Source organism: Nicotiana tabacum, chromosome 2 (genome assembly GCF_000715075.1).
Source record: "Nicotiana tabacum cultivar K326 chromosome 2, ASM71507v2, whole genome shotgun sequence".
NCBI lineage: Eukaryota > Viridiplantae > Streptophyta > Magnoliopsida > Solanales > Solanaceae > Nicotiana > Nicotiana tabacum.
Window position 1 is genome coordinate 72,432,476 of NC_134081.1, and position 72,089 is coordinate 72,504,564.

General features: G+C 38.3%; 2 protein-coding genes across 3 annotated transcripts; one reads left to right on the forward strand and one right to left on the reverse strand.

Annotated features, from left to right (window-relative positions):
- The first annotated feature begins 40,934 nt into the window (after positions 1-40,934).
- LOC107801751 (uncharacterized) lies at positions 40,935-45,099 on the forward strand. The gene is made up of 4 exons (XM_016625133.2): positions 40,935-41,227; positions 41,349-41,463; positions 42,204-42,387; positions 44,628-45,099. Exons 1-4 carry the CDS (start codon positions 41,033-41,035, stop codon positions 44,845-44,847), a joined length of 714 nt encoding a protein of 237 aa, XP_016480619.1. The 5' UTR covers positions 40,935-41,032; the 3' UTR covers positions 44,848-45,099.
- A 1,336-nt stretch (positions 45,100-46,435) lies between these two features.
- On the reverse strand, positions 46,436-54,331 carry LOC107801750 (protein LNK1). 2 transcript variants are annotated; one of them, XM_016625130.2, is made up of 8 exons: positions 54,147-54,331; positions 52,237-52,813; positions 51,782-52,118; positions 50,663-51,268; positions 49,901-50,049; positions 47,738-47,872; positions 47,470-47,657; positions 46,436-46,852 (listed from the first exon to the last, which is right to left on the reverse strand). In XM_016625130.2, exons 2-6 carry the CDS (start codon positions 52,572-52,574, stop codon positions 47,752-47,754), a joined length of 1,551 nt encoding a protein of 516 aa, XP_016480616.1. In that variant the 5' UTR covers positions 52,575-52,813; positions 54,147-54,331; the 3' UTR covers positions 46,436-46,852; positions 47,470-47,657; positions 47,738-47,751. The 2 variants fall into 2 exon arrangements, with proteins under 2 accessions (XP_016480616.1, XP_016480617.1); XM_016625131.2 differs by having other exon boundaries at positions 51,782-52,115; positions 54,147-54,330.
- Positions 54,332-72,089: the final 17,758 nt, after the last annotated feature.

Consider the following 72,089-nt stretch of genomic DNA (forward strand, 5'->3'; position numbering starts at 1 on the left):
AATTGAGAAATTTCACTTATGTTGTGTTATCGGACCTACATTGGATAGGGGTGGCATGGGATCACCCCCGATTATGTGCAAGGTAAGGTTATGTGGTGGTTTGATGGTTTTGAGAAAAACTCTTGGCTCGTTCGAGGACGAACATTTGTTTAAGAGGGGGAGGATGTAACGAACCGGTCGGTCGTTTCGAGAGTTATAGCCCTGTTTCCCCCATTTCTGCTCATTTGTGTGTTGTTTAGCTGTATTGAGTTGTTTAAATATTGTTATGCATGATTTGAGGCCTTGAGTTAGTCTGTGTTATGTTATGGGACTTGTTAGTATATTCGTACGGGGTCCCGAGGAGCTCGGGTGAGTTTCGGATAGGTTTGGGCGGCGTTGTGCTCGTTTTTCTTATGTTTCGACGTCGTTTCTTCTAGCATAAATGGTACCATATTAAGCAAATCAACTCCGATTTCTGTTTTGATTGAAGCATTAGATCCGTATCATAATTACGGACCCGTAGCAAAAGGAATCGTCGAATTTGAACATCGTATGAGGATTTTATGGTCATTTTACTAAGAATTAGGTTGCCCGATTTTTCAGATTAATTACGAAACTGCCACTGAATTCGTATTTAAAAATCTGCATTATTTACAAATATTAAAACCTACATATCTCCTTTATTATAAGGTCAAATTGAGTGATTCAAAAGCCTAACTTCACTAGAATTTCACAAGGAATCCATTGGAGGCATAAAAAGCGAGTTTTGAGATCGTTTATCATGAGAAACGTGGCAGAATAGCTGGCAAAAAAATATATAAAACGAAGGTTTGTTCATTCGGTCATATTTTGAGTTGGGGAGCTCGGATTTGGGCGATTTTCACCATAAGGATTGGGGTAAGTGTTCTCTACTCTGTTTTGGTTATATTTCATGAATCCATCTTCTTTTTTGGGATTTGATTGATGATTTCAAAGTGAAATTGAGGGAGTTAGGGTTTGAGTTTTGGAGAGTTTAAGTGAGGATTTGAGGGACCAAACGGAGTCCGATTTTGATAAATTTTATATGGTTAGACTTGGAAAAGGACGAGGTTTATTATTCTGCTATTTTTGACTAATTTTGAGACATGGGCCCGGGGGCCGGGTTTTGGCCGATTTTCGATTTTTGGCATATTTATATAGTTTTTATTATGGAATTTGATTCTTTAGATTATGTTGATAGTAGTATTCTAATTTTTGATTAGATTCGGATTTTTTGGAGACCGAGTCCAGAGACGAGGGCATCCCGGAGTAGGATTTTATGCTGTTAAGGTAAATAATAGTTTTAACTCTAGCTTTGAGGGTATAAACCCAGAGAATTTGATATCGTGTGACTGTTTGGAGGTGATACCCACTGTTTGGAGGTGATACCCATGCTAGGTGATGGGCTTGTGGGTGTATACCTCGAGGGATTGAGACTTGGTCTGTCCCGTGAGGCCTCATGGCCATCATCTGCGTTTACGTAGTTACTTGTTGTGGAACTTGTCTGCCTTCATGTTAGAGATCATGCTTAGGCTTTATTCATGCTCATATTATTTATACTCAGTCATAGAAATTATTGTACTTGTTTACCTCAATCTCTATTATTTGCTAATATATTGTGATATTTGATGTGGGTTGTGTTCCCTTATTTGTTGATGATGGTGAGGCTAGTGAGGTACATGATTTAGTAAGGCCGAGGGCCTGGTTGTGAGGATATTAATACCATAGCGCGTGAGTTATTTGCGTAGCACGTGAGTTGACCGTGCAGGTTCAGGTATTGATACCATAGCGTGTGAGTTGTCCGTGTAGCACGAGAGTTAACCGTGTGGATCCAGGTATTGATATGATGGCACGTGAGTTGTCCGTGCTTAGCGCTTGGGCTTTCGGAGCCCCTCCGGAGTCTGCACACACTCCCAGTGTGCGCAGAGTATTGAGTATTGAGTGTTGAATGCGAGTGATGAGTGATGGTGTGACACTGCTGTGAGGTTGTATTTCTTGTGTTGTTGCTGCATTTATCTGTTAAACTTCTTTGTGGTATTTACTGAGTTATGGAATTTACCTGTTTAGTTTTATTTATTTTAAATTATGAAAATAAATAATTTGACTGTTTTATTTAGCTCGTCACTACTGCTCAGTTCCTTAGTTATTTCTGTTACTACTGAGTCAGTTGTACTCATATTACACCCTGCATTTTATATGCAGATCCAGGTGAGTTAGAAGGTGGCGATCGTTAAGTTCAGGCCGGCTATCTTTGGAGACTGCAAGATAGTTGTTAGCGTCCGCAGGACCTTGTTACTCCCCTTGTCATTTCTTCTTTTGGACAGTTAGACAGCTTATATATCTTAGTTCATAGTTTTAGATGCTCATGACTTAGTGACACCCTGATGTTTGGGGCTCGTTTCCGTATTTTCTATATTATATTTAGAGTTGATTTAGTTTATGAGAAATTCAAATGTTGGTATTGTTTTATTAAATTCTTATAATCGATTTAGTAGTAATATTTTGGGAAATAGGCTTGCCTTGTAACACGATAGGCGCCATCACGACCATGGTTAAATTTTGGGTTGTGACAATAGATAAATATGATTCTTAGCTATTGAGACATGCTCCATTCTTGAAGTGAATATGATAGCGATGCATAATAAATCTAAATGAAGACAAGTGGTTGACCAATGAACGTGGGCGTGCCAAAGACCAAAATAATAATATTCATCATTATGGTAATTGTAAAAAGGAGAATAATAAGGGTTCTCAAAATAATCCTTCAAAGGTGAAGGAAATATGTATCAACATGGTCTATAAATATGAGGTACGTTCAGACGATTATAGTCTATTTTTTGAAAGAATGCGACTTGTGATAAGCATTGTAAATATAGACTCATTCCTGAATGTGAATGTCGAAATATATATGTGATTATGCATGGTTGAATAAATACAATAACTCACCTCTACTGGGAGGTTTGAGAGAAAGAAAGATAATGAACATTACTGTATGGTTATATGAATATGTTATTCGTCGCGTACATGTGGTACGCTGAAAATATTTTGCCATCTCTTATAAAAGGTTATTAAAGGCAAAATTAAAGCAAGAAATAATTTTGTTTATGATGATTTTGACAATGACAATCATTATGATATGATTTTATCCATGAAGGAGACATTCAACATATGGATGGTGTGACAAAAGATCTTGCAGTAAAAAATCAATTAAAAGCTCTGAAAGAGCTAATTTGTTACTACCCGTATGAGTGAAATTGTTCATGAAATTGATATTGTAACAAGTCTCAAAAGAAACGTTTTGGGTTTCAAATATAAAAATCAAAGTGGTTGGCATATTGAGACTATAAATGAAAGGAAGATTGATTATCTTCATATTACTTTAATCATACCGAGTAATAATAAAAGGTCACCCGATTTTTCTTCTATTTGTACTACACAAATATAAGCATGTAATGACCCAAAAGGTCATCTTATGTTTTAGAACTCGAATCTGCACTCTTAAACCTTAAAAATTTCATTTTTACCCTCTTCAATTTGCGTGCGCAGTTCGGGTATTGTCCCGGAAAGCTTATACGTTAAAAACTGATAAAAATAAGAATTTTTGCTTTAAAAAGTTGATTTTAGTTGACTTCGGTCAATATTTTTGATAAACAGGCCTGGATTCGTATTTTAACGGTCCTGGTGGGTCCGTATCGAATTATGGGACCTGGGCATATATCCGGAATCGAATTCGGAGGTCCCTAACTCGAGTTATGAATTTTTGATGAAAATTAAAAGTCTGAAAATTAATTATTTCTAAGAATTGATTGATGTTTGGCATTGTGAGTACCGGGTCCGTATTTTAGTTCTAGAGCCTGGTACAGGTTCATTATGATATTTAAGACTTGTTTGTGAAATTTGGTGAGAAACGGAGTTGATTTGACGTGCTTCGGACGTCTAGTTGAGAAGATAGGAATTTTAAAGTGTTCTTGAGAATTTCATTTGATTTGGTGCTAAATTCGTAGTTCTAGGTATTATTTTGGCGATTAGATCACGTGAGCAAGTTCGTATGATATTTTTAGACTTGTGTGCATGTTTGGTTTGGAGTCCCGAGGGCTCGGGTGAGTTTCAGGTAGGTCACGGGATGTTTTGGACTTTGAAAATCTGGTATTTTGCTGCAGCAGGTGTTCTGGCATGTCCTTCTTCGCGTTCGCGAAGGTACTCTCGCGAACGCTGAGAGTAAACTGGTCAGCTGGAGTTTTCTTCTTCGCGAACGCGAAGCGATGGGGGCGTTACCCTTCGCGAACGCGACCCGCTCCTCGTGAACGTGTAGTGTTAGGCACACCTGGGGAAGAGTCAATCATTCTTTCATCGCGAACACGAGCAATGTCTCACGAACGCGAAGGCCAGGGGGTAGCCTACGCAAACGCGAACACTGTCTCAAAAACGCGAAGGCTTGGCAGCCTATACTCTTCGCGAATGCGACAGTGCTCTCGCGAACGCGATGAACACTATCGCCCAGCACTTAACAGATTCCAAACACGGGATTTAGCCAACAAATTCATTTTTCTCAAAAACCAAACGGTGAGAGGCGATTTTTCAAGAGCCATTTCTTCCCCAAAGTGTTGGTAAGTGATTCTAAACCATTTTCTTTCAATTACCTATTACATTTCATGAATTATCAACCTAAAATCTAAAGTTTTCATGGTAGAATTAGGGGTTAGGGTAGAAACTAGGGATTTCGGAAATTTGGGGATTTAGACCTCAGTTTGAGGTCGGATTCCAAAACCAATTACATATTCGGGCTCGGGAGTGAATGGGTAAATAGATTTTGATCCGAACCTCGGGTTTTGACTAAGCGGGCCCGGTGTCGAATTTTCGACTTTTTGGAGAAAAATTTGGAAAATTTAATTTATGCAATATAATTGATTCATTTAGCAATATTTGATATTATTGAGTCATTTTTGAATAGATACGAGTGGTTTGGAGGTGAATTCTAAAGGAAAAGATGTGATTGAGAATTAAGTGGCCTTCGGAGCGAAGTAAGTGTTGTGTCTAACCCTGACTTGAGGGAATTAGGAACCTTAGACTATTTGCTATATGAAATTCATGTGAGCAGCTTATATGTGAGGTGACGAGTACTTATGCGCAGCCAAAATTCCTGTTTTTCCATGTTTCTTCCGTTTTTCTTACATTGTCTCTTCCTATGCCTAATTGCTATTTGTTTATACTAGTGTTGTTAAATTGATCGTTCTTATTATGTTTACAGATTTTCTGGTGATAATTGAGTATTTATTTCAAAGTTGAGATTGATATTTGTGAAACCAAATGTTGAAGTAAGGTTTGTACTTGTTATTCTATCTCCCTGTTGTTATTTATGCATTGCGTTATGGTAAGGGAGAGTGTTAATGCACGAAGGGTGATGCCCTGCCATATTGTGAATGTTAATGCACGAAGGGTGAGGTCGTGCCATGATATGAGAGTTAATGCACGAAGGGTGATGTCGTGCTGTTTCTATTGATTTTATGGTGAGATTGAGAGTAAAAGCACGAAGGGTGATGCCGTGCATTTTTCCTTTACTGTATTCGTGTTCCTGTTGATTCATTATATATTGGGTGTTCCAGTTATCATTCTGTTGTAGTTCACTATCTCGTATTTCCCCCAGCATGTTTCCCCATCCCGATAATTATTGTCTAGCTCTTCATTATTGTTATTTGTATATACATTGTTAAATTGTACATGTGTCACGACCCAATTTTTTCTCTGTTGGGTATCGTAATGGCACCTAGTCTTAGGGACTAGGTAATCCTAACAATAATTAAAATAACAACATTATTTAAATAAAATCTCTTAAAATTCCCAAAACCGATAGTACAAGTCATAAGCTCTACAAAGTGTTTGCTAGAAAATTTCTAAATACAACTGTCCAGAAATAAGAATAAACAGTGCAAAACGAAAATTGGAAAGTGACTCCGAACCCTGCGAACGCAGCATCGAGTTTACCTTGAATCTCCACAGCAACAGTCCACACATCTAGCTAACGAACAAGTACCTGGATCTACACAAAAATGTGCAGAAGAGTAGCATGAGCACACCACAGCGGTGCCCAGTAAGTATCAAGACTAACCTCGGTGGAGTAGTGACGAGGAACAGTCAAGACACCCCACGGGTCTAATAAACCGAACAGATATAAGTACATGAATAACAGAAGTATGATGTCTACATAAAGACTATGCAATATGGCTCACAATACAGTAATGGCATTAAAGCAAGAAACAATAAGTATCAGCGGAATATCATGAAAATGATGCAGACAAAGTGAATGGAACACAACCTAAATCCGGAATCACGAATACAGCAAGGACAAGTAATAACTCAGTAATTACAACCGCTTTTACATCAGGATTTAGTCAACAACTCTACGAGGTACCGAACTTCGGACAATTCACAACTCACGGGTCTCAATACCTGAACCCTAACACTTGGCATCATGTGCCCTCATAACACCTCATAACCACACTGACGACTCACGTGCCAATAGAGCCATTCTCACATAGAAGACAAGTAAACAAGGGCGAGCATTTATGCTCAACAATATCAAGAACACCTCTTATCCGATAAGAGTGCTTAACTACGTGTATGCTTGTGCAAGTGTCCTAACATAGTCCATACCAGCAAATAAGCATAAGTAAGAAGAAGAATGGACAACACATAGAATATTTTCTCACAGCTTTCACAAGATAAAGCTCACACATGTACGTATACCACTACACAAATATCAACAACAAGAATTCCCCCAGGCCATAAATCATCACAAATCAATCCCTGACACAACCCACCTTGTCTCGCCACGTGTGCAATAGTAATATAAATGCCCGTCTTGTCTCGCCACACGTGCATAATAATGTTCCCATCTTGTCTCGCCACATGCGCAACCCACACCTTGTCTCGCCACATGCGCAACCCACACATATATATATCCCACCTTGTCACGCCGCATGTGCAAATATCAATAGTAACAATAGCACGGCAGAAACCTCGTGCAACCCCATAACAACAACCGCACGGCAGAAACCTCGTGCATCACAATAATAACAACCGCACGGCAGAAACCTCGTGCATCACCATAACAAATACAACAACAACAATGGCAATAATACAAAGTACGACAAGTAAATCAACTCAAGAACTTTTAAATCATAGGAAAATGTGGGATCAAATCACAAGGAATAACCACAGTAAAGAATGCTAGGCGTAAAGAGAACAACTCAATAAAGGGAAACTAATGTGTATCAACAATCCCACAATATACATTTCAATAACAGAAAAACTAACACGAGTCAAATAATTTCAAATAAAACAAGTCGACGAAGATATAGGATATATAAAACTTCTTTTAATGTTGAGAAATTACTAAGGATTTTCAACAATTTAATTAAGGATAAGAAGCGGCAAGATAATCATAACCTCAATTAAGACTGAACAAATTATAGAATGAAATAATATAAATTCCAAATAAAGATAAGTTGTTATGAAAAGATAGCGTGGCTATAAAAGAGATAACAGTATCAATTAAGGCACATATGAATCAAGTAACGATAATAGTGGATCATGAAGCAATTTATTCTAATTAAGCAGGTAGATGTGAATCTAGTAATTAGGATATATAATCATAACAAGAACAATTGCATATTCAATAAATACAAGGACCTAAGGACCCTAAAATGCCAACTTTCCACAAATAAGTCCGTGCACGCACTCGTCACCTCGTGCACACGGGCTACAATCAACATAGAAGACTCAAATCCTAAGGGGGAAATCCCCCACACAAGGTTAGGCAAGATACTTACCTCGAACCAAGCTCAAACAATCGGTAAGAATGTCATTTCCTCAATTATCCGACTCTGAATGGTCCAAATCTAACCAAACACAATTGCATATCATGAATACAACGATAATAGACTCATCTAATTAATGAAATCTATATTTTAACAAAAATTCTGAAATTTGCCCTAAAAGGTCGATCCTGGCCCACATCTCAAAATCGGGTAAAAATTATAAAATACGAATACCCATTCACTCACGAGTCCAACCATATAAGAATTACTCAAATCCGACCACAAACCCCCCTTCAAAACTCAAAATCTTTATTGAAGAAGTTCTTCCAATTTTTTCCTAATTTCAACACACAAAAATCTGAAACTAAATGGAGAAAACAACTATAGATTAATGGAATACAACCAAAACCGATTTAGGAATCATTATCCCAAAGCTTCCTCTAAAAATCCCTCGAAAAATCACCAAATTCTGAGCTCTCAAGTCCAAAAACGAAGAATGAAACCAAACTCTCAAATTTCTCTTTTCTGCCCAAGCGTGACCGCACCTGCGACATAATTAGTCGTATCTGCGCGATCGCAGATGTGCACGTCCAATCCGCACCTGCGCTTCCTCTCGCTTCTGCGCTCAAAAATCCACTTCTGTGGAGCCGCTGGTGCGCACAAATTCTACGCACCTGCGGAGACTGTCAAGTCCAGCTCTTCTCGCACCTGTGCCTCAACCTTTGTATCTGCGGGCATCGCAGATGCAGAATTTTCCTCGTGCCTGCGACCCCTGGCACTCCTCCATTTTTCCGCTTCTGCGCTTGCCTCTCCACACGTGCGCTCTCACACCAACGGTATCTTCACCGCAGGTGCGAAAAGACCAGAAGCCTGAAGACTTAGCAGTAACACAAATCAACTTTTAATCTGTTAAGCACCCCGAAACTCACCTGAGGCCCCCGGGACCTCAACCAAATATACCAACCAATCCTAAAATGCCATACGAACTTAGTCGAGCCCTCAAATCACGTCAACTAATGTTGAAACTACAAATCGCACCATGAATCGAACTTATAAATTTTCAAATCTTTCAACTTCTTAAACCCGTGCCGAAACCTATCAAATCAACCCGGAATGACGTCAAATTTTGCAGGCAAGTCCCAATTAACATAACGGAGCTGTTCCAACTCTCGAAATTATATTCCGACCCCGATATAAAAAATTCCACTTCCGGTCCAAATCTTCAAAAAATTAACTTTCTTCATTTCAAGCCTAAATCAGCTACAGACCTCGGATATACAGTCCGGACACGCTCCTAAGTCCAAAATCACCCAACAGAGCTAATGGAAACAGACAGAACTCCATTTCGGAGTCGTCTTCACATAGTTTTGACTACGGTAAAAATCCTAAGACTTAAGCTTTCGTTTTAGGGACTAAGCATCCCAAATCACTCCGAGACATCCGGTAACCGAATTCAGCTACGCACGCAAGTCAATACACATAATATAAAGCTGCTCAGGGCCTTATGCCACCGAATGAGACTTAAATTCTCAAAACGACCGGCGGATCGTTACAACATGTTGATTTGTAGGTGCCTTGCCTTAGCCTCGTCACTACTTCATCGAGGTTTGGCTCGACACTTACCAGTACATGGGGTCGGTTGTACTGATACTGCACTCTATACTTTTTGTGCATATTTTGGTACCGGCTCGAGTTGATAGAGATTTTTAGTTGTGGGACCCGTTATCCGGAGACTCAAGGTAGATCTGTCGGTGTTCACAGACCTTGAATTCCCCGTTTATCCTAGAATGCTCGTGAATTGTGACTCCAGATCCAGGTGGTAGTAATTAATACAGTTTTAATATTATTCCACACTTATCATATTTCATCTTAGTTAATTATTGTTATTTACTAAATGGAAACAAGGAATTGGTTTAATGATTTTCTAACGTTGGCTTGCCTAGCAAGTGCAATGTTAGGCGCCATCACGGCCCCGTTGGTGGGAATTCCGGGTCGTGATAAGTTCGTATTAGAGCACTAGGTTGTCTAGGTCTCACGATTCACGAGCAAGCTTAGTAGAGTCTATAGGATCGGTACAGATATGTCTGTGCTTATCTTCCAGAGGCTATGAAGTTTAGGAACAAGTTTCACTTCTATTCTTCTTTATCGTGCGATTTTGCTTTCTTAATATTGATTGAACTCTTCTACTCTTATTCTCTCGAAGATGGCGAGAACATGTACCGCTTTCGCAGTTGAGCAGCAGCCAGAGCCTCCAGTGGCAGCTCCTACGCGGGGCAGAGGTCGAGGCCGTGCCAGAGGTCGAGGTAGGGGCAGGGCTCAGCCCAGAGCCCGAGAAGCAGCCCCAGCAGTGGAGCCCCAGATAGATCTTGATGAGGAGGTTCCATCCCAGACTGTTCCTGCCGGACCAGCTCAGGTACCGGAGGGGTTCATTGCCACCCCAGTACTTTAGGACGCTTTGGTCCGTTTGGTGGGCCTTATGGAGAGTGTGGCCTAGACTGACGCATTTCCCATGGCACCAGCAGTCTCTCAGGCTGGAGGAGGAGCCCATACTCCCACTACTCCTGCTCCGGAGTAGATAGCTCCCTAATATCAGGCTCCAGCAGCTCATCCAGTCAGAGTAGTTCAGCCGGTTGTTGCGCCATAGACCGGTGATGGGTTAGCTATGTCTTCTGAGGCTTTGTGGAGATTGGACAGGTTTACAAGCTCTTTCCTGTTCACTTCAGTGGTGCTCCTTCAGAGGATCCCCTGGAGTATCTTGACAGCTGTCACGAGGTTATACGGAACATGGGTATAGTAGAGACCAATAAGGTCGACTTTGCTGTATTTCAGATGACTGGTTCCGCCAAAAAATAGTGAAGAGATTATTTGTTGACCAGACCAGCTGGGTTGCCTGCTCTTACTTGGTACCATGTCTCTCAGCTCTTCATAGAGAAGTTTCTGCCTATCACATTGAGAGATGAGCGTCACCGTCAGTTTGAGCGTCTCCAGCAGGGCAGTATGACTGTTACTCAGTATGAGACCCGTTTTGTGGATTTGGCCCGTCATGCTATTCTTTTGCTTCCCACAAAGAGAGAGGGTGAGAAGGTTTATTGATGGACTTGCTCAGCCTATCAGATTGCAGATGGCTAAGGAGACTGGGAGTGAGATTTCTTTCCAGACGGCTGCTAATGTCGCCAGACGAGTCGAGATAGTTCTTAATAAGGGAGGTCAGGGGTCTGACAAGAGACCTCGTTATTCCGGTGAGTTCAGCGGTGCCTCATCTAGAGGCAGGGGTACTTTTGGTAGAGGCCATCCTCCCAGGCCATTTCATTCAGCACTCTAGGCATCCCATGGTGCCTCAGGTGGTCGTGGTCCTCAATACCTTATCTCGACCAGCTAGCCTACAGTGCACCACCAGCTCTTATTAGTGCACCTCCACTCCAGAGCTATCAGGGTGGTTATTCAGGTCGATAGGGTCACTTTCAGGGTCAGCAGTCACAGCAGCCGAGGTTATGTTATACTTGTGGTAATCCGAAGCACATTGCTAGATTTTGCCCTCGGGCAACGGCAGCTCACAACATCAGAGTTCTCGTGCCATAGTTCCGGCACCAGTTGCTGCACCACCTGCCCAGCCAGCCAGAGGCAGGGGTCAGGCAGCCAGAGGTAGAGGTCAGACTGTTAGAGGTGGAAGTCAGGCAGTTAGAGGTGGAGACCATCCAGTTAGAGGTCGTCCTAAGGACGTAGTTCAGGGTGGTGGGGCCTAGCCCCGGTGTTATGCTTTCCCAGCCAGGCCTGAGGCTGAGTCATCTGACGTTGTTATCACAGGTATTGTTTCAATTTGCAGTAGAGATGCTTCAGTTCTATTTGATCCGGGGTATACTTACTCCTATGTGTCATCCTATTTTTCTTCCTATTTGGTTGTACCCCGTGATTTTTTGAGTGCTCTTGTGTATGTGTCCACACCAGTGGGAGATGCTATTATTGTAGATCATGTTTATCATTCGTGTGTAGTCACCATTGAAGTCTTGAGACTCGTGTAGATCTTCTACTTCTCGACATGGTTGATTTTGATGTCATACTGGGTATGGATTTGCTATCACCTTATCATGCTATATTAGATTATCATGCCAAAACGGTGACCTTAGCCTTGCAAGGGTTGCCTCGATTAGAGAGGAGAGGGACTCTTGGCTATTCTACCAGTAGGGTTATCTCTTATGTGAAGGCTCGGCATATGGTCGAGAAGGGGTATCTTGCTTATTTGTCTTATGTCCGCGATTCTAGTACGGAGGTTCCTTCCATGGATTCGATGTCGGTTGTTCGTGAGTTTCCAAAGGTGTTTCCTGCAGACCTTCCGGGGATGCTACCCGACAGGGATATTGATTTCTGTATTGATTTGGCCCTGGGCACTCAGCCCATTTCCATTCCACCATACCGCATGGCCCCGCCAGAGTTGAAAGAATTGAAAGAACAGTTACAAGATTTGCTTGATAAGGGCTTCATTAGACGTAGTGTCTCACCTTGAGGGAACCTGTGTTGTTTGTAAAGAAGAAAGATGGATCGATGAGGATGTGTATAGATTATCGGCAGTTAAACAAAGTCACCATCAAGAACAAGTATCCATTGCCGAGGATTGATGATTTATTTGATCAGCTTCAGGGTGCCAAGGTGTTTTCAAAGATTGATTTGAGATCTGGCTACATCAGTTGAGGATTAGGGCATCCGATGTTCCTAAGATAGCTTTTCGGACTCGGTATGGGCATTATGAGTTTCTAGTGATGTCATTTGGGCTGACCAATTCCCCAGCAACATTCATGGATTTGATGAACCGGGTGTTCAAGCCCTACTTGGATTCCTTTGTGATTGTGTTTATTGATGATATCTTTGTTTACTCCCACAGCCGAGAGGAGTATGAGCAGCACCTTCAGATGGTTCTTCAGACTCTGAGAGACAGCCAGTTATATGCTAAGTTCTCAAAATGCGAGTTTTGGTTGAGTTCAGTTGCTTACTTGGGTCACGTTGTATCAGCAGAGGGTATTCAGATGGATCCTAAGAAGATTAGGGCAGTTCAGAACTAGCCTAGACCCACATTAGCTACAGAGATACGTAGTTTCTTGGGATTGGGAGGTTATTACCGTCGGTTTGTAGAGAGGTTTTCATCCATAGCAGCCTCGTTGACCAGGTTGACCTAGAAGGATGCCCCGTTTAGGTGGTCAGACGAGTGTGAGGCGAGCTTCCAAAAGCTCAAGACAGCTTTGACTACGGCACCGGTATTGGTGTTACCCACAGGTTCAGGATCTTATACAATATATTGTGACGCATCCCATATTGGTCTGGGTGCGGTATTGATGCAGGGTGGAAAGGTTATTGCATATGCTTCACGGCAGTTAAAGGTTCACGAGAAGAATTACCATGTTCATGATCTAGAGCTGGCAGCCATTGTTCACGCGTTGAAGATTTGGAGGAACTATCTTTACGGCGTGCCATGTGAGGTATTCACGGATCATCGGAGCTTGCAGTATTTGTTCAAGCAAAAGGAACTCAATTTTAGGCAGAGAAGGTGGTTGGAGCTATTGAAAGACTATGATATCACTATATTGTATCATCCTGGGAAGGCCAATGTGGTGGACAATGCTTTGAGTAGAAAATCAGCTAGTATGAGTAGCCTTGCATATATTCCAGTTGGTGAGAGACCGCTTGCATTGGATGTTCAGGCCTTGGCCAACCAGTTCGTGAGGTTGGATATTTCTGAGCCCAATCGTGTTCTAGCTTGTACAGTTGCTCGGTCTTCTTTGTTTGAGCGAATTAGAGATCGGTAGGATGACGATCCTCATTTACTTATCCTTAGAGACACAGTGCGGCACGGTGGTGCCAAGCAGGTTACTATTGGAGACGACGTAGTTTTGAGGATGCAGGGCCATATTTGTGTGCCTAATGTGGATGGACTTCGTGAGTTGATTCTTGAGGAGGCCCACAGTTCCCGGTATTCTATTCATCCGAGCGTCGCCAAGATGTATCAGGACTTGCGGCAGCATTATTGGTGGAGAAGGATGAAGAAAGACATAGCTGCATATATATCTCGGTGTCTAAACTATCAGCAAGTAAAGTACGAGCATCAGAGACCTAGTGGTTTGCTTCAGAAGATAGAGATTCCTGAGTGGAAGTGGGAGCGTATCACTATGGATTTTGTTGTTAGATTTCCACAGACTCAGAGGAAGTTCGATGTAGTTTGGGTCATTGTGGACAGGCTGACCAAGTCAGCGCACTTCATTCCTGTGGCGGTTACCTATTCTTCGGAGTGGTTGGCAGAGATTTACATTCGTGAGATCGTCCTCCTTCACGGTGTGCCCGTGTCCATCATTTCTGATTGAGGTACATAGTTCACCTCGCACTTCTACAGGGCAGTACAATGTGAGTTGGGTACGCGGGTTGAGTTGAGCATAGCCTTCCATCCTCAGACAGACGGGCAGTCCGAGCGCACTATTCAGATCTTGAAGGATATGCTCCGCACATGTGTTATAGACTTCGGAGGATCGTGGGATCAGTTCTTGCCCTTTGCAGAGTTCGCCTACAACAACAGTTACCAGTCGAGCATTCAGATGGCTCCCTATGAGGCATTATATGGTAGGCGATGTCGGTCGCTAGTTGGGTAGTTCGGGTCGGGAGAGGCTCAGTTGTTGGGCACAGACTTAGTACAGGATGCCTTGGATAAGGTCAAGATTATTCAGGATCGACTTCGCGCTGCTCAGTCCAGGCAGAAGAGTTATGCCGACCGTAGAGTTTGTGATATTGTATTCATGGTCGGAGAGAGAGTGTTGCTTCGGGTATCACCCATGAAGGGTGTAATGAGGTTCGGAAAGAAGGGCAAGTTGAGCCCTAAGTATATCGGACCTTTTGAGATTCTAGAGAGGGTAGGAGAGGTGGCTTACAGGCTTGTGTTGCCACCTAGTTTAGCAGTTGTTCCTCCGATATTCCATGTGTCCAAGCTTCGAAAGTATCACGGCGATCCGTCCCATGTGTTAGATTCCAGCTGTCCAGTTGGACAAGGATTTGACTTACGAGGAAGGGCCGGTTGTTATTCTAGCCCGACAAGTTCGCCAGTTGAGCTCAAAGAGTTACCCTTCAGTTTGAGTGCAGTGGGGAGGTCAGCCTGTTGAAGCAGCCACTTAGGATTCCGAGTTCGATATGCGGAGTAGATATCCCCACCTTTTCACCAGCCCAGGTACTTTTCTATGTCCGTTCGAGGACGAACGGTTATTTTGGAGGTAGAGAATGTGATGACCCAAAAGATCATCTTATATTTTAGAACTCGAATCTGTGCTCTTAAGCCTTAAAAATCTCATTTTTACCCTCCTCTATTTGCATGCGCAGTCCGAGTATTGGCCCGGAAGGCTTATATGTTAAAAATTGATGAAAATAAGAATATTTGCCTAAAAAGTTGATTTTAGTTGATTTCGATCAATATTTTTGGTAAACGGGCCCGGATCCGTATTTTGACGGTCCCGGTGGGTCCGTATCAAATTATGGGACCTAGGCGTATACCCGAAATCGAATTCGGAGGTCCCTAGCTCGAGTTATGAATTTTTGATAAAAATTAAAAGTGTGAATATTAATTATTTCTAAGAATTGATTGATGTTTGGAATTGTGAGTACCGGGTGCATATTTTGGTTCCGGAGCCCGGTACAGATTCATTATGATATTAAAGACTTGTTTGTGAAATTTGGTGAGAAACGGAGTTGATTTGTTGTGATTCGGATGTCCAGTTGAGAAGATAGGAATTTTAAAGTGTTCTTGAGAATTTCATTTGATTTGGTGCTAAATTCGTAGTTTTAGGTGTTATTTTGGAGATTTGATCGCGCGAGCAAGTTCGTATGATATTTTTAGACTTTTGTGCATGTTTGGTTTGGAGCTCCGAGGGCTCGGGTGAGTTTCGGGTAGGCCACGGGATATTTTGGACTTTGAAAATCTGGTATTTTACTGCAGCAGGTGTTCTGGCATGTCCTTCTTCGCGTTCGCGAAGGTACTCTCGCGAACGCGAAGAGTAAACTGGGCAGCTGGAGTTTTCTTCTTCGCGAACGCGAAGTGATGGGGGCTTTACCCTTCGCGAACGCGACCAGCTCCTCGCGAACGCGTAGTGTTAGGCACACCTGGGGAAGAGTCGATCGTCCTTCATCGCGAACACGAGTAATGTCTCACGAACGCGAAGGCTAGGGGGGTGGCCTACACGAACAAGAACAATGTCTTGCGAATATGACAGTGCTCTCGCGAACACGATGAACATCGTTGCCCAGCACTTAACAGAATCCAAACACGGGATTTAGCCAAAAAAAATTATTTTTCTCAAAAACCAAACAGTGAGAGGCAATTTTCAAGAGCCATTTCTTCCCCAAAGTGTTGATAAGTGATTCTAAACCATTTTATTTCAATTACTCATTACATTTCATGAATTATCAACCTAAAATCTAGAGTTTTCATGGTAGAATTAAGGGTTAGGGCAGAAACTAGGGATTTCGGAAATTTGGGGATTTAGACCTCAATTTGAGGTCCGATTCCAAAACCAATTACATATTCCAGCTCAGGGGTGAATGGATAAATGGATTTTGGTCCGAACCTCGAGTTTTGACCAAGCGGGCCCGGGGTCGATTTTTTGACTTTTTGGAGGAAATTTTGAAAAATTTAATTTATGCAATATAATTGATTCCTTTAGAAATATTTGATATTATTGAGTCATTTTTGAATAGATACGAGTGGTTGGGAGGTGAATTCTAAAGGAAAACTTGTGATTGAAAATTAAGTGGCCTTCGGAGCGAGGTAAGTGTTGTGTCTAACCCTGACTTGAGGGAATTAGTAACCTTAGACTATTTGCTATGTGAAATTCATGTGACCGGCGTATATGTGAAGTGACGAGTACTTATGCGCTGCCAAATTTCATGTTTTTCCATGTTTCTTCCATTTTTCTTACATCGTCTCTTCCTATGCCTAATTGCTATGTGTTTATACTAGTGTTGTTAAATTGATCGTTCTTATTATGTTTACGGATTTTCTGGTCATAATTGAGTATTTATTTCAAAGTTGAGATTGATATTTGTGGAACCAAATGTTGAAGTAAGGCTTCTACTTGTTATTCTATCTCCTTGTTGTTATTTATGCATTACATTATAGTAAGGGGGAGTGTTAATCCACAAAGGGTGATGTCGTGCCATATTGTGAGTGTTAATATACGAAGAGTGATGCCGTGCCATATTGTGAGTGTAAAAGCACGAAGGGTGATGCCGTGCCATATTGTGAGTGTTAATGCACGAAGGTTGATGTCGTGCCATGATATGAGAGTTAATGCACGAAGGGTGATATTGTGCTGTTTCTATTGATTTTATGGTGACATTGAGAGTAAAAGAACGAAGGGTGATGCTGTACATTTTTTATTTACTGTATTCGTGTTCCTATTGATTCAATATATATATTGGTTATTCTAGTTATCATTTTGTTGTCGTTTACTATCTCGTATTTCCCTATGCATGTTTCCCCATCCCGATAATTATTGTCTAGCTCTTCATTACTGTTATTTGTATATACACTGTTAAATTGTACAGGTTGATTTGTAGGTGCCTTGCCTTAGCCTCGTCACTACTTCGTCGAGGTTAGGCTCGACACTTACCAGTATATGGGGTCGGTTGTACTGATACTGCACTCTGCACTTTCTGTGCAGATTTTGGTACCGGCTCGGGTTGATCGAGATTTTTAGCTGTGGGGCCCGCTATCCGGAGACTCAAGGTAGATCTGTCGGCGTTCACAGACCTTGAAGTCCCCGTCTATCCTTCTGTTTTACTGTTTCTTTTATTCAAACAGTTGTATTTCTTTCACACTATTACTTGTAGTAAATCCTAGAATGCTCGTGAATTGTGACTCCAGATCCGGGTGGTAGTAATTAATACTATTTTTATATTATTCCGCACTTATCATATTTTATCTTAGTTAATTATTGTTATTTACTGAATGGAAATAAGGTTTTGGTTTAATGATTTTCTAACGTTGGCTTGCCTAGCAAGTGAAATGTTAGGCGTCATCACGGTCTCGTCGGTGGGAATTTCGGGTCGTGACAAAGCATGATGATGGAATCATATGACATAAGTAAACTAGAGGTTTACTGAAACAAATATTAGTTGGCATGACTGGTTGGCCATCCCGGTTCAATTATGATGCGAAAATTAATTGAGAATTCACATTGGCATATATTGAAGAAATATAAGGTTCTTCGAGAATTCTCTTGTGCTGCTTATTCTCATGGTATACCAGTTAAGGTTGGGATTGAATCCCTTGATTTATGGAACGAATAAAAGGTGATAAATATATGGGCCCAGTCACCTGCCATGTGGACCTTTTATTATAATATGATTTTAATAGATGCATCTATTTTATGGTCACATGTACATTTGTTATCAACTTGTAGTTTGACTTTTGCAAGGTTATTTGCTCAAATTATTAGAGCAAAGTTCCAGAATATAAATTATGATAATTTATCTTGATAATGTTGGTTTAAATCCAAGTTGGTTTAGCAGAAACTGTATGCCTCCAGTTATAGCTAAAACAATTGGTTATGAGAACAAAACTCCCAAAACGAAATTTGGTATGTGATGTATTATTTAATATACAATAACACTTGTATGCATCTAGCCAAGTTATGAAAATTTCTCCCTATCACAATCGGTTCGGGGTCAGGAACCAAATAATTTTCATCTAGAAATATGGATGTGCTATATGATTTAATTTTGCCACCACAATGCACAAAGATGGGTTCCCAAAGAAGGTTGGGAAATGTGTTGGTGATCCCAACATTAGGGGGAGAAAATGGGCAGCTGAGAAATTGATATATGGAATGAATCATTATGAATACATATAAATCCTCGTACAAGAAAATATGAACTTGAAGTTCAAGTGATAATTCATTTGCAAATTATTGTCAGACACATTTGCTGACCCAAAGCTAAATGTTATATTTCAGCTGATAATGCTCCAAATAGAATAACGTCCCTGATGGACAGATTTTATGGCACACATAAAGCGTAATAGACTAATCGGTTCCAAAGATAAAACTCCTTGAAGAAGGAGAGGAGCAAATATTCAAGATGGTCATAATACGGAGGCAAGTGCTCTAGAAGAGCACCACGACATAACACTTCATAAGACCTCATGGGAGAGGCTCAGGTACCTAAAAATAATGAGATAAAGAGATCTCAATAAGTTATGTCTTTATTGGGTATTAATAGAACCGATATAAAATGATTATCGACGATGTTGTTAATATAATGCAGCGCTCAATATTATTAATATTGACGAGGATCTTGAGCTCAAATCTGTCATGAAATTTGGACAGATAAATGATTGGCCAAATGAAAAATATGCAATGAAAATTGACTTCACCTGAAAAATATGAAGTTGGACGGATAGTCCTAACACGTGAAAGTATAAAGACAGTTGAGGTATAAAAGTGTTCTTGTGCGGGAAAAAAAAGTCAAGTCGATAGACATAAAGACGACTTGTGTCACAAGAAGATTTGTAAATATCCTGGCATTGATTATATAGAGACATGTTCTCCGGTGGTGGATGTAGTCATTTCAGGTTTTAATCTGGCAATACATGAAAAACTTGATATGCGTATAATGGAAATCATTGAAGGATTTAAATTGTTCTGAAGCATATTAAGGTTTCCAAGAAATTTATTAAATAAAGCTTCAAAAATTCTTATACGGATTGAAACAATCAGGGCGTATGTGGTATAATCGCCTGAGTGAGTACATATTGAAAGAAGGTTACAAGAATGATTCAATTTGTCCTTATGTCTTTATAAAAAGATCTGGATCTGAATTTGTTATAATCACCGTGTATGTTGATGATTTAAATATCATTGGAACTCCTAGGGAGCTTCCTAAAGCAGTAGACTGTTTAAGAAAAAATTTGAAATAAAAGATCTTGGAAAGACAAAATTTTGTCTTGGTCTATAAATTGAGTATATGAAAGATGAATTTTTTGTCCATCAATCAGCATACACTAAAAAGATTTTAAAGTGACTCTATATGGATAAAACACATCCATTGAGTACCCCGATAGTTGTGAGATCATTCGATATAAATAAAGATCCAGTCCGACCTCATGAAAATAATGAAGAGCTTCTTGGTCCTGAAGTACCATATCTTAGTGCAATTGGTGCACTAATGTATCTTGCTAACACTACAAGGCCTAACATAACTTTTTCAGTTAATGTCTTAGCAAGATATAGCTTTGCTTCTACAAGGAGAAATTGGAATTGAATCAAACACATATTGCGATATCTAAAAGGAACTACCGATATGGGATTATTTTATGGCAATGATTGCAGTCCCGATCTTGTTGGTTATGCCGATACTGGGTATTTATCTGACCCACACAAGGCTCGATCTCAAACATGCTATGTGTTTACATGTGGAAGCACTGTTATATCTTGGCGATCGACTAAGCAATCAATCATGGCTACTTCACCTAATCATCCTGAGATAATTGCTATTCATGAAGCAAGTCGAGAATGTGTATGGTTGAGGTCTATAATACATCTTATTAGAGACAAATGTGGTTTGAAGTATGACAAACTACCCACAATTTTGTATGAAGACAATGTAGCATGCATAGCCCAATTGAATGGAGGATTCATAAAAGGAGATAGGACAAAGCACATTTCACCAAATTTATTTTTCACGCATGATCTTCAAAAGAATGGTGATATCAATGTGTAATAAATTCATTCAAGTAATAATATAGCTTATTTGTTCACCAAATCTCTACCGACGTCAATCTTCAAGAAACTAGTATACAAGATTGGGATGCGAAGGCTCAGAGATGTGAATTGATGCTCTTATCAGGGGGAGTTAATACGTGTTGTACTCTTTTTTCCTTACAAGGTTTTGTCCCGCAGGGTTCTCCTTATAAGGTTTTTAACGAGGCGACCAAAAGGCGTATTTCTAAACATGTGTACTCTTTTTCCTTCACTGAGATTTTTTTTCCATAGGATTTTTTCCTAATAAGGTTTTAACGAGGCACTTTATCTATGGACATCCAAGGGGGAGTGTTATAAGAAAACTAAATTATGGTGGATGTCTACTCTTCCTTCATTATCTTCCTCCATGATCCTCATCTTAAATGCTTAATGACATATTCAATGACATTTTTTTCTTCACTTTTCATGCCTATATAAAGACCTTGTAATAGATAGGAAAATACACACAATTGAAGAACAAAATCTCTTCTTTCTCTCTATCTCTATTTCTTGTTCATGTTTTACTAAATTGCTTTTATTTCATAACATAATTATATTTTAAAATCCCAAAAGCCAAGGACTGATTTATCATCTTTCATTTTTTAAGAATTTCACTATCATTTTCAGCGACAACCCCACAAAGTAATAATTGTATAATCATGCATATATTTTAAAATTATCTCATTAACTTACTTGTATAATATATCAAATTAACATTTTCATGAAAGAATAACAATTCTCAAATGAAAGCCCGCTCCAAAAAATAAAAAGATGGTAATCTAGAAAGAGAAAGTCACGTGAGAGACCTTGTTTTTTCAAATTATCTCCAATGTGATACTTCAGATTATAAAGAAATAAAAATTCTTGGTTATCACTCAAATGTTTAAACATAATTAACCAGTAGTAACTTTTATTGTAAAAAATCTAATATCTAATATATACATATAAAATATGGAATAGAATTTATATACTTCAGACATGGCGACCTTAGGATAAAATAATTGGCATACCAAATGGAGCAGGTTGAAAGGGAAATATATAAAATAGAATTTATATACTTCAGACATGGCGACCTTAGTATAAAATAATTGGCATACCAAATGGAGCAGGTTGAAAGGGAAATATATAAATCAAAAGTAAAAGTTATGTTACAAATTTTTCTATAACAGTCAACCTCTACAGCAACACTTTACTATAATGACTAAATTTTCTTTGAAACTAATTTTTATGCTATATTATAATATATATTTTATATAACAACACTTCACTATAGCACGTAAAAAATATTGGAACAAATAAATCTATTATTATAGAAAGGTTTGACAAATATAATAAGGGTTTCCTAGCTAGAGTACTTAATAGTAAATCTCATTAGAATTTAACTGAATTTTAACCCACTAAGCGGCCATAAAAAAATTCGTTAGAAAAGTCAATTTGGTATAAACTGACATTTTAGAAAATACAGAAGAAATAGCTTATAACAAAAATTTAACCAATAAAAGTAGTAGTGTACAAAGTAAAAAGTTCATCTATGGTTCTTCTATATGTTCGTTCAAAATCAATCTCATTCGCATCCTATGATTATAAGGAATAGTCCATCCTTGACTCATAAAGAATGACAACTTATACAGAAATTTTATTGGTATGCTATTTGTCACGACCCAAAATCCATAAAGGTCGTGATTGTGTCGGACATCACTGTCAGGCAAGGCAAGCCAATAATAATTACTTAATTGGGTTCTCATTTTATTATTTTTGAAATCATATTTTCCTTCAATTTAAATGTAAAGAATGAGGACTTACACTTTTAACAAATTCATTACAAAATAACCCATAATCATCCCAAAACCCAGTGTCACAAGTGCATGATCATTAACTAGGAATATAAAATAAAATACAACAGTTGTTCGTAATACAAATTGGACAGAAAAAATGTAAATACTCTGAAGGATATGGGTCGACAAATGGAATGCAAATCACCTAGGTCCCCGCATATATACACGCCTCTGCTCTCACATGGCCTCTAGACATATATGTACATGCACAAAAATATACAGCAAGTGTAGTATGAGTACGTAAGTAATGTGTACCTAGTAAGTATCTAGCCTAACCCCAGAGAAGTAGTGACGAGGGGTCGACATCGACACTCACTAGTGGTCCAAAAACATAAGGTACAGTAAAGAGGTAGCAAATATAAGGCAGAGTAAGTAAGTGAAATAGACAAATATAGATCACGTGGTACGAATCCCCTCTCTTTACGAGGAACTCAAGCTCTTCATTAGAAATTCTCTCCTTAACCGGAGCATATATATAGGTATAGTGAAACTCATCAAGTGGCTACCATAATTCAAATCCGGAATTTACAGATACGCTGGCTTCTTGCCAAGTTTTACGCACGATTTCATGGGAATGTGATATAGGAAATGCCGAGGCGTAAGATCCGATCCAACTAATAATAAAAAATGTGCATTGCTGAGGGTCGAACGGCCCGAACTATATGATAAATTAATTAACCTGCCGAGGCGAACGACCCGCTGCTATGAGAGTGTGGTACATAAATCCTGCCGAGGCGAACGGCCCGATCCCATAAGAAGCGAAATACATAATCCTGCCGAGGAGAACGGACCGATCCCATTAGAAGTGAAATACATAATCCTGCCGAGGCGAACGGCCCGATCCCATTAGAAGTGAAATACATAATCCTGCCGAGGCGAACGACCCGATCCCATTAGAAGTGAAATACATAATTCTGCCGAGGCGAACGGCCCGAACCATATGATAAATCAATTAACATGCCGAGGCGAACGACCCGCTCCCATGAGAGTGTGGTACATAAATTCTACCGAGACGAACGGCCCGATCCCATAAGAATAAGAAGCTTCGATGGGTCCTTGACCCCACTCACGAATAAACGTGTGAGTTGTAATTTATTTAATAAAAACCTTTCGATGAAACATATATATATATATATATATATATATATATATATACATATATATATATATATACCGCAGCTATGCCGTAAGAGGAGGAATATTATCCGATGGCTAATCGTGAACCCGTGAAGTCTCTAAAATAGTAAGTCTAGTCTCAAATAGAATGTAAAGCAGGGGAATTAATAAGCGAGAGACTACTCAAATAGTACAGCTATAGCATGATGTGAACCTAAGTCTACCCGGACAATAACATGAATGTAGCGATGTATGGGCTCTCGTCACCTCGCGCATACGTAGTCCCCACAACAAGTAGCACACATCAAACATATCACCTAGGGGTAATTTTCCCCTCACAGAGTTAGACAGGAGACTTACCTCGCTCTGAAATTCCATAACCGGCTCCAAAGCCTCTCTAACACCTCAAACTGATGCCCGTCGCTCTAAAACTAGTCAAACAATATGCAAACCAATAAGGATATACTCTAATACTCATGACAAATCAATTTAGATAAATTCCCAACTCCGCTTGAAAAGTCGATCAAATCACCCTCGAGCCCACGTGCCCGGATTTCGAAAATTTTCGAAGATAACTATTACCCATAACCTCATGAACTCAAATATATAATTTATTTCCAATTCCATGCCCAAATTCGTGGTCAAAATCCAAAAATACTAATTTTAGTTTTTCTATCAAAATCCCACAATTTTTACCAATTTTCATGCTTGAATCCATATAAAAACCATGTATTTAACTTGTAATAAATGGAAATCACTTACCTTGTGTTGCTTGATGGAAACCTCCCTTTGAAACTCTCTCAAAATCGCCCCAACCAAATGAAAAATGAGAGAAAAAGGGCTAAATCCCCGTTCTTAAAGAACTCTTCTGCCCAGCGACTCCCGCACCTGCGGCCGCTTCACTGCATCTGCGGTCTCGCAGGTGCGGTCAAAACCTCGCACCCGTGCATGCCCTCTACCCATCACAGCTCCGCCCCTGCGATGCCAAACACGCCCATGTGGTCTTCGCATTCTGCGACTTCAGCTGCCAGCTCGCATTCCGCTTCTGCGAAGTTTTTCTCGCATCTGTGGGCTCGCAGATGCGGAAATATCCTCGCATATGTGGTTACTGACCAGCCTCGTCTCATTCGCACCTGCGACTTGTGGCTCGCACCTGCGGGCCTTTTCACGCAGGCGCGATTGCACCAGATATCAGTTGCCTCAGCATTTCATCCAAGTCCAAACTCGATCCGTTAACCATTCGGAATCCACCGGAGGCCCTCGGGACCTCAACAAAATATATCAACACGTCCCAAAACACATCACGAACTTAGTCGAGCCTTTAAATCACATCAAACAATGCTGAAAATATGAATCACCCTCCAATTCAAACTTAGTGAATTTTGAAACTTCAACTTCTACAATCGATGCTGAAACCTATCAAATCACGTCCGATTAATCTCAAATTTTGCACACAAGTCACATTTGACATTACGGACCTACTCCAACTCCCGGAATCGGAATCCGACCCCGATATCAAAAGTTCACTTCCGGTCAAACTCTCCAAAACCTTCAAATTTCTAACTTTCGCCAAAAGACCCCGAAATGACCCACGGACCTCCAAATCCACTTTCGGACGTGCTCCCAATACTAGAATCACCATACGGAGCTACTCCCAGGCTCGGAATCCCAAACGGACATCGATAACATTGAAATACACCTCAACCCAATTTTCATAAAATTCTTCCAAAATTCCAACTTCCATAATAGGCGTTGAAACGCTCTCGGGTCATCCAAAATCCGATTCGGACATATGCCCAAGTCCAAAATCATCGTATGAACCTGTTGGAACCTTCAAATCTCGATTCTGAGGTCGTTTACTCAAAAATCATACTTTAGTCAATTCCTCCAACTTAAGGCTTCCGAAATTAGAATTCCGACCACGCGTACAAGTCGTAATACCTGAAGTGAAACTGCTCAGGACCTCAAACTGCTGAACGACGCGCTGGAGCTCAAAACGACCGGTCGGGTCGTTACACTATTTATCTCATATACAATACCAAGTTAAATTTAATACCCAAAAAAACATTAGTATATCTTTACACTATTTGTATGTACAAATTAAAAACAGCATAAAATTTCATCCCGAGTCTTATAATAACACATGTATATTCATTAATTGTGACAGAAACAACTAATTTTTTTAGATTGGTAATTCGCATTATTTAATTAAGGGATCCAATTATCGGTCATTAGAAAAATCACATACCAAGTAATATTCTCCCAAATTATAATTTTTCTGGAATATATAGCCGCTACCAATAGTGGCGGATCTAGAGTGTTGTTACTGGGTTCTCCAGAACCCGGTAACTTTTGCATAGGCACTGTATTTCAATTAAGAAATCCTCTAAATATTTATAAATATTTAACTGTGAACTCAGTTATTATTGTGTATTAACTTGAAATTATGGTAGGAACCCATAAACTTCAAATCCTAGATCCGCCTCTACTAAATAAGCTTAAGCCGCCAACTTTGGCCATTTTGACCATCACCTATCTTACGATTTCTCTAAGCTACAAACTCGAGATTGTCTTCTAAAAATTTCTCATTCAAGAAATGTGACCGTAAGACAGACCATAAATAAACTGGTTGATCATAAAACTCATATCAGTATGACTCATATCATTACAATGGGAGAAAACGTACCGTCATATATAAAAGAAACTAAAATCTTATAAAATTCCACTGTGCAGTTATTAGGGGTTTCCAACTTCTTGTACGTATTCTAACGAAGAGACGAAACAATTGCAAACTCTTTAAATTCTTCAGCTTTGAGATTAACGAAGAGACACATATTTTCTAATGAGACTAACAAAGTGTCTTGACGGTTTCTACTAAGTGATATTTATTGACCAAGTAAGCCAACAACATATCATTTGAAGGGATGTGACTGTTAAGCAAAAGGTATGAAGGTTGGCTTGGGATGTTAGCAGGCATTTGTTTTTTTTTTATAGATTATTAAATTGGTATTTAATTTAATGAGAAGGGCATTTAGGTAATTTAACTTTTTAATTTTGGGGTTCCTACTTTTAATATATATATATATATATTTTTTAATATCCCTTTTGAGATATGTGGGAGATTGTTGGAAAAATTAGTGGTATCTCAAAAGGGAATGTGCATTATTTTGATTGGGAAAAGCATTTATTTTTATTATTACTTATTATTTAGTAAATTATTTTACATTTAATAGAGTCAAACTAGCCGTTTCGCTAGCCGTTGAAGCAACGCCTATATAAACATGATCTTTGGAGAGCTAATGACACACTTTCTAAAATAACTTTCTGAATCATCTTCTTCCTTCTATATGTTGGGTTTCTTTCTTGAATTTTCTGCTCATTATGTCCCTAGTTTTATAACTAGAAGAGCTTGTTGAATTCTGAGGAATACGCCTAATTTTATTCATCACTGTATGGACGAAATATCCTTAAGGACATATCCTTGACACGCCTCAAGCTTTGATAAATCCTATTCTCCATAATCAAATATATTTCCAACAAAGACAAGGGAGGTCGAAGTTATGTGTTGCTACCATTATGATTGTGGTTATAGTTGTTCTAATGTTAGCTCTTATATTATGTGTTTAGGATTGATAGCTTACTTTGTTATTTTCTGAGTTTAGGCTACATATTTTATGTATATGTAAAATTTTGTTCTGGAATGTATTGGCAATGGGAACATTCAAGTCAAAAAATTACAATTTAGCATTACAACAATAGTACTTCCATTACTAATGCCATTGCCTATTATAGACAGTTAATAAAATATTCATAATAAAGTAGTTTTACAAAAAATTATCTACCATAGGCAGTTAAGCAAAATATCCATCATTAAGTTTTCAAATTATCAATTGATCACTTCAATTGATGCCTGATGTGGCTTGGTTGCCTGGTGTGGATTGTGTCTGTAGTGTGGCTTGAGTGATCATAGCAAAGTTTGCCCTTCTATAACTCTCTTCTTGCAGCTGTTTTTGTGTAACTGCAGCTTTACCCTTTCACTTTAGTCCATGGGGTTTGAACCTAAGTTTAATATTGGTAGGGGCAGAATTTATGAGTATAGAATTATGTACCACTCTATCAGTAGTTCCAGACTGCACAAACATAATTAAGTTTATGAGTGAAAGATTATCTTGTCGACCATATCTAGTTGAGTGTATGATTAAGTGGATTATTTACCCTCTGTATCACACTGCCACCTGATCCAAATAGCAGACCATATCAAGTTGCCCTTGGTCTCTTAACCCAGTATTTGCACCATCTTTTTAGGCTCTTTAGTCTTCCTTTTTGGACCTCCAGCAATATTAACTGACTGTTATGTGCTTGAATAAGTGGTTAGTTAAGTGAAGGTTTCATTTTCCACCGGTTTAAGCTGTTGCTGCACTTCCATCTGTTGTTGATGTATTTTTACTAGTTTCACATGCTGCTAAAGTAGTTTCAGTCGTTCCACCCGCTGCTAAGTAGTTTCAGCCCTTCCATCTGCAGCTGAAGTAGTTTCAATCTTTGCACATGTTGATGATGTATTTTCAGCAGTTCCACTTGCTACGGAAGTAGTTTCAGCCCCTCTACATTGGGTTTTCTATATACACATAAGCAATTAAACATTAATAATAGAAATTTAACTGATATATGAGTTAAGAATATTCACATTAAAACTTACAATAGTTGGACATCATTTTTTGTTATGTCCAAGAGTCTTGCACAAAGAACATTTTATTTGTCTCCCTATCTTTGTACCCTTCCCGAACTTCTTCTTTGGTTCATCAATAACTTTTCTTGTTTTTTTCATTGGCCTTCCTGGTATTGGAGTTATAACAGGTGGCTCAATAGCCAGCAATGTGCTTATTGGCCACAAATTCATACTAGTTAGAGGTTGAATGGATCTGCTGCATGCCTTAAGGTAGGTGTCCTTCCTATACCAATGGTCAACATATGTCTCAACTTCATTGCTCTTATAATGCATTGTAGTAATTTCATGTGCACATAGAATTTCTTTGAGTTTCCATGACCTACAACTACAAGAGTTCTTCCTAAAGTCAACAACATGTTTAAATGGTCCATCCTGGATCTCATATCCTGTTTCACCATTAAATTTTACTTCACATTTGGCTGTGATCACGCACAACTATGCCTCCTAAGAGGTCTAGCGGTCGTTACAAATATAATTTAATTTATAAGTCTGAAATCAAATCCCACAGAAAAATAACGTGCTAATTACAACCAATAGTTTTTCACAAATTCAAGTAATCAACCTTTAGAAATATTATATAATAATTTGAGAGTTTATTAACTATGATCAACGTAATTAAAAATGCAGTAATTTATAACTAAAAAGGCAAATATTGTAGATAAAATTTGAAAAAGTTTAAGGTTATGATTTTCCCTACTGTCGGAATCTTTCCCGTTATATTTTTTATGAATTTGCCTAAATATTCTCTACCAATCGTGAGTACTTTGATTGTCGTAGCCCTCTCTCGAGCAACTACCATAATTTACTAGACGTATTCTCTCGAACTACGCTAGCTGGCACTAATTTACCGCTCACTACGATCGCACCAAGACTTCGTTATCTCTAATCCCGCCTTTAAACCCTCTGTATCAATCTCTCAACAACGTTAGGAGTGGTGTTGTTCAACAACTACTTAAATGTGTACTCTCTCTCGAGCAATATACACACTAAATACACACTAAATAGGCACAGTTAATTGAGAACTCTTTAATTAATAATAATGAAAATATAGTTGAACAAGTAGAGAAAAATCAAAGACAAATCTATATTAAACGCAGTAGAAAATCATCCCCTAATAGGTTCCATCAAACCTTAGATAAGAGAGTTTAGCTACTCATAAATACAACAACAATCAACATAATGTTTAAAGACATGAAACTACAAAGTAAAGAGATAAAGGAAGGAAAAATTCGTTTGATTCTTGCTTCACAGTGCTTGGCAGCCTTTTTCTTCTCCAAAATCATGACCAACCCTAGAATAACTCGTTTGGGGAGTATTTATGTCAATCCCTCATCCAAATTCAGGTTTAGGTCTTTTAACCCGCGACTTTTAATTACCGTGATATAGACCTCGCAAAGCCTGGTCTGTAGCGCGGTCGACCTGGTTATAGACCTCGCAAAGCTTGGTCTATAGCGCGGTCAACCTGGCTATAGACCTTGCGAAGCCTGGTCTATAGCGCGGTCGACCTGGCCGCGAGGTCTATAGCATGGTAGACCTAGCTATAGACCTCGCGAAGCCTGGTCTATAACACGGTCAACCTGGCTATAGACCTCGCAAAGCCTGGTCTGTAACACGGTTTGGGTACTTGATGCTTTTGGTTCTTTTCTTGCATTTTTGTCCACGTTTTTTGCAACTTTCATTTGATGATTCATTCCGATGTTCCTACACCTAAAACAACATAATTTAGCGTAGTTGTCATAAAACAACATAATTTAGCGTAGTTGTCGCACAATAACTCACTAAACCAATAAAATATAATGCGAGTAATGTGCTAAACGTATAGCATTTTGGCCTAACATTAGGCTGCCCTTTGAGCATTCTCTCCAAGTACTTTCATAGCCATGGGTGATATATCACCTACCTATTTTTCAGAAAACTCTCTCATGCTATTCATTCTCTTCATACAAATGATTCTAATTTCCTCTAGCATAGTAATGAGAGATTTGTGTCTAGCTGCTAAATTTAACTATTGAATGTCTCACATATGTTGTTCTCCACTATATCTATCACAACCCAAATTTTCCTTCGTAAGATGTCGTGACGGCACCTAGTCTCTAAGACTAGGTAAGCCTAACACTTACTGAATTAAAGACAAAATTTAACCAGAACAACTACGAAGCATGACACTGAAATTTCTATAGTAAAACCATTGATCCTAAGTGTAATACAATACTCCAAAATTGGTAGTACAAGTCATAAACTCTACTGAGTTTGCTAGGAAATTCCTAAATATAATTGTTCGAAATTGAATTAAACATTACAAGTACAATATCAGAAGTGACTCTGAGGCATGCGAACGCGACGACAAGTTTACCTTGAGTCTCCACAGCAATCCTCGACCAGCTAGCTAATAATCTGAGGTACCTGGATCTGCACAAAAATATGCAGAAGCATAGTATGAGTACACCACAACGGTACCCAGTAAGTATCAAGACTAACCTCGGTGGAGTAGTGACGAGGGACAGTCAAGACACTCACTCGACTAAACACCTGAACAAGTATAATGTAGAACTAACAGTGAACAATATCAATATAAAGCTAGGCATGATGACAATAATAATACAATATTTGTAATAGGGACTAAAAGCGACAGTTAGCAACGAGACACAACAGGTAATAACATTGTAGAGTAAGCTAAACACAGTTCAAATCCGGTGAAAACAAATAAAGAAAAACAAGTGACAACTCAATAGGAACAACCGTTTTCACACCAGGTTTATCCAAGAATTTCCACGAGGTACCAAACCTCAAAATCACAAATCATGGGTCCCAATTCGTGAATCCTAATCACTTGGCATCTTGTGCCCACATTATACTTCATAACAGCACGGACGACTCACGTGCCAAGGGAGTGACAATATCTAATATCTGCACGGATCACTCACGTGCCAAAAATAATAATGACTCATGACTGCACAGACAACTCACGTGCCAACAGGATAACTCTCACACATAAGGCAAGTACATGAGAGTACATGTAAATGGTCAAAACATTAGGATTCATCTTCTTAGATCGATATGGGTGATTTATTTACGTGTATGCTTATACAAGTATTCTACCCCAATTCATGTAAACTAGTAAGAGTGGAGACAATAAATGGCACATAAGAAACGATCACCACAAAATATACAGTGTAATAAAGACCGCAATGAAATTGATACACTATTAGTATAATAAGATTAGCTACACAGAACTAAGCAAACAGTGCAACACGGAGAAAGATAATTAATAGTATGCTAAGGAAACAACAATCAAAGACAAGTACAAAAGAACAGGGAAGTGTCAACAAGAGTCACTATCGAGGTACCGTCTTGTAGTCTCAAATCACAAAATGAATCACAATCTTTCCTTATATCACCGCATGAGCCTTTACATTTAGTTTTGAAAATTATTTTTCCGAAATAGTACCCCGCGTTTTAGCCCACTTTATCACACCGCATGACTTCTAGTAGTTCCCCTACTAGCCACACGTATCAAGGCCACCTTATCTCACCGCATGCGTATCAATAATAACAATAGCACGGCAGAAACCTCATGCAAACACCATAACAACAGCACGGCAGAAACCTCGTGTAAACACCCGAACAATCCTCTCAACAATAACACGTGTGCCAAAATATAACAACTCAACAAAATGACTTTCACAATATGTGCCCATATGCCACAATATTTCCTTAAAACAGTTTCAATATCACAACCACACATAGCTCTCGGCTCAACAGCACTGAATACAACATCAATAACAATAATAACATGAGGATACGGCAAGTAAATCAATGCAGGAACTTCAGAACATAAGGAAACGGTAGAACGAGCTCACAAAGAAAGACACAACAGGGATTGATGGGCTAAACAAGAATAGCTAAACAAGGACGAGATACTGTGTAGCAATGATTCCACAAAAGTACAATTCGACAATAAGAGAGATAACACGAATCAATGATTCCAAATAAGGATAAGTCAACAATAAAAAAAGGGATAACAAAACTTCATTAAGATTGAGCAATTACGGAAGAGATACAACAAATTTAATTAAGGATAAGCAATTACGGAAAATATAATAATAACATCAATTAAGGATAAAAAATTACGAAAAAGATAGCATAACAATAAAAGAGGCAACAACTTCAGTTAAGGCACATAAGAGTTAAATCGGCAATAAGGGTAGAACATGAAGCAATTAATTCCAAATAAGACACGTAAGGGTGAATTTAGTAAATGGGGGATTTAACATGACAAAACAACTTCATATCTAATGAATATTAGAACTTAAGAGCCCTAAATGGTCAAATTTTCATAAATAAGTTCGAGTACGTACTCGTCACCTCGCGTACACGACTTTTACATGACACAATTAGCACAAATGACTCAAATACTAAGGGGTAGTTTCCTCCCCCCTCCCCACAAAGTTAGGCAAGATACTTATCTCAAAGAAGCTAGACCGATACTCTAAAATGACCTTCTTGAGTGAAATAACCCCTGGACGGCTCAAATCTAGCCAAAATAACTTCAAATCATAAATAAAACTAATGGAAAACAATTCCGGATAACAAAGTTTCGATTTTTAATTAAAACTAAAAAGTCTACCCAAAAGTCAACCCCGTTCCCACACCTCGGAACCCGATAAAATTCACAAAATTCAAACATCCATCCGATAACGAGTTCAACCATACCAAAATTATCTATTTTCAATATCGAAACGCCCTTCAAATCCTAATTTTACAATTTTGAAAGATTTTACAAAATTACACATTTTCTTCCTTTCAATTCACTGATTTAATGATATAAATAAGTATGAAATCATGAAATGTAATTATTTTCGGATAAAGAATACTTACCAAAATCAAACCCGGGAAGAATCATTCCAGAATAGCTCAAAATTATGGCTTCAAACTCAAAAATTGACAAAAATACCAAACCCTCGAATATATGTGATTTTGCCTAGGTTTTTCGCATTTGCGAACAGAAACGCCGCATCTATGGCCTCGCATTTGCGAGAAAAGGTTCGCATCTGCGAACCCAACTAGCCAGCCCAGTGGGCGCACCTGCGCAAGAATGTGTCTCACCTGCAACTCCGCAGAAACGTAAAAACAACCGCAGAAGCGGACATCTTCACATTTGCGATCAATGGGCCGCAAAAGCGGCCATCGCATCTGCGACAAAAACTCCGCAAAAGCAAAGCTTCCTCCGAGGCCTCAACATCACAGAAGCGACAGCAACTTCGCAGAAGCGGCTCTACATCTGCGATCAAACCTTTGCAGAAGCGGATACACCAGAACACTGCCCAACAGCCTTAACCAAAAATTTCCAAAATGATCCAAACCTCGTCTGAAACTCGTCTGAAACTCATCCGAGCCACTCGGGACCCCGTCCGAATATACCAAAAAGTCTTATAACATAACGCAGACCTACTCAAGGCCTCAAATCACATCAAATAATGTCAAAACTATGAATCGCATCACGAATTAAACTTATGAATTTCTAAATCTTCCAACTTTTAAAACTCGTGCCGAAACACATCAAACTAACCCGGAATTATGTGAAATTTTGTATGCAAGTTCCAAAAGATATAGCTGAGCTAATCCAACTCCCAGAATCAAAATTCGAACCCAATATCAACAAATTCAACTCCCGATCAAACCTCTCAACCTTCAAAAACTTCAACTTTCCAATTTTTGCCATAATGCTTTAAATTATCCTATAGACCTCCAAATCTAAATCCGGATGCACGCCTAAGTCTAAAATCACCATACAAAGTTATTGGAATCATCAAAGTACCATTTCGGAATCGTCTACACAAAAAGTCAAATTCTGGTCAACTCTTACCGCTTAAGCTTCTAAAACAAGAATTCTTCTTCCAAATTAACCTTGAATCATCCGAAAAATGAACTCGGCCACACACGTAAGTCGTAACACATAATAAAAAGCTGCTTGAGATCTTAAGCCGCCGAACGGGATGCTAATTCTCAAAACGACCGGTCGGGTCGTTACAATATCACACTTGTTATGTTTTTTGAAGTATGCCCTATACCATGTCTCCTTATTGTATTTCAATAAGTCTTGAACAATTTCTCTTTCCAGTAAGTCCATTTCATCCACCTTCTTGCTAAAGTAAACTTCAAATGTAGCTCTTGTACACTGCCAGAATTTTCCTTCTTTCCTCACTAGGCCATTTTTGCTTCCAATTGGCTGAAATATGTCTAGTATACCACCTCATCTCAGTATTTGGCAGTAACTCAATGAACCAGATGAGAAATATTATCGTATAATAAATTAAACATAAATGAAAAACAATTACACTTTTAAGACAAAATATTTGAAACTATACCTTCTGCATATCAGTTATTACAGTTAGTCATTCTTCTTCGGTTTGTGTAAGTTCCAGATCAGACTTGATACATCTGACAAACTAAGACCATATATCCTTGGATTCATTTTCAACTAATGCCCAAGCCTCAAGGTACATTTGATTATTCCCATCCTTAAAAGTATGCGAAAGTAGTTCACATTTATATATTACTTTCAGGAATGCACTATAAAAGATAATTATGTTTCTGCACCCCTATAACCATTCAGTTGTTAATGCTTTAAGACAGATATAAATGCCCATAAACACCTCCTTGTCAGTTTCTGTATTCTTGGATGTCCTTATCAATACAATGGTGCCAGGATTAGTAGACTTTAACATTTCAGCATAATCATAGAGCCTAGCAAATTCTTTCTTGTAATCACTCATATGCTCCATCGTAACTATTATTTTTCCCTTTCTGCTGGAAGTTTTACTCACATACAGATCATATGCTTTTTTGAGTAAGTCTTGAATTTGATGCAACGTAATTTAAGGCTCACTGATTATTCTGTCATTAAAAATTTTTGCAATCCATGGTGGGTTACATAGCTTGTTCCTTATCTTCTTGTAGCATTTATGGAAATGATATATACAATCACCCTAAATTTTTTAGTGCTACCTTCTATGCTACCAAGAATATGCCATGAACAACCTTTCTTTATATACTTTTCCCTAAGCCTTTCCCTCTCATTAGGTTTCAACTTAAGGTTCATACTTTTTTGAATATAATATGATTGCAAAGCCTCCCTAAAATGTAAAACATTCTTAAATATCATATACAGTTCAAATAATATTTTTTTACAACTTGTGTCAAAGTAGACCTTCTTACTTGGATTACTAGGTGGTGTATCCTTTACATCATCAAGGTCAACGAGTTCTCTTTCATCATCACTGCACTCACTACCTGGACCTGAGCTGTCAAAACACTGGTCATCCTCTCCTAGTCTCCCTTCATATTTTTTTCTTTTTTTCTTATGCATTTCTTCAAAACCAGCATCTATACCAATAGGACCAGATGGTATCTCATCTATATTTACTTTGACATTATTTTTTTGTTGATTTTAGACTGTCTAATTTTAACTAGTTCATCATCCAGATCACCACAATCTTGAATGTTCTTGTAATTATGTATTTGAGACCCATTTTCCCCTTTGAATATTTCCCTATATGTATTTGTAATTTTATGATCTGCGGGGATAGTTGGATTTGTTTCAGGGAAGTTTTAGATTGATCTGGATCAATTAGTTCTTCATTTGGAAGCTTAATTCGAAAATGTTGATCGAAATTTGACTTTTATGAAAACGACCTCAGAACGACATTTTGATGGTTCCAATAGGCTCGTAGGATGATTTTGGACTTTGACATATGCTCGAAATTGGATTCGGAGCTTCCTAAGTTGAATTGGCTCTTTATGCCAAAAGTTGGCAATTTGAACGCTTATAGATTTCCTAAGTTTGACTATAGGTTGACTTCATGTCTATCGGGTTCAGATTTTAGTTTTGGGACTTGGTATAGGTCCATTTTGTCATTTGGAACTTGTCTTCAAAGTTTGGCATCATTCCGAGTTAGTTTGATAGGAATCGAGCACATGGTTATGATTTTAGCGATTCTTGAGTCTCATTATAATTTTCATATGTTTTGTTGTCCGGTTCATGGTTTCAAATGTTGTTTTGGTGTTTTGAGCATGCGAGCGGTTAGTTTGATATTTGTAGACTTGTTCGTATGTTTGGCATAGAGCTCCGGGGGCTCGAGTGAGTTTCGGACGTGTTTCAAATTGGTTTGGACTTGGTTCAGGACTGCTGGTGTGCTGATGCTGCGATTATTGCAATTACGAGCACTAGTTCACTGTATAAAAGGCAGGGGTTTCAGGTGTCGCAAATGCTATGCCCTGATCGCAATTGCGAAGGTGGGGCATTTCCTGGGCTGATCGTTTTCCGACATATTAGTCGCTTTTGCGACCTGGGCAGTCATCGCAAATGCGATGTCTGAGTCGCATTTGCGATATTTCCTGGGCTGGTCAGGCAGCGCAATTCCGAGCCTTTGGTCGCATTTGCGAGGGTTCGCAAATAGGTCGCATTTGCGACTTCTGCAGCAGAACAAAATTATTAGGATTTCGGGACTTAGTCTCATTTATCACATTTTTGAGTCCTAGACTCGGTGAGAGGCGATTTTAGGATGATATTTTCATACAAAGCTATTGGGTAAATAATTTTTGACTCAATTTTGATTATATAACATGAATATTGATGAATTTTAACATCTAATTCATGGGATTTGAAGAGAAATTTTGGGAAATTTTGTCTATGTTTTGAAAAATAAAAATTTGAGATTTGAGAGCCGAATTGGACTCATATTTAAAAACCAAATACATATATGGACTCGTGGGACTATGGGTAGTCGAAATCTACTTCGACTCAGATTTTGACCGGACGAACCCGGAGTTGTCTTTTGTTGACTTTTGGAAATTGTGTAAAGATCTTAACTTTATTAATCAAAATTGGTTTCTCTTACATTGTTTGATATTATTAAGTCGTTCTTGGTTAGATTTGAGTCGTGCAGAGGTGAATTTTAAGGGAAAAATATTTTTAGAGTATTGAATTGGCCTAATTAAGATAAATATCTTGCCTAACTTTATTTGGGGAAACTTTCTCTTAGGATTTGGTCTAATTGCATTATTTGAATTATGTGAAACGACGTGTACAAGAGGTAACGAGTGCGTGTACATGGACATATGTGTGGTAACTGACCGGATTAGACCCGTAGGCTATTAATATGCCTTGAATTGAAGTTGTTATTATATGACGCACATTTTATTATTGATTCACTCCCCGTACCTTTGTGTTATTATTGCTTTTCTTATACTCATTGTGGTTGAGCCGTTGGCCATATGTTATTGTAGCATTGGTATTGTTGTTTGGTGATGTTGTGTTACATATGCACGTATGATGTGGTTGATTGTTGTGTTATGAATGAGATGCGCATGCGGTGACATAAGGGTGGTGTATATATTGATTCGCATGCGGCGAGATAAGAGGGCTTATGCATGTGTTGCTAGTAAGGGAAATACTTCATTGTGATGCACACACGACGAGATAAAGGGTTTATGCACGTGAAGCTATTTAGTAAAAATGTTTTAAATTTGAACCTCACGCGACGTTATAAGGTGATTTGTGATTATTATGCGTGGTATATTGGGGCGATCCTTGTTGCAAATCTTGTGTTGGAACGACTTGAGGATTCAAGCATGTCATTATTTTTCTTTAATTGATTTCACTTTGGTCTTACTTGTTTGGGATAATTTATCGTGTTATCACATGCTTACACTTTGTTGCCATTTATTGATTATATTTTTCGTTGTTAGTTTTATATTTATATTCTGCACAGGTTATATGTCTAGTGAGTGTCTTAGCTTGAACCCCGTCACTATTCCATCGATGTTAGTCTTGATACTTACTGGGTACACTTTGTTGTGTACTCATACTACGCTTTTGCATATTTTGTGCAGATTCAGGTACCTCCGATCGTGTCGATCGCTAGTGAGTTGAGCCAGATATTGTGGAGACTTCAAGGTGTACCTATTGTTCTTACTCACAGGCCTCGGAGTCACCTTCTGTTGATTTTTCCTTACTACTATCTACTTTATTCCAAAACAGTGTGTATTTGAGATTTCTAGTGTACTCTCAGTAAAGCTTAAGACTCTATACTATCGATTTTAGGATGTATGACTGTTGATCATTTTTCGGCTATGTTATGTCTTTTGTTAGTTTTTAGTTAATAACTGAGTTGTTTTATTTTGTTAATCTCATTATGTGTTAGGCTTACCTAGTCTTGGAGACTAGGTGCCATCACGATCCTAAAAGTGGGATTTTGTGCCGTAACAGTTATCATCTACATCATACAGTGAATCTGACTCTCAAGAATCCTGATCAATATAAGATTCTGATGTTTGAAGGTTATAGGATGAGAAGTTATTACCTTCACCTCATCTTGTTCTTCTATATCTCTATTTATAGTTGTCCTCTTACCTTTATCTTCGTCATTATTAGTCTTATTTATATCATTGGTGTGAGATGACACATCAGCCCTAACATTTAACCCACTTGCATGCTCATGTGTTTGTAGAGTGGGGTACACCAATTAAGTTATGTCCTCAATAAGAATATGATTACTAATTACATGGACAATACAAACATCAACAAAGTCACCACTCTCAATGTGTTAAGAAACTTTAACACATCAGCATCTGTTTTTAAGATATAATAGCCACCCTTTTTGTTAATTTTTCATCCAAAAAAGTCAACTTTTAAAAAACCTAAGTCCCTAGCAAACTTGTGAAATAATATAATATGAAGCTCATGAACATCAACTGTAGCTAAATGAGGACAAGTTAGTCCATTAGCATATCTTAGCTCAGAGTCTGAAATAAAATTACCGTTGTGGTAAACTTGTAGCTTAACTATGCTTGAAGCCATTTTCTTATCATACTTGCAAAGTGGCAAAAAACAGTATTAGCAACGAATATTGGTTGTCAAAATTTTCACCTTTACATAACTCCATAAACAAACCAACAAAAAATAATAATTTTTTGAGTAAAGAAGCTTCCAAAATTTCTTTTTCTTCTCCAAAATACCCTATAATATTCAGATAGACACTAGTGGACCATTAACAAGAACGAGACCCAACAAACTTCACAAAAAATGCATAAATTTAAGATAAAATTTGATTTACAAAAGAACCTAGAAACTAAATAGAATAACCAAATATGCCATTGTATGCATGACACTGCATCAAAGGGGTTTTACACTTCAAAAGGTAACAAAACAGAGCAAAAGCCCCATATATTCAAGAAAATTAAACAAAAAATGCAACCTAATGCAGCCTTTCCATAAACCCTAAATCAAAGAGAAAAATAAAGATAAATAAGAAAAATAATTTATGAATAGATGAAGGAACTTACCCCAGAAATTTAGGTGACACAATTGATGATCGCAAATGCCGGCAACGACGACGGAGAAGAGAGACAGATAAAAGAGGTTCGAGAAGTTTCAAGCCCTAATCTAATCGGCAAAGTGTAAAATGATGGGAAATATTGGGTTTGGGTGGTCAGTCCTATTTTTCAATCTTTTATTTTCCTATGTGGCACTAGTAATGACATAGAGTCCTACGTGTAGCCGACTGTATTACACGCATCCTCAGCTTCTAGTCATAAGCATTTATTATACAGGGTTTGAACGAGTGTAAGTGTTTACTTGGAAAAATCGCAAAGTACGGGGACTAAGATGACAAAATAGAACAAGTAGAAGTGCCACTTAGGCTGTTGTACCTATTTTTATATGTCTTTTTTCATCTGTTTTTATATGTTTATAAATGTATAAAGTTTACTAAAATTTTTATTATAGTCATACATAAAAACTTAGATAATAAATCTGATATTTCAAAAAGGAGTAAATCTTAACAACGTTAAAATTATTGACTATTGCTATTATCACCAATCCCTTTTCATTAACTAAAAATTTTGGGTTTGAGCTATGAATGAATTCACTTTTGGTACGAAACCCTTATCCCCGAAAAGGGAGGCGTGAGTTTAAGGACCCGTTTGACCATAGATTTTGTCAAAATAAACTTAGATTTTATTTGGCAAACACATGTTTGGCCATAGATTTTGCCTACATTTTGGCCAAATCCCAAATCACAAATCCCAATGGGCCAAAATATCACTATTATATTTTTTAAAAATTGCCCCACACTTTTATATTTTATAAAAGAGCCCACCATTTATTATTTTGTAACGATGTTGCTTCGTCTTCTCGGTCATCTGATAGTGTATCATGTAGTTCATTATAAAAATGATAATTTTGTATCAAATTTATTTATGTTCAGGACTATGGTTTGCGATAATATAATGAATGTTATTGATAATGGTACTGTTGGGTATTTGTGATAGTTTTTAGAACTTGTGAGTATAAGTCATATTTCATGTTTTTTTTCAAATCAAACTTTACCCAAAACAGATGTCCAAACACATTTTCATCTCCAAACCAAACTTCACCAAAATCAGATTTTTCAGAATAAATTTAAAAATCTATGGCCAAACGCTAGCTAAATTAATGAGATTCTAAAATGGATACCAAAAAACTTGGAAAACCAAAAAATAAAATAAAAAAGAAATACATTATTGAACAATGTTTTAAGCAAAACTAGCTTGGTACAAAAACAGCTTTGATTATAGTTTGAGGACAATTTTGCAAATTTATTCGTACTTTCTGTGACTTTTGAAGGGGCAAAACGATAATTGGCAGCTACTGCAGCCTACTACTACTGTCTCAACTCAAAACTCAAAACTCGAAGCTCGAGTTCGGGTCTGTAGTTCGGATCCTACCGACCGGTAACGATGAGTTTGTCTCTCATACAAGGCTACTCCTCGGCGGAGGAGGAAGAAGAACAAGAAGAACCTCAGTACCAGAAATTATCCTCCGACGAGGAAAACGACGACGTTGTTCCACACAAAAATCGATACAAACCCATATTTGACCCTAACCCTGCTTCATCTTCTTCGCTTCCTTCAGCTCTTGCTGCCTTTTCCGAAGTAAAATTTCCTTAAATTCCTTTTATTATTATTACTATTACTATTGGTATTATCTTTTTTATGTTATTTTGTTGTAATGTGAAGTGCCGTGTGAAACATTTATGTTTGGAAATTATTGGAGATTTCAGGGCCGCCGCAGTTTTTGAACAACAGTGTTGAAGAAGCTGGAAAGGAGGTGGAGGGGCAGCGACACGGTCACCGTAAGTACAGCAGAAACAAGAATGATTTACCAGCTGGTACTTTTCTAGCTCCTAACACTTCTTTTTATTCTATATATGATGGTATTTATTGGTGCTGTAATTATACAATGTCCCTTGAACAATTTATCATTTAACATCAGCTATTAGTATGGCTTGGTAACAAAGGGTGTAGCCTAATGATCAATGAGGTGGGTGAAAACCTGAAAAATCGGGGTTCACATTCCAGCGGAGATAAGAAACCCTAGGTAATTTTTTTCCATCTATCTAAGCCTTGTCGGGGAGAGTTATCCGGTAGCTATAACATAGGTAACCCAAAGTGAATGCAACTTAAATAGCTTATAGATATAGTCTGCAGTCCAATGTTTCTACTTTTTCACGAACACGGCGTTTAATAATCTAAGATAGAGAAACAAATCCTATCTCTAAAGGGGTTCAACTCAATATGTGTATCCTTTGGCCACCAATATAGCCTTCAAGTCGTCGACTGCTCCATCAACTTTTGTTGACTTTATAGACCCACTTGTAGCCCACTATTGATTTCCCTAGAGGCAAGAAAAGCTCTGTTTCTCTGATAGTGATATGCTGACAATCTTTTCTTTAAAATGGGGCATGTCAATTTTTTGCACTAGGAAGTATCTTTAATTGAATAATTGTGTCGACTACCACCACGCTATTTGTTCCTATTCTTTTGTTTAGTCATCTTTGTGACAATAAAGGAGAATCTCTAATGGTCAGACGGTTTGTACATTTTCCTTTTTTATCTTTCACCCTTATAGGTGCTGTAGTGGAGTCAAAGGCTCAGTTAGTAGGGATACATGAGAGGGTCAGAAGTGATGTTGATGGGAGCATCCCAAGGACAGCCACTGGTCAAGCAAATGTTTCTGTTGGCACTGTACAAGGAGGCAAACCTGTGCCAACTGCGAGCTATCCTGGTGCAGAAGATGCGGCAGAGCTTCTGAGGTAGGGATTATCATTTCGATTGAGCGGTCCATTATCTGAATCTCAACTTTGTGAGCTGGATTAATGTCATTATTATCGTAAATTGAATGCTAGAATTAGTTATATGTGTTTGGTATTTTTAATTTTCTGTATCTTGTGCGGTTCACTTTAGTGAAGCGTGAGCTTCACCTCTTGTTTTACACTTCAAACTCCATGGACCTTGTCATTTTGGCGGTTTTCACTTTTAAAAACAACAATTTATTTTTAAGAATGTCATTAATATTTGAAATACGTGTACGACTAGATAATTTTGATAGTTGACACCCTACTAAAGGTTTTAATATTTCATACGCCTTTCACTATCTCGAGATTTCAAATGCATTTAACGCTTAAGTTTGAATTACAATGTCATGTGTTTTCCTTTCCTAACCTTATAAACAAGCTCTAGTACTTAATTTTATACTTTTATACTATTACTAACACATTGTATAAGTATAAGTCAAACTAAGTTATTAAGCTGTGCGATGGTGAAAATTGAAGACATAAAAGGCAATCGAGGGGGTTTACTAAATAAGATAAACAATCCTACCATAGAGACCAGATTTACAGCTGCTGTATCCATTTGAATCATAAGTAAAAAAAAGATGCTTTTTACAAAGGCGCAGCTGTTGGATCCAGTGAGGAGCATGGTTTGTTTTTGGTTGGTTTATTGTTGTGAACCTTTGAAGTAGATGCAGAAGATATTGGACATAACATATTGGTGAAGATTTAGAGACCACCTTTTATTAGCTTGACTGCCTGAGAAGGATGAACATAAAAATAGTAGATTTGAAAAAATAGCATCCATGTAAAACTTCCTGCATGCATTTTCATGTATGGTATGTGGTTGCAGAAGTGTTTAGTATTGATATCCTTTGAATCTCAGTTTTGTCAATCTAGCTATTAAAAACTATCGCCTATGTTTTTCCTGTGGCTGACCCCACCTGCCTGTAAAGAAGGGCAGGAAGGGGACTGAGAACGATTGAAGTCAAGCTCTAAAGTCCAGACAATTTTTTTTGCTGTCTGGAATAATCACTTCGCACTAACGTTGATCATTTGCTTTGTTAGTTGTACTAAGTTCACATTTTGCTTTAACGCTGTGACGAGACTAATTTATGATGCAATTTCTGTTATCATTGAAAGAGAACATCGCTGCTGTTTAATTATTTTCCTTGATTCAGCTTTTAATGTATCTCTCCTTTTATTAAGTGGTGATGACTTGTGAGATTTTATCTTTGTGTTAAGCTGAAAACTTCCCTCTTGTTTTCAATTTGGACTCTTGGCGCCAAGAGAAATCAGCAAAAAGGAAAAAGAAAAGGATCATGCTTGATGGTTGGACTGGATCTGTTAAACCAATACTCAGTTCATTTGTGTAATTCTATAGTTGTTGATAAGTTTGGAACCAAAGTTAGGTTGACAACTTATAGAGGAGCAGCTACTGATTCTGCAAGAAGTATTTTTTGTTTGTTTTCATCGGTGGTGTATATAAGATTATCAATTGCTAGCATGCAGAGAGTGTTCGGGAAAACATAAATACATAACCATTGGATACATAATATCCTATCCTAGCATGATTATATCCTGCAAAGTAATTTTTTTTTTTTTGGGGATGGTTATCCTGCAAGTAAGTTTTTGCTTTTCAACACTTCTATTTATCTCGAATCCTCTGAGAGGTGATAGATTTTAGTGATTAATATGGCTATTCCTATATGTGGTACCCGCAATTCAAGCGTCATGAGTTCAGGCCTCCCATCTTGGCTACCGTACTTATGTTTCCCTAACCAAAAATGGCATAGAAAATATGTCAAGCAGTGGGCTCATTCTTTTCTCATCCTGCTTCACCCTTTGTTGGGTTGCACTAGTGATGAATTTAATTGTAGACGCCTAGATGCATTAGCTTGAATTTTTCTAGAAGTGTTCATTGCCATGGCAACACTGTGAACCCCACTATAATTTCTGTTCCCTCCAGGGTAGGGCAGTCCCTGCAAAGTAAGAACCGCACCTCTATTTAACCTAGTACGTATTAGTTCTTTTTCTAGAGACTGCTGAATGAACTTTCTTTTTCTTTTTTCTATTGGATGAAGTATATGCCGCATTAGGATGTGATTAGGATTATATATCATTATATGACAATGTGACTATGTGTGCTAGTTCTTTTATTGAGAGTATTGATTGCAGTTTCATTTATATACTATCTTTTGATGAAATGCATCTTGTATTAGGATGTGCTTGAGGTGTGGAATTCCCAAAACATACACGCACGCAAGAGGGATGGTGTGCCCAGCTTGCAGTGATCGGCCTGTAGACACTGACGAAGAGCCAGTCAAGAAGAAGGGCTCTACCATCAAAGACAAGGAGAAGAATAAGAGGATGAAGGGGCAGTCGTCCCATGCATCATGGAAAAGCGAGACAGAAATGCATCTCCGCCAGCAATTTGACTAGTCAAGTCTACAACAATTGGGTCGAATTATATGTAGGTCCTCCAGTGGCATAATCAATCAACTCTGTACTTTTAACAGATCTACCCGGCTGAAGTGAATTTAGGAATTGTGCATAACCTGTGATGTAGATTCTGGTTGGTGTTAAAGCTAAAGTGCCACCACTTTGTTCTTTTTTGGCCTCTTTGTTCGTTTTCCTCAAGATGTATCACATTTCAACTGAAATTGGGTTTTAGATACTTTTTGTTTGGAAGAAGTCGTGCAGTCAACAAGTGCTTCAGATAGAAAGGATTGCGTCTGTTAATGATCACTTGTTTTAGTTTCGATATAGCTAATGATTGTTTGGCCTTTTATTCCATCATATCCAACGTATGCATTAGTGTCTAAGCAGACAACAGTGCCAGTGGTTTCTTGGCAGTGTTAAATGATGATCTAAGCTTAACGAAAAACCGTTTAATTTATCTAAGGTAACTCATGATATGGTGAGGTGACATACCTCTGTTCTACAGTTATCAAGAAAAAACAGCTGCTTAGAAAAGACTCTTTCTTTCAATAATACATAAAGTAGGCCAGTTTCTCTCCGAGGGATCAAGTGAGAAATCCAGATATCTTATGATTAAATGCAAATAGTTCATTGTATTAGTGGGAGGTGGCAATGCTCGATGGAATTGTAGAAGTGCATTAAAGCTAATCCAGACACCTGGATCACCTCCATCTTAAGAATAAAAATGACAAATAAATCACAAAGCATAAGAAAGAAGGGTAATTGGGGTTGAGAAAATTCTATGCACAATTACAAATAAAAGTTTGCTTTTTAAATGGTTTGCGGAGATTTAGGAAAGGGGTAAAAATGGTTTCAGAGAAAAGTGGTCGAAGGGAGTTAAGAGTTTTGATGCACAAAAACCAAAGAAAATTTTCTTCTTGGGAAAACTTGACCAGACACTCATTTAGAGGGTTTAGAGTTTGGTCCTACTGTTGACTTCATCATACATCACGTAGATCAATTTCTCGACTTAATGAGGTTTGTTTATGATCATGGGACATTGTTGCCACAGATCCAAGTTTACGACTGGAAATTGGTGAGGGTCAACCAATGCCTTGTAAGATTGTCTAATATTTACCTTTCTTTGTCGGAACCTGATTCACTGGCTGGAAAGCTAATAAGAAATGAGTGTTATGCAGAAGTCCTATTGTAAATTCACCAACGGTCATCACATTTTTAGTTTACTGTACCAAAATCACTAAAAGTTTTTGTCACTTAAAAAATAAATAAACTTTTTCTACACTGCTCAGAAAATCAAAATGCTAGAAAAACATATCAACCGACATAAAAAAACAAATAGACATGCCAAAATACCACCATGCGAATTTCAATTAGTCCCTAAACTTGGGATTTAATGCAGTATACTCATAAAATTCCATAAATTATTTTTTCATTGTAAAAAGTTACCGCCTCCCCTATCTATCCGATAAATTTCTAGCGAAAATATTTTATCGAGTAAGTTTTGCTAGATAAATATTAGTACATTACAAAAATGTATCTCATATGATGGCATGGCATAGACATATATATTAAAAACAATTGTAAATGATAATAGGAAAAAAGAATTTACATATCACATAAATTCTTTTACATGTTACGACAATGTTTCTTTCTCATATAATGACAAAACATAGCCATATACACAAAAAATAAAAATTATCGTGCAAGTTATATCAGGCAAATGTATTGATAACATCATTTTACCCTAACAATGTTTCTCATAGGCCAATTATAACCCCCAAGATCCTAACACTAGACTGTTCAAGAGAGTATACTCTAAGCCATCAATCGAGTAGAATTTACAATTGTTTGAGTCGCGGTTGCCAAGTATATTCAACCCTTTATTTCTCCACCCCTACCTGACCCAAAAAGGAAAGACGTAGAACCACTGTTTAGGTCGACTCCACTATGCTGTCACTCTTTGATATGTTGGCAATTGTCCTTTGTACATTCATACTCTTATTCACTGCAGAAAGAAAAGAAACACATTCACCTATTAGAACCAATAAAGCATGTTCAGCAGCTTCCCCAGCTACATTATCTTCTTCCTGAATCCTGATGAAACAGCTACTGAGCTCACTATCTACGTGGAAATTAATATAAGCCCACCAATAGAAGAGGAAGGATAAAAACAAGCAATCTTGGATTTCGCTTGCAGGTTGCAGAATTTGCACAATCAAATACTTCAACAATTTTCAGCAAACAATGTCTAAATCTGTTTGTTGTTTTCATGTAAGCAAAATCACATCCCCAATTTAAAGAAGGAAAAAGAAAAGAGGAACTATTTATATAAAAGCCCCGCCTACACTCCAGAAAAAGGAAAGGCATGTAATGAACTAATTCAAGGCTTGAAGATATCAGAATTATAGAAAATGCTCAGTTCTCAGATGGAATTAGGTGTTCAAAATCTGCATACAGAAGAATGGATTATTGTGCATGGATCCTGTGAGTTAAAGTGGTAGTCACAAAGATGGATTGCAAAGTGAAGATAAAAAGAAACTGATTGTGAAAGCCCATTCAAAGAGATGCAACAAAATGGACTGGAAACATCTCCAATAAAACATCCAAAAACATGTAAAATACCTTGTAACATATTGTTGATAGGCCCTATACATGGCCAGCATAATGATTGAATGTAGACACCACCATCGGTCTTGAAGTAAGTATTTAAGGTCAGTTATCGGCAACTTTTCGCTCTCGTTTAGCTGCATTTCTCCACGACAAATCAAGTTCTCAGACATCACCAGCTGGCAACTCAGAGAACCATGGATCTGTTCATTGATTTATCAGGATAAGGTCTGATCCGCCAGAATGTCAAACATGAATGTTGTTTAATATTAGAAAAGCTTACTGTGGAAGGGGACCTCAAGCCAAGGAATCAGGGGCAGGTGTTACAGATGAGCCTGAAGACCGAAGGAAGAGCAAATGTGCAATAGATCGATCTAAAGAATTGGTGTCTCTTTCCATGTCCATATACCCTTGCCATCTGCAATACAAGCCATTAGAATCTAGGAAAAATTACGCGACACAACAAACATATACACTGTATTTATCATTCGTAGCTTTACTTTCAGAAAATTACCATTCTTAGCTATATTTGAATTTTATAGCAAATACAGGTAGATCAATCGTTTTAAACTGAAACAAGAGCACAACAAGCTCTTGTAGCTCAATTGGTTAGAGCACCTGTTTAGTAAGCGGAGGTCTTGAGTTCGACTCTCTACGAGTGCATTGTAATTTTCTGTATTATTGTATTTCGCCTTGGTTGTAATCGTTTGTGCGACGAATACAGTCGATACATATTGTATTCTTTGTATACACCCATGTATTTCGATGAAGTAATGAGTTTTATAGAAAAAGGCATCAAGAAGATGCAAGAAGTACCCATGTATTTCGCCTCAGTTGTATTCATTGCGCGAACGAATACAATTGATACAACTTATATTCGTTACGCGAACAAATACAATTGACACATGTTGTATTCGTTGCGCGTCTAAATACAAGTGATACAAGCTGGTAAGAATTGAACAGTAGCTAAGAACATTAATTAGGCAAACTATAGTTACGTATGGTAATTAGGCTTTAAGTTGTAATGCTTTATAAAAATTTCACCTCTGATGTCCGCCAACTGACCCTCAACCTCCCCACTTCCCCCTCCCCCCATCCAGCCAAACAGAAAAAATGAAGACCCCCTAACTTGCTGGCTTAGTTTTTCACTAACTTGACCACCTACCTCCCCCTTCTCTTTCTGAAACCCCCCTCCCCCTAAAGAGGAATGTCTAATTTCCGCAATCGCCACTAACATAACCTAACAGTCCTATTCCTTCGCCTGGTAAGATTGAGCATAATACTATGATTTGGTCGTCAACCAAACAAGCACAAATGAGATCTACCAACATTATTTGGCAGAAAAAACATGCTCCTACAGTACCATCCTGTCCATTGAGATGCCTTGCTAAACTTGTGAACATGAGGTTTCTTAAGATACCAGAAACAGGAAAAAGGGGAAAACAAAAAAGATCAGGAACTGCATTCTAAGGATTTAGAAAGACACTCGTTACCTCGAGAGAAATGTAAAATGATCAAATTTTGAAAAAGAATGATGGAAGATTAGAGATATATTGGAAACTTGATAATTTGAAAATACAAGACATACCTATTAAAGGTGTCAAACACTATAAACGTGATATCTTTCCAATAAACAGCAGTATCTTAATAAGAACTTAACAATTCTAGACTCCTAATTCCAACGACATGTATATTAATTTCAACAATCGATAAGCTTTCGAGGTTCTAACTGTCTATCCTTTTCTTTTTCCCCAAGCAATAACTTCTTGCACAGAAAACCCTGCTTCAGTCATCTTAGGATGGGGAGGGGTAGTGGAGACTTGAGAGCACTGTCTACTTATCAACCATAGGGTGCAATCTTTGGAAACTAGAAACGGTAATTTAAAATCCACCTTCCTGCTTATTTCTCTAGATTGTTGTGCACAGTTTAATGTTTATAATAGAACCTGAACAGTTCTACTCTGTACTATTGGGCTCCTTAATCACAAGACTTAGTACTGTACGTACTGTCTATCGTCCTGAAGAAGCCCAGGGGTGACCAGCCAATGGCAAACCTGGTACAAACTCTGTTTTCTAGCAAAATGCATAAATGATCAACGAGAAACCCTAATGGATAAAAAGAAATTGAGCAGAGTTCTGAACTTACACTACTAAACAGATGCCACTTTAAATTCGGGATACTATTCAGGCATTCACACAAAAGACCTCGCATCTGTGAGGTAAGCTAAATTAAGCTCAAGCATGATGCCAAAATATACATTTAACTGGCTGCTCACAGAAAGCTTGTAGTACTAAATGCATTAGAACTTGTGCAATGCAAGAACCAAGATCACGCGCTATCCTGAGAAAATATTATGCATGCACATTAAAACAATTGTAATACGAGAGTCAAGATTATGAGATGTTTTGAGAAGAATGGCCCTTAGCGCTCAAGAAATACTCATACTTGTTTGTCCTTTTGAAAGTCAATGCTTGGCTTCTATCTCTATCATCTCCAGAGTCATTAATGACATTAGCATCTCTATGCCTTTGTTCAGCACTCCGAGCCAACCGGTACAAGCTATCCCTTATGCATAGCTTTGTCCTTATATCCAACTAAACCAACAAAGTAAAACATAATTAGTTTTATAAAAACGAAAATACCGCGAATCAGTCAATTTTTCAGCAGGACTGCTAACTGCTACACCTCAACCATTCAGATTTGAATAATCAAGCAAGCAAAAAACAAAATTTCAAAAAATAAAACAAAAGCTTTTAAGGTGTTACCCCATAAAGAAGCAACATATGTGTGCAACTAGATGATGAGAAATGAAACAGTTTAGCTTTAGTAGATCTCCAACAGTAACATGCCCATAAGTGTGTATAACTGCAAGCCTATAATATACTATATCCATCTAAACCACAGCAACATGTAAAATATTTCTAGCACATAATATGATGCTAGAGCAATAAATATATTTGCTTCAGATTCGAACCATCAAATCTAAGGTCGGTTGGACATGTAAGGCTAAATAAAATATTCCAGCTTAAAGTAATGAACTCGCATCAAACAAGTTTGAACACATACTACTTCCATAGAGGGACACTCGGACCAAAAAAATAAGGCTTGCTTGACATGTAATTTTGAATTAATTTTCCAACTCAATTAAATAAATTCATCACCAAACAAGATTGAAACACATGTGAATTTTGTAGAGATTCTGTTTACCTGTTCTGTGACATGTTGAAGCTGATGAAATCCAGCAGTTTCTTCTGCTACTTCATCCAACCCAGAACTAATGGAAGTGCTCTCTGCTATAATTGAGGAACCTAATTCTGGTGGAATTCTCGTGCTAATGCCTTCAGGATCACTGCTATTTTCAAACTTAATTCCAGAATGCTGAAGTAGCTTCTCCTCCTCCTTTTCACTTGTTGTGATAGTACCCATCTGAAAAGAAGGATCAGGAGAGCTCTGCCTACACTGCAGATGATTTGGTGCATAGCAGTCCTTGGGAGAAAGGGACATGGAACCATTATTTCCAGATTTGGTAATCGATGAAGTTGGGTGATGGACAATTTGATCTGAACAACTGTAATCAGACATGTAAGAAACACTACTATGTAAGTAACCAGTCTCATGTTCATGAGCTTCATTTTGCTGAGGAATACCCGATGATATCAAATTGCCTTTAGGTCCAGTGGCCTCAGTAGAATGTCTTCTCTCTTCTGAAAGGCCATCAATATTACGCAAGGCATCACCATTTTCTATAAAAACACATTTTCTCTTTCCTTCCGATTGGTTCTGGTGATTTGCGTGCTTCTTATTTATATTATTCTGTGGAGAACCACACAAGCAAAATTAATAAAAAGAGGGGGAATCATTGTTGACTATCTTTATGCAACAGCAGTCAAGATGAATACACCCAATTCTTTTTGACAAGATGACTCAACAATCAACCTAATTTACAATTAGAAAGTCCACGTATCACAAATTAAGTAACGAAGAATGATATAAATTTTCAAAACAAGTTACCACACCCTAGGAAGAATTTAAATTAATATTGGTATCGCACTTTCAGGATGAACTGAGCCCATGCTAAGGTTATGAGATCTCATTTTACATTAACGCGCGCACGCAGAGAAAGATCATGAATCGTGGAACTACCATCATTTTTAAAATTTACCATTACACTACCGCTGATCCTCGGTTGACTGTTATTCAACATCTCAACTTGGAGTCTATCAAAAAATTCTACTTTCTCCAAACGCCCACCTCAGAAATAACCCAACACGGAACGCAAAGTAAGAGAGAAGAATTTGAAGTACACCAAGACAGAATTATACTTACTTTCTTTTGAGGTACTAGTTTGCACTCTGAATTACTTGATCCATTCACAAAAGACAGATGGCTCAGATTGGCCAATTCATCTTTCTGTGAGGGCCACAAATTTCTGTTATAGCTAACTGGTTGACTTTTAATGCCAGAATCACTAATTGAACTGCCCATTTCCTCTGTTCTTGAAACTTCAAGACTGCCGTTATTTTTCAGTGCACTGGATGTTGAGTTTTGACACTGAATATCTGACCTCAATCGATCTCTAGATCCTTCAATAGCATCTGATGATGCAAACCAACCAAGGCCATCCTCATTGCTGGCTCCAAGTCCAAATGTCGAATCACAACTGCTGGAGAACATCACAATAGTGAGTACTAGTTTAACTAGAATTCCTCCATTTAAACATGAAAAAAAAAACATAGGACAATTGAAAGCTTCACCTCACTGAATATGAAGAAAGCAATTACCTGAACATCATGTCAATATCCTCAAAGTTCCCCATCTCAGACCAGTTATAATACAAGAGATCATTAGTGTCTTTATCCACCCGGTTGTTGTCAAAACAACTCAGATCATTATCTACCAGAGAAATGGGACCAAGTGGAAAGCTACATGAGTTTTCCCCAATGGCAGCTTTCTTGTTGTCCAAAATGGGGCCATTTTGGCAGAAGTCACTGTCAATGGAGTCTACGTTTTTACGTTTGAAGCAATGATGCAATGTCCCAACATTTAATGAGCTTTTTCCACAGGTATTAGGCAACACAAAATCAGGTGCATCCGCCCATAAGTCCTCTTCTAACATCATGCTGCTGCTACTATTTAGTGGAGGAACTTATTCTTGCTCCTATCGCTGACTAGAATATTTAACTGTAGATTAATTTCCCACAATACTTGATTAAACCACCTCCTTGCACAGTTATCACTCTTGGAAGGAATTCACCAACACATCCACAATAGGATATTGCACTATATGATTATCACTATCGCAAAACTTGTCCCCCTCTTTAGCTTCTAGCTGTAATACCTGAATTTTAGCTGTAGAAACTGCAGAGAACATTTGTCAAAATGAGTTCACCAAGAGTAGAATTTAATAAAGTTCAATTTGAAAAATGAAAAAAGCCAGATGAAAGTAGAATGATGACCCATGCCAATCTAGAAGATACTAAAAGTTTAACCCGTAAGTCCTGAGAGATTATGAGTAGTCACAGCTACTGAAAGACAATTTCATGGTATATTAACCTATTTTCAAAAATAAAATAAAAAAATTACTGTATATTAACTAGGCCTCCATACCAATTTGGCAAAGAACATTTACTGTATTGAGAGAAAATCAAGAAATTAAAACTAAAGAATAAATTTAGGGGGGGGGGGCAAGTTGTAAAAGGAGAATGTAGCCATATCATTTATGATTACAACAACAACAACAACAAACCCAATATAGTACCACGAGTGGGGTTTGAGAATGATAGATAGTACGCAAAGCTTACCCCTATGGTAGAGAGGTTGTTTCCAGTAGACTCTCGACACGAGAAAAAATGAGAAAAGAGCAGTAGCAACAAGCATGTCAAGCAATAACGAGAACAAAACAAAAGAAAACAAGGCGAAAGGAACAACATGAAGATAGAAATCTACAATATTAGAATACAAGACTGCCACTAATAATGAGATTCCAGACACAATGGTCTCTTTTTCTCATTTGGTCTCTCTTTTGGCTGGAGGGAAAAGAATAAATGTGAGTTTCACAGTATCTATTATCTTAAAAACACGCAGACATAATATAAAAGATGGTTGAACAAACAGAAAAATAAGCAAATATCAGCTTAACAAGAAAAAGAGCAAACAGTGTTCATAAATCACTGGTATTTGCTAACTCAATTGACGAGTAGTAACGGGACGTGGATATGAAGTTGGTAACGCTACCCTTTTTTATTTATTAATTAGAGGTACGCCTCTTTATTATGGACAAAAAACTAGCTAAATTATCACAATAAGATTAACAAAAGAATCTAGTATACAGTAATTAATCGTTTATTATCTTCATAAAAATTATCATTTCTTTTACACTGAGAACTTGTTATACGAGCCAAATTTCCTTTTTTCTTTCTTTTTTGGGGCCAATCCGTGTAGAAAGGGAAACTATATATATATATATATATAGGTAACGCATGTTATTAGTATTTCTCAATCAAGTGCTAAATCGGGTTCAACTAAGTGAAATCATCAGTTAAAGAGGTATCACACAGAAACATTCAAAACAATAATTTCCAGATTAAAAAATTTCGCAATCTTTTCAGCAACAAATCAATTCACAAGCTGGAAACACTGAAAATACAGCAAAATTAAAAGGGTAAGATAATTTTACTGTCGGAAAGCTCACCAGACAACCGATAAATCTCCAAAAGAACGAACTTTGCCGGAAAATCAATACTGTAATTCCAGAAACCCTAATTTGATTCTCAGGAAACACAGATCTTGGAAGTTCTGTATAGGGAGAGAGGAAAGAAGCTTTTTGTTTGCTTTGAAACTTTCTCGTATTTTTAAATATAAGTACGTGGAAAGCCAAGTGGGCAATGAGATCAAATTTGTGGCCTTAAAACTTCTAGGGGTTTTTTGGGGTATCAAAATTCGTGGACGAGAGGAGAGGGCTAAGAAACGATCTGTTTTCAGTAGTTCATTGGTCCACGTAAGAAGAAACCGACACGTGTCAGCTGCTTGCCATTCTGAACAGTTGAAACAACGTGCCGGCGCCTATATTTCGGTCAATATAAAGTTGATGTTATTGATCAAATTTATTCTCTCTCTCTCTCTCTCTCTCTCTCTCTCTCTCTCTCTCTCTCTCTCTCTCTCTCTCTCTCTCTCTCTCTCTCTCTCTCTCTCTCTCTATATATATATATATATATATATATATATATATATATAATAGAAGAAAACAAATTAATGATATTATGCTAAGTATCACAACAAAAATTAACAAGTATCAAATTTTAGAGCAAAATTAGTTAGGTTAATTAATATTTAGTTATTCCTTTTTTAATGAATAAAAAATAATTAAATATCTATATATTTTAAAGAAAACTATTATAAAAAAGAAGAAAAAAATATAGATAAATAACTTGAATTTAAAGATATATAAAATGATAAAGACTAATGTAACGATTCGACCGGTCGTTTTGAGAATTAGCGTCCCGTTCAGTGACCTAAGGTCCCGAGCAGTTTCGTAACGTGTATTATAACTTGCGTGTGTGGTCGAGATTGATTTTCAGATGATTCGGGATTAAATTGAAAGAACAATTCTTATTTTTGAAGTTTAAATGAAAAGAGTTGATCGGAATTTGACCTTTGAGCAAACGACTCCGAAATGACATTTTGATGATTCCAACGGCTTCGTATGGTAATTTTGGACTTAGGCGTGCGTCCGGATTTGGATTTGGAGGCCCGTAGGGTAATTTGAAGCATTTCGTCGAAAATTGGAAAGTTGAAGTTTTGGAAGGTTAAGAGGTTTGGCCGAGAGTTGACTTTAGTGATATCGGGGTCGGAATGCGATTCCGAGAGTTTGACTAGCTCCGTTATGTCATTTGGAACTGGCATGCAAAATTTGACGTCATTCCGAGTTGATTTGGTATGTTTCGGCACGAGTTTCGAAAGTTGAAAGATTTGAAAGTTCATGAGTTCTATTCATGGTGCAATTCGTAGTTTCGACGTTGTTTGATGTGATTTGAGATCTCGAGTGGGTCCGTATTATGTTATGAAACTTGTTGGCATGTTTCGACGGGGTCCCGGGGGTCTCGATCGTGTTTCGAATGGTCTACGGGCCATTTCTCCATGTTGTTGGACCATTGTTTTGCTGGTATCTAATGTTCTTCATCGCGTTCGCGAGGAGACAGCCGCATTCGCGTAGTGTAATTTGGAGGCAGGCAGAAAATGTTCTTCGCGTTCGCAGCTAAGGCTTCGCGATCGCGAAAGTGGGAGTTCTGCTTCATCGCGTTCGCATTCGTTGCTTCGCAATCGCGTAGTGGGCGACCAGGCTAGGGAAGGCCATGGGTGTTAGCCTTCGCGTTCGCGGGAGTGCCATCGCGTTCGCGTAGCTTTAGATCCTTAGTGCACCGTGTTTGCACCTCTCTATTCGCATTTGCGTAGCACAATTTTTGGCAGGTGATATTTTTCTTCTTCGCGATCGCATATTCGCGATCGCGATTCATGTTACCTCGGCATAACATAAAATTACTCTAAGTCGAGGGTTTGGCCATTTTCTTCATATTTTGGGTTGTAGACCTCAGATTTGAGCGATTCTTCGTGGGTTTTTCAAGCAAATCAGTGGGGTACGTGTTCTTCACCCGAAATTTATTATATTCCATGATTCTATCTTTATTTTTATCTTATAATTAGTGTTTTGAGTTTGAAAAAAATGGGAATTTTTGAAGAAATCGTTTAAAATGTAAAATGATAATTTGAAGGATGAATTGATGTCGGAAATTGATAATTTTGGTATGGTTGAACTCGTATCGGAATGGGTGTTCGGGTTTTATAAATTTTATCGGGTTCTGATGTGCGGGCCCATAAGTTGACTTTTGGGTTGACTTTTTAGTTCTTGTTAAATATTGAAGTTTTATTATCCGGAAATGTTTTCGACGGGTTTTATTTATGAATTGAAGTTATTTTGGCTTGATTTGAGCCGTTCGGAGGTTGTTTCACTCGAGAAGTTTATTTTAGAGTAACGGTCTAACTTCCTTGAGGTAAGTATCTTGCCTAACTTTGTGGGGGAACTACCCATTAAGATTTGAGTCTTTGGTGCTAATTGTGTCATGTGAATCTCGTGTACGCGAGGTGACGAGTATGTGCTCGGGCTTATTTGGGGAATTTGACTGTTTAGGGCTCTTAGATTCTTATGTTCATTAGGTATGAAGTTGTTTTGTTATGTTAAATCCCCCATTCACTAAATTCACCTTACGTGTCTTAATTGGAATTAATTACTCCATGTTTTACCCTTATTGTCGATTAAACTCTTATGTGCCTTAACTGAAGTAGTTGCTTCTTTTATTGATATGCTATCATTTCCGTAATTGCTTATCCTTGATTGAAGTTATTATTATCCTCCCCATAATCTGCTATCCTTAATTGAGTTTGTTGAATCTCTTCCGTAATTGCTCAACCCTAATTGAAGTTTTGTTATCCCCTATCATTGTTGACTTACCCTTAATTGGAGTCATTGATTCACGTTATCCCTCTTATCGTTGAATTGTACTTATGCGGAATCTTTGCTACACAGTATCTCTTCCTTGTTGAGTTATTGCTATGTTGTACCATTATTTCCTGTTGTGTCTTTCCTTGTGAGCTCGTTCTTCCGTCTCTTTGTGTTTTGGAGTTTCTGAGTTGATTTACTTGTCGTATTCTTGTGTTGTATTCAGGGTTGTGTTATTGTGGCACGAGGTTTCTGCCATGCGGTTGCTATTGTGGCACGAGGTTTCTACTGTGTGGTTGTTGTTGTGGCACGAGATTTCTACCATGCGGTTGTTATTGTGGCACGAAGTTTCTGTCGTGCGGTTGTTATTGTGGCACGAGGTCTCTGCCGTGCGATTGTTATTGTTGCACGAGATTTCTGTCGTGCCGTTGTGATTCATTTACGATTTGAGACTACGATGCGGTACATCGGGAGGGCTCAGTTGTCATTTCCCCTTTTCTGTGCACTTGTCCTTGATTGTTGTTTTCCTTAGCATACTACTAATTGATTTCCTCCGTGTTGCTCTATTTGCTCTATTTTATGTAGCTAATTTTGTTATGCTTGTCATAAATTCCATTTAATTGTTGTCTTATTTACACTGTACATTTCGTGGTGATCGTTTTATATGTGCCATTCCTTATCTCCACTCTTAATTGTGGACTTGAATTGTGGTAGAACACTTGCACAAGTATACACGTAAATGAATCATCCATATCGGTTTAAGGAGATGAGTTCTGACGTTATTGACCATTACATGTACTCTTGTCTACTTGCCTTCTGTGTGAGAGTTTTCCTCTTCGCATGTGAGTCGTCCATGATGTTATGGATTGAAATGAGGGCACAAGGTGCCAAGTGATTAGGGTTCAAGAATTGGGATCCGTGAGTTGTGATTATGAGGTTCGGTACCTCGTGAAAATGCTTGAACAAATCTGGTGTGAGAGTGGTGGTTCTTATTGAGTTGTTGCTGTTTTTCTTTTATTTGGTTTCACTGACTTAGACTGTTCAGTTTAGTCTATAACATTATTACATGACTGTTTTCTGTTAAATATTGTTGTTATTAATGTATCATTGCAAGTATTAATTTGTGTCCCTTATCCTCCTTAGTTTTATATTAATATTATTTCCTATGTTAGTTCACCTTCACACTTGTTCAGGTTGTTTAGTCCGGTAGGTGTCTTGGTTGTCCCTACTGTCCCTGGTCACTACTTCACCGAGGTTAGTCTTGATATTTACTGGGTACCGCTGTGGTGTACTCATACTACACTTCTGCACATTTTCGTGCAGATCCAGGTGCCACGGTTGTTGTTGATTATTAGCTGGCTGGTCGAGTTGTGGAGACTCAAGGTAAACTTGTCGTCGCGTTCGCAGGCCTTGGAGTCACCCTCTGATTTTGTATTTGTATTGTTTAACATCCATTTCAAACAGTTGTATTTAGGTATTTTTCTAGTAAACTCAGTAGAGCTTATGATTTGTACTACCGGTTTTGGGGATTGTAATTTGTATAAGATTTTATCTCGTATTTTTCATTTAATAGTCGAATTCTTCTGTTTATTTAGTAAGTGTTAGGCTTACCTAGTTTTAAAGACTAGGTGCCATCACGACATCCTACGGAGCATCGTGACAACTAAACTACAGGTGCCAAGTGCATGTGTGCTATGTGACTCAGGATTGGAGGAAACTGCTGACCATCTGTTCTTCTCTTGTGCCGACTCCAAATGCTTATGGACATCTCTACTAACGTGGTTAGGTGAAAAGAGACAACTAGGAATATGGGATGATGAAGTTCACTGGATGACCAAGCGAACAAAGAATAGCCAAGCTAGAGATGGAATTCACAGCTTCTTATTTGCGGCTCCTGTCTACCACATATGGCAGGACAGAAATGCCAGACGATTTCAAAGCCACAAAAGAGAAATAGCTCATCGAATATTGTATTACAGCTACACATTAGAGGACAACAAAATCATCACTGGAGCAAGCTGTTAAGTAGTTTAAATAGTTTCCCTATCTTCATGTAAATCGATACAAGGCTTAGTTTGGCTTTATAGATAGATAGATAGGCAAGAAAGAGTTGTTTTTTTGGAGCGGAATTGATGTACATAATTATACTCGATTGAATAAAAATTTTCAGTACGACCAAAAAAAGATAAGACTAATTTATTTTTTGAGATGAGAATTGAATAACAATAATTCATATGGCTATGCTATATGGATAAGATCATGTAACTAAAAAATATTATAATAGATAATACAAACGGGAAGAAGAATTCAATTTCATTTCTTATTGAAAATAATACAGAAATAATAATTATTACAATTATTAGTAGATTTATGACAAATCCACACTTTAAAAATATATATACAAAATTAAGTAAATAAATAATACTCGAAAATATTATTGCTAAATTTAAATTTCAACATAATTAGAGAAAGTCATACATGATAAAGTCAAGTTAAATTTCAAGAGTAATACAAAAAATAAATATTGTATTATATTAAACTGGTAATTTATCAAAAATTCATATGTAAATTTAATAATAATAAGTAACGGATAATACAAATAGATAGTCAAGGAACAAAAAAAAATAAAAAAAATATAAATTTATGAAAAAAATAAAAATATAAGACTTATAATTAGAATTATGCTAAGAAAAGTCGTATATATACACATAACTAATATCATAATAAACAAATAGTCATAAAGGAAGAATACTAATAAAAAAATCAAGCGATAATGTAAAAATATATATACTAATTAAATTTCTCATTTAGGAAATTTTAGTTAATAAATAGAACTCATAATTTCATAATGAAAAATACAAAACAATTATAAAGATATTATAAGGATATTATACATAAGATAAGGATATATATATATATATATATATATATATATATATATATATATATATATATATATATATATATATATATATATATATATATATATATATATATATATATATATATATATATATATATATATATATATATATATATATATATATATATATATATATATATATATATATATATATAAAAGACTTATCTCTTTATACTTTTGATAAATTAAAAATTATAAGTTAGTAAAAAATATTACATTATTTACATTTTCAATAAATAAAAATTCATATGCCAATTTAATAATATTAAGTACTGGATAATACAATTAGATAAGAAAGGAAAAAAAAACAGAAATAAAATATAAATTTGTGAGAAAATATAAAAATATAAGACTTATAATTAGAATTATGATGAGAAAAGTCTTACATATATGCATAACTAAAATTATAATAAACAAATAGTCATAAAGGAAGAATACTAAAAAAAAAAAAATCAAGCGATAGCGTAAAAATATATATTCTAATAAATTTCTCATGTAGGAAATTTTAATTAATAAATAGAACTCATAACTTTATAATAAATAATAAAAAAATATAAAGATACTATTACGATATTATGCATAAGATAAGTGTGTGTGTATATATAACACAAATTAATAATTACTAAAACTATTGGTATGTTTTTTATAAAAATAATGAAAGGCTAATCTCTTTATACTTTTGATGAATTCAAAATTATAATTTAGTTAAAAAAATTACATTATTTAAATTTTCAGTAACATACAAAATGAGAAAACTAATCAAATATTACCGTAATAAAGAATGTACGAAAATAGAGGGATAACGATAATTTTATGATATTTATATTTTGAATTAATTAATAAATACAAGATAAATAAATAACACTCAAAAAAAGTATTGATAAATTTAGACAACAACAACTCAGTATAATCCCACTAGTGGGGTCTGAGGAAAGTAGTTTGTATGCAGGCCTTACCCCTACCCTAGAGTAGATAGGCTGTTTCCGATAGACCCTAGGCTCCCTCCCTCCAAGAACTCCCCATCTTGCTCTTGGGGTGACTCGAACTCACAATCTCTTGGTTGGAAGTGGAGGGTGCTCACCACTAGAGCAAACCACTCTTGTCCATAAATTTAGACAATTGAAACTTTTTAAACAGAATAACATAAGTTAAAAATAAATAAATATATATTCAGAGTAAGAAATACATATCTATATTATATTAAAAGAGAAATAATAACAAAATATTAAGCCAATTGACAAGTTAATAAAAAGTTATAAGTAAATGTATAGTACTAAGCACTTGATAATTTAATAATAATAAAGAATAAATAAGGAACAAACAATTTATTTGATTACTATATAATGTGTATCTCTTTTGACTTTGTATGGATTATGTTATATTTCTATATACTATATTAAATAATAAAATAATAACTAATATTTATTAAAATAATATAATATATTAAATCATAATTTAATAAGATTAATACTAATATATTAAATCCGGGTTTTAACACTAATATAAAGAATAGAGAACTTCAATTAAGAATGATTATCTAGATCATCGAGTAGTCTCTTGTAGTCATTTTTTCAATATGTAATTTATCACATGTTGTCCTAAAAAACATAAAAAATTGTACCCGACACTAGTAATACACCAAAAATAGCAGAAAACGCACCTGAAAAATTACATTGAATATCTAGGTGATGTATCAAAGCTACTACTACAAGCACGGACAATGCTCGGCTACCTAACCCTTTACCTTTATTATCAACCTCCACACCTGTCTATCCATGGTCATGTCCTCAGTAAGCTGGAGCAACGCCATATCTCGCCTAATCAGCTCTCCCCATTACTTCTTCGTCCTACCTTTACCTCTTTGTTGGCCCTCTAATGACAACCTCTCACATCTCCTTACCGATGCATTTGTGCCTCTCCTCTTCACATGGTCGAACCATCTAAGTCTCGCCTCCCGCATCTTGTCCTCCACTGGAGCCATGCCCACCTTGTCCCGGATAACTTCATTTCTAATTCTATCTAACCTAGTATACCCGCTCATCTATCTCAACATCCTTATTTCAACCACCTTCATCTTCTGGACATGGGAGCTCTTGACTGGCCAACACTCCGCCCTATACAGCATAGTCGGTCTGACCACCGCTCTATAGAACTTTGTTTTAAGTTTTGGTAGCATATTTTTATCACACATAACACCAAAAACGAGCCTCCATTTCACCTATCTCGCCCCAATACAGTGTGTGACGTCCTTGTTGATCTCCTCATTCCCTTGTATAACTGACCCAAGTTACTTGAAACTTTCTCTTTTGGGGATGACAATAAATCAAATCTTAGTTATTGTTTAAAAAAATTCTCTCATTTTTTTGCTAAATCTAGCAACCAAAGTTTTTATTATCCTTGATTAATGACCCTCTTCCCAATCGAACAACAGCAAAAAGACACAACAGTCGCGAAAATCTTCTAAACCCCACAGCAAGCAACTAGATGTTTCTTTAGTCTAGCCTAATTTGATTCTTTATTATAAATATACATTTCTGTGTTCACAAACTTAGCCCACTATCCGGTGATAAGCTACGATTATAACATCACTGGTCTTAATTCCCTCTAGTTGTTATATATATACTGCAGTGTCATTATCACATCACGAATATAATGAACCTTTCAGGTTTGGTCTTCAACTTTTCTACTTTACCGCTGTTGGATACCACAATCCCTCTTAATATAGTGTGTGTATATATATATATTTTCTCAGTGAATTTAGCAGAAGCTGTTGAAGTAACGCATATTTAATGCAAGGAGAAATGTGTGAGCTTTGCGATAGGTAGAAGACAGAGAAGGAGATGAGTTTTACACCACAACCTTTATTTTAATGTGTTAGCGTCGTCACGCAAAGGAAAACAAAAAACTAATAAAAACACAATATATCAAAAATAGTACTCCGTAAAAGGTTTGACGTCTGTATGTAGTTAAAAGCCGTTCTTTATCCGATTTTATTGATTTCTGTGCATGCTAGTGTACAAACGCGTAATATATCATATCTTGAATAAAGCAACCTGCCACCGAGATATTACATCACCTAGGGAGACGATATCCTAATTCGTATGTAGTTGCCAAACTTTTAACGACCGCAAACACAGCGTCATATTTATGCTCGCTAATCAAAAATAATATAATATAATATTATTTTTACGATGATTAAATTTAAATAATTTTTTATTAATTTCAAATTTAATTATAATTCAGGAGGATCAACAAATGAATTAAATAATTATAAACTAATATTAACTACTAAAATAAAATAATTGACAATTGACAACAAAAAATTAGAGATTCGCAAAGCTGGATTGTTATCAATGTGAGGAATAATGGTTTGACAGGATAGGTGCAAGATAGCTATTTGGGATTTAACTCTAGTTTAATTCACTCTAATGTTCTAATGATTCTCACGAATTCACTAGATGATTAGTTCAAACGTGTAGTCAAAACTCCTCTTTTGATTAAATCTTAACTCTACGAGATGAACTAATATAAGCATTGTGAAGTATGCAAGCATGTGTTAATGGATTGGTCCTTAGGAAAACGTCTCTCGAATATTCTTTTAACTCGATTTAATCAACTATACAAGCTCTTTCGATTACTTAAGAGAATCAATGAATTAAATCAAACAAAACAATGCAAAGATAATCACCAAGATTGTCACGACCCCAAAACCAACCGTCGTGATGGCGCCTATCGTGGAACTAGGCAAGCCAACTACTCAACCAGATCACCAAGTAAAAACTTTGAAAATAAAACGGAAACAGGTAATATTTAGGAAAACCATTTAAAAACCAAAATAAAACCACAACGCAATACAAATCTCTCCCAAAAATCGGGGTGTCACCTAGTACATGAGCATCTAAACAAGGATACAGTCTACTACAATGTCTGAGGAAATAAGAACTGAAATACAGATAAGAAAAATGAAGGAGAGTCAAAGCCTGCGAACGCCATGCAGCTACCTCGATAGTCTCTGAGATCTCGACTCCTCACTTAGCAGCCGCCGTAACCAGAAATACCTGGATCTGCACACGAGGTGCAGGATGTAGCGTGAGTATAACCAACTCAGTAAGTAACAAGCCCAAACTGTGGGCTGAAAGTAGTGACGAACTCAACCGGCACAACATAATATAGAAATAATAATGCAGAAATGTAGGCATGCTTCCAAGTTAATTAGATAGCTCAAAACAGAAAAAAATAGACCAAATCTGAACGATATGAAGCATAAATATTCCTCTACTTCTATATGTCAATGCACATGCTGTATATGATGCATCATACCGCAACCTCATGTGCTCATGCTCTCAAATGCTCAATCACTCGGTACTGTATATGACCCAAACGGTCCAAGAAAGATCTATCCCGGAATATATACATCACTGACCATCAGTCACCCAGTACCGAGTAGGGCAAACTTAGCCCGTGGAGAAGATCCATCTCCAGGTATAAAATGCTTCGGACAAGATCCATGTCCAGGGAAGATCCATCCCTCAATAATATCAACCGCGCTCACTGGGGGTGTGTGCAGACTCCGGAGGGGCTTCTTTAGCCCAAGCGCTATCATAAATCAGTATAACCACTGCGGCGTGCAACCCGATCCCATAAATGTCACTCATAATCAGGCACTCGGCCTCACTCAGTCATCAATCTCTCCAGTCTCTCTCTCACGGGCTCACAGTGTCATGATACTAGCCCGAAAATAATGATGTGATGCATCGATAAATAACAATAGAGACTGAGATAAGATATGAAATGAATGAATATGACTGAGTACGAAATATCAATGAAATCAGTAAGACAACAAAAATAAATGACCACTCAATTACTTTATCACATGATGAAAACACGGATATCAATAAGATAGAACCACTATACAGTGCCATGGAGTTAACCATATCACAATTCTCACGGTGCACGCCCGCACACCCGTCTCTTGGCATGTGCGTCCTCAATACCAATCACATAACACATAATTCGAGGTTTCGAACCCTCAAAACTAAGTTTGAAAGTGTTACTTACCTCAATCCGGGCTAAACTCTACTCCAAAATGCCCTTGCCTCTCAAATCGGTCTCCAAACGTCCCGAATCTAGCCACAAGCAGTACAATACAATCAATATAGGCTAAAGAAATCAACTCCACAAGAAAAATATGAAATTATAGCCAAAATCCGAAATCGGCCCAAACCCGACCCCTGGGACCACGTCTCGAAATCCAACAAAAGTCACAAAATCTGAAAGCCCATTCACTCACGAGTCTAACCATACCAATTTTACCAAAGTCCGACCCCAAATGGTCATTCAAATTCCCAAAATTCACCCTCTAAATCCCTAGCCTCAAACCCCCAATTTATACCTCAAAAACTCACCAACTAGGTGTAAATATTAGTGGGTAAACGTAATCATTGAAGAAAATGGACACAAGGATCTTACCTCAAGAATTCCCCTTGAAAAGCCCTCTTAAAAGCTCTAGAATCCGAGCTCAAAATGTTAGAAATCGTGAAAAATCTCGAAGTCTCGCATTTATGGGTTCTGACCTGGTCTTCCGCAGCTGCGGCAACTTGGCCGCTTCTGTGGTCTCGCAGGTGCGCCCCAGAGCCCGCTTCTGCGCAAACCGAAGGTGCGCAACAGCCCTCACACTTGCGCCATTCTCTGCATCTGCGCCCATAGTCCACTTCTGCGCAAACCGCTTCTGCGCGCGCATGTCTGCATCTGCGGCCTCTGCCCAAAGCATCCCTGGCCGCTTCTGCGGTCCCTTTTCTCGTTTCTGCGAGCTCGTATCTACGGTTCCCAGTCCGTAGATGCGATTACACCAGCAGCCCTCAAACTTCAGCAGCTATTCAACTTCAAACCTTGATCCATTAACCACCTGAAATCAACCCGAGGCCCCCGGGACCTCAACCAAACATACCAACAAGTCTTATATCCCAATACGAACTTAGTTGAATCCTCAAATCACCTCAAACAACGTCAAAAATATGAATATCACACGGATTCAAGCTTAATGAATTTTGACATTTCCAAATTCTACAAACGACGCCGAAACCTATCAAATTTCGTCCGATTGACCTCAAATTTTGCACACAAGTCATAAATGATATAACAGACCTATTCAAATTTCCATAATCGGATTCCGACCCCGATATCAAAAAGTCAACCCCCCGGTCAAACTTCCAAAAATTTGACTTTCGCTATTTCAAGCCTAATTCCACTACGGACCTCCAAATCACAATCTGGACGCGCTCCTAAGTCCAAAATCTCCTAACAGAGCTAATAGAACCACCAAAATTCATATCCGAAGTCGTTTACACATAAATTAATATCCGGTTAACTTTTCCAACTTAAGCTTTCAATTTAGAGACAAAGTGTCTCCATTCATCCTGAAATCTCTCCGGATCCGAACTAACTAACCCGATAGGTCATATAACAGCTAGAAAGCACAAATAGAGCAGTAAATAGGGAAGCGAGGCTACAACTCTCGAAACGACCGGCCAGGTCGTTATATCCTCCCTCTCTTAAACAAACGTTCGTCCTCGAACAGGTCTAGAAACATACCTGGAGTCTCAAATAGGTGTGGGTATCTACTCTGCATCTCCCGCTCGGTCTCCCAAGTAGCATCCTCAATGGCCTGAGCTCTCCACTGCACCTTCACTGAAGCTATATCCTTTGACCTCAACTTTCGAACCTGCCGATCCAAAATGGCCACTGGCTCCACATCATAAGTCAAATCACCATCCAACTGAACCGTGCTGAAATCCAAAATATGAGACGGATCGTGGAAATACTTTCGGAGCATAGAAACAAGAAATACTGGATAAACACTCGACAAGCTAGGTAACAAGGCAATCTTGTAAGCCACCTCCCCAATCCTCTGAAGTTCCTCAAAAGGCCCAAGAACCGAGGGCTCAACTTGTCCTTCTTCTCGAACCTCATAACACCCTTCATAGGTGAAACCTTCAGCAGAACCTTCTCCCCAACTATGTAAGACACATGATGAACTTTCCTGTCAGCATAGCTCTTTTGCCTAGACTGCGCCGTGCGAAGCCGCTCCTGAATCAATTTAACCTTGTCCAAAGCATCCTGAACCAAGTCGGTACCCAGTAGTCTAGCCTCTCCCGGCTCAAACCAACCCATCGGAGATCTACACCGTCTTCATACAAAGCTTCATACGGAGCCATCTGAATGCTCGACTGGTAGCTGTTGTTGTAGGCAAACTCCGTGAGTGGAAGAAACTGATCCCAAGAACCCCAAAAATCAATGACACAAGCGTGTAACATGTCCTCCAATATCTGAATAGTGCGCTCGGACTATCCACTCCTTCTGAGGGTGAAATGCCATGATCAACTCAACCTGAGTGCCCAACTCTCACTGCACGGCTCTCCAAAACTACGATGTAAATTGCGTGTCTCTATTTGAGATGATGGAAACTGGCACAGCGTGAGGGCGCACAATCTATCGAATGTAAATCTCAGCCAACCGCTCTGAAGAATAAGTAGTACCAACTGGAATGAATTACGCGGACTTGGTCAGCCGATCCACAATCACCCAAATAGCATCGAACTTCCTCGGAGTCCGTGGGAGCCCAACTACGAAATCCATGGTGATCCACTCCCACTTCCACTCTGGAATCTCTAACCTCTGAAGCAATCCACCCAGTCTCTGATGCTCATACTTCACCTGCTGATAGTTAAGGCATCGAGCTACAAACCCCACTATATCCTTCTTCATTCTCCTCCACCAATAGTGCTGCCTCAAGTCCTAATACATCTTTACGGCACCCAGATGAATGGAATACCGCGAGCTGTGGGAATCCTCAAGAATAAATTCATGTAGCCCATCCACATTGGGCACACAAATCCGACCCTGCATCCTCAACACCCCATCATCCCCAATTGTGACATCCTTGGCATCACCGTGCTAAACCGTGTCCTTAAGGACAAGCAAATGGGGATCATCATACTGGCACTCTCTGATGCGATCATACAAGGAAGACCGAGAAACCACACAAGCTAAAACCCTACTAGGCTCCGAAATATCCAATCTCACGAATCGGTTGGCCAAAGCATAAACATCAACTGCAAGAGGTCTCTCTCCAACGAAAATGAATGCAAGACTACCCATACTCACCGCCTTCCTACTCAAGGCATCAACCACCACATTGGCCTTCCCGGGATGATACAGAATGGTGATATCATAGTCTTTTAGCAGCTCCAACCATCTCCGCTGCCTCAAATTTAGAACCTTTTGTTTGAACAAGTCCTGGAGACTCCAATGATCCGTAAACACCTCACAAGATACACCGTAGAGATAATGCCTCCAAATCTTTAATGCATGAACGATGGCAGCTAACTTCAAATCATGAATGGGGTAGTTCTTCTTATGAGGCTTCAACTGGCGCGAAGCATAAGCAATCACTCTACCCTCCTGCATCAAGACACACCCAATACCGATCCGTGAAGCATCACAATATACTATATAAGAGCTTGAAGCTGAAGGCAAAACTAGAACTGGAGCTGTCGTCTAGGCAGTCTTGAGCTTATGAAAGATCTCCTCACACTCATCTAACCACCTGAAAGGAGCACCCTTTTGGGTCAATTTGGTCAAGGGCGACGCAATAGATGAGAAGCCCTTCACGAATCGACGATAATAACTTGCCAAGCCAAGAAAGCTCCGAATCTCTGTAGCTGAAGACGATGTAGTCCAACTCTGAACCGCCTCTATCTTCTTCGGATCTACCTGAATACCCTCATTGGACACCACGTGCCCCAAGAACGCCACTGAACTGAGCCAAAACTCACACTTGGAGAACTTTGCATAAAGCTTCTCCTCCCTCAACTACTGCAACACAATCCTCAAATGCTGGGCATGCTCCTCATGGCTACGAGAGTACACCAGGATGTCATCAATGAACACTATGATAAATGACTCGAGATAAGGCTGGAACACACTGTTCATCAGATGCATGAATGTTGTTGGGGCATTGGTCAGCCCAAAAGACATCACAAGGAACTCATAATGACCGTAACGGGTCCTGAAGGCTGTCTTCAGAATGTCCGAGTCCCGAATTTTCAACTGGTGATACCCTGACCTCAAATCAATTTTGGAGAACACCCTCGCTCCCTGAAGCTGGTCAAATAGATCATCAATACGCGGCAAAGGATACTTGTTCTTGATTGTGACTTTGTTCAACTGCCTATAATCAATGCACATTCTCATAGTACCATCCTTCTTCTTCACAAACAAAACCGGTGCATCCCAGGATGACACACTAGGCCTAATAAACCCCTTATCAAGGAGTTCCTGAAGCTGCTTCTTTAATTCCTTCAATTCGGCCGGTGCCATACGGTACGAAGGAATAGAAATAGGCTTAGTGTCCGAGCAGCATGCCCGACAAGTCCGCAGGCAACACATCCGAAAATTCCCGCACCACCGAAACGGAATCAATAGGAGCATCGACACTAACATCCCTCACAAAGGCCAAATAAGATAAACAACCCTTCCCAACCCTCCGCTGGGCCTTCAAATATGAAATCACTCTACTGGGAACATAGTCTAGAGAACCTCTCTACTCAATCCTCGGCGACCCCGGCATCACCAACGTCACAGTCTTAGTGTGACAATCTGGAACAGCATGACATGGAGACAACCAATCCATACCCAAGATCACGTCAAAATCAACCATGCTAAGTAATAAGATATCAACTCTAGTATCCAGACTCCCAATGGTCACTACACACGACCGATATACACGGTCCACAATAATAGTATCGCCTACCAGCGTAGAGACATGAACAAATAAAACTAAGGACTCACGAGGCATATCAAAATGATGAGCGAAATATGATAATACATATGAATAAATGGAACCAGGGTCAAATAGTACAGAGGCCTCCCTGTGGCAAACTGAGACAATACTTGTGATCATTGCGTCTGAAGCAACAATATCTGGTCTGGAAGGAATAACATAGAATCGGGTCTGACTGCCACCTGATCGGCCTCCCCCTCTAAGGCGACCCCTAACTGACTGAGCTCCACCCCGAGCTGGATGAGCGGGTGGTAAAGTAACGGGAGCTAAAGTCGTAGGCTGACTCCTCTGCTGAGCTGGACCTCCCATAAGGCGGGGACAATACCTCTTGATGTGACCCATATCTCCACACTCAAAACAACCCCTCCCTGCGAATGGCAGTGGGGATTGGAGGGAGCCCAGAGCACCAGAATACCCGCTAGAAGAACCCGGTGCCGATGAGCCCTGAACTGAAGGTGCATGGGATGAATTTTGAGCTGGTAGGGCACTGAGAGATAACTGGCCCTGATGATAACTATATTTTCATGGCCGGATGATGTACCACAGTGAACTGGACGAACCGTTTGAGCATGCATGTAAGGACGACCCCTGCCGCGGTAAAACTGATCCCCTGAAGGAACACCGCTGAAATCACCTGGTCTACGAGGCGTCTTGGCCTCCCTCTCTCCACGCTCTTTGCTACGGACCATCTCTATATGTCGAGCAATGTGGACTACCTCATCAAAAGAAGCACCAGACACCCTCTCCCTAGTCATATACAACCGCAACTAATATGTGAGGCCATCGATGAATCTCCGAATCCTCTCCCTAACAGTGGGAACTAGCCAAACTGCGTGACGAGCCAACTCAGAAAACCTCATCTCGTACTGTGTCACAGACATGCCATCTTGACGAAGCTACTCAAACTGTCTATGCAACTCCTCTTTGCGAGACTGTGGCACGAACTTCTCTAAGAAGAAGTAATAGAGAACTCCGGCCATGTAGGTGGTGTGGCACCGACCAGCCTGCGCCTCTCATAAGCCTCCCACCATCTGAAGGCAGCCCCAGAAAATTAAAAAGTAGTGAACGAGACCCCACTGGTCTCCAGAATATCCGCTGTCCAAAGCATCCGCTCGTACCTATCCAGAAAGCCCTGAGCATCCTCTGACTCAGCACCACTAAATGATGGAGGTCGAAGCCTCCCAAATCTCTCAAGTCTCCTCTGCTCATCATTTGCCATAACGGGGACTACCGAGGCCTGAGCAACTGTAGCCAGCTGGGCTGGTAGTGCCCCCAGTATCTAAAATCTCTGCACTACCTGATCTGGAGTATGGACAACAGGGGTATGAGTACCTCCCCCAGCCTGAGAAGTGGCAAGTGCGGCCTGAGCCGAAACCACCTGAGCAAGGCCAATACAAATTATCAATATCTGAGCTAAGGCCTCCTGAAGGCTTGGAATCACAATGGGCACTGGTGATGCCTGAGCTGGTTCCACAGGATCATCCACAACTGGAAACTGTTCCTGAACTAGGGCAATTGGTGTATCTGCAGGTGCTGCCCTAGCTGCTGTGCGAGCTACACCTCTTCCCTTACCGCGACCTCGGCCTCTCGCGAGCCTAGCTGGTGGTACTGGTGGCTGTCCATCCTGCCCAGTAGTACGTGTTCTCACCATCTGTGAGAGAATAGAATAGAAGAAGTTTAGTTACCAGAATCAACAAATCCGCACGACAATAATACAAGAATGTGTAATTTTCTAAGGGTTCGACAGCCTCTCGAAGATAAGTACAGACGTCTCCGTACCGATCCGCAAGACTACTAAACCTGCTCATGACTGGTGAGACCTATGTAAACTAGGCTCTGATATCAACTTGCTACGACCCCAAAATCAACCGTCGTGATGGCGCCTATCGTGGAACTAGGCAAGCAAAATACTCAACCAGATCACCAAGTAAAAACTTTGAAAATAAAACGGAAACAGTTAATATATAGGAAAACCATTTAAACACCGAAATAAAACCACAACGCAATACAAATGTCTCCAAAAAAATCGGGGTGTACCGAGTACATGAGCATCTATACAAGGAAACAGTCTACTACAATGTCTGAGGAAATAAGAACTGAAATACAGATAAGAAAAATGAAGGAGAGTCAAAGCCTGCGAACGCCATACAACTACCTAAATAGTCTCTGAGATCTCGTCTCCCCAATCTGCAGTCTCCGTAATCGGAAGTACTTGGATCTACACACGAGGTGTAGGGTGTAGCGTGAGTACAACCAACTCAGTAAGTAACAAGCCCAAACTGTGGGCTGAAAGTAGTGACGAACTCAACCGGCACAATTCAATACAGAAAATAACAGTGCAGAAACGTAGGCATGCCTCCAAGTTAATTAGATAGCT

Coding starts and splice junctions, on each gene's coding strand:
- LOC107801750 (XM_016625130.2), bottom strand. CDS start 52,574: ATGATGTTAGAAGAGGACTTATGGGCGGATGCACCTGATTTTGTGTTG. Junction 52,119..52,236: donor GATATTGACATGATGTTCAG/GTAATTGCTTTC, acceptor GATGTTCTCCAG/CAGTTGTGATTCGACATTTG. Junction 50,050..50,662: donor TTCAACATGTCACAGAACAG/GTAAACAGAATC, acceptor TTGTTGGTTTAG/TTGGATATAAGGACAAAGCT.
- LOC107801751 (XM_016625133.2), top strand. CDS start 41,033: ATGAGTTTGTCTCTCATACAAGGCTACTCCTCGGCGGAGGAGGAAGAA. Junction 41,464..42,203: donor CAAGAATGATTTACCAGCTG/GTACTTTTCTAG, acceptor TCACCCTTATAG/GTGCTGTAGTGGAGTCAAAG. Junction 42,388..44,627: donor GATGCGGCAGAGCTTCTGAG/GTAGGGATTATC, acceptor ATCTTGTATTAG/GATGTGCTTGAGGTGTGGAA.